At 43.1% G+C, this 72089-nt stretch overlaps 1 protein-coding gene across 2 annotated transcripts; it reads right to left on the reverse strand.

Annotated features, from left to right (window-relative positions):
- Positions 1 to 2430: 2430 nt before the first annotated feature.
- LOC148028012 (uncharacterized) lies at positions 2431 to 45646 on the reverse strand. 2 transcript variants are annotated; one of them, XM_087689697.1, is made up of 11 exons: positions 45108 to 45646; positions 44582 to 44995; positions 44016 to 44173; positions 43026 to 43833; positions 15766 to 16673; positions 15595 to 15672; positions 15286 to 15463; positions 15016 to 15111; positions 14869 to 14935; positions 14653 to 14794; positions 2431 to 3784 (listed from the first exon to the last, which is right to left on the reverse strand). In XM_087689697.1, the coding sequence occupies exons 2-11, from the start codon at positions 44627 to 44629 to the stop codon at positions 2959 to 2961; spliced, it is 3309 nt and encodes a 1102-aa protein (XP_087545823.1). In that variant the 5' UTR covers positions 44630 to 44995; positions 45108 to 45646; the 3' UTR covers positions 2431 to 2958. The 2 variants fall into 2 exon arrangements, with proteins under 2 accessions (XP_087545823.1, XP_087545824.1); XM_087689698.1 differs by lacking the exons at positions 44582 to 44995; positions 45108 to 45646 and adding an exon at positions 44256 to 44312.
- Between the last annotated feature and the right edge of the window lie 26443 nt (positions 45647 to 72089).

The following is a 72089-nucleotide window of genomic DNA, read 5'->3' on the forward strand; positions in this document are numbered from 1 at the left end:
TATAAAGGTCAGATAGACAAATTGTGCCTAGTCACATTACAAGAGGGTCAAGATGACCAAGATCATATATGCATTTGTAGCGGATGGCTTGATATATGCCATGATCGCCACTAGACATGAGGATCGAGATGGCCAAGATCCTATATGAATTCGTAGTGGGACACCTTGATATATGCCATGATAGCCACTAGACCTGACATAACATTTGCAATAGGAGTTGTGGATCGTTATATGGTAATATGTGGTCTACACCATTGGGATGAACATGAAGGGTATCATGAGATACAATAAGGACACTATAGATATGTACATTTGTTATGGTGGCCTGGATACTGGAGTCATGGGTTACACGAACTCTAATTATACAAGACATGTAGATAGTAGAAAATCCATTTCTAGCTCTGTCTTTACTTTTGTTAGAGGCATTGTTTCTAAGATATCCAGGGTGCAAAAATGCACGAACTTGTCTACTAGTAAGGCTCTATACATTGCAACCATTGAGGCTTGCAAGGAGGCCCTATGGTTAGGCCGTCTTATGGTAGAGCTTGATATGGCTACGAGTCCTACATTACATTCAAACTCTATAAGTACTATTTAGTAGACATGTAATCCAATCTTCCATACAGAGACCAAGCACATTGAGGTTAATTCTTACTTCATTAGAGAGGTGGTTGAGAACAAGCAGATAAAGTTTGTCAAGATCTCTCGACTAACGAAAATCCTATAGATCTACTTACAAAAAGTCTCCCGGTTGAATGTTATTCCTTCCTTAGAAAGATGATGGACATAGGATAAGATGGTACATATTCCTCGTTCTATTGTACTTACATGTACACATTGTACGTTGTCACCTTTTTCATGTTTTCTCCACACTCCAACACATTCACCTTTAAATAGGAGGTGGTTGACGTTAAAGGCCGCTTGTGCCTAGTCACCTACATTTACTTATCATTATTGCCTGCACACCTGCACACTACAAGTGGCGACCACCCATCACTATTACTTTGTTCTTTATTCTTTATATCAAAATAAGGAAAGGCATGTCACACATTGACTATTGTTCCCACTCACCATCTTACTCTTGCTTGCTTGAATCTCCATGGCTCTTACTTCTCCCTTGGCTCCACTTATGCTCCCACTCTTGCTCCCTTTCATTTTATCTAAAAGAGGAAAAGAAAAAAAAAAGTAGACCTAAAAAAGGAAAAAAAATAAATCTTAACCCAAACAAGCTTCAAAAGCATTACTTAACAATAATCCATGTGCCACATTAATAAACTTGTATCTTTCAAATATTTTGTTTTGCTTTTATATTATTTTGACATAGAAAGTCTCCCAAACTACTCAATGATAAGAGAACACACTTTCAAACTAGTTTTACTGCTTTCAAGTTTCATTTCCACCAACTTACCATTTACCTCACTTACCACTATACTATCTTCTCAGTTTCCCTTCTCTCTCAATTGCTTATCCTTTCCCTTGTATACAACCCACTCTCTTTCTTTTTCCCCTCACTTCTCATCCTCCATTCATCATGGTTAGGCTTTTCTCACAAATGGCAAGACTTTTCCAAAACTATTACTGTTTCAAGAGCTTTAGCCATGTTGGCTATGCTATATCTCACTTGACTACAAACACTCTTCCTCTATCCAACCAGTTCATAAAAAGAGCATGGTATAGATGTAACATTCTATAATGGTCACAAAATCAATCAATACGTGTTGAAGAAATCCCTCTTAATGCAAAGGGAGATATTACACCCAATTGGTGTCATGCTTCTCTTTTTAGATCTCTTTTATGTTGTCTATGTGTACGAACCGTAAAGCCTAGTTAGATCTTGTTATTCCAAATTAGGCAGGCCTTCGTGTGATTAAACAGGATTGAGCGCCTTCCAATAAACATCAACAACCTTTTCAGAGAGCACCGGAAGCAAAGCTAGATTCAGCCCAAGGAAAAGGCCCCTTAAGTGTTCTCTTTCCCAGACTCTTATGTCGCCTTAGGAAACGATCGACAATCATTACACAATGCCGCTGTGGCAAGCCAGTCCTTCGATTCGTACGTTGTTCTAGTAACCCTTCTAATTCTGATGCCCCCTGCAAAGAATCACGTAGCATATTTCCGCTTTTAAGGCTGCACCGTCCATGTAGCATATACCCACTCTTAAGGCTACACTGTTTACAGCAAGTACGCTTGGCTACTTGGACGTATGTATATTTGCAACGAAACTTAATGCCGGGTCTGAAATGAAGACAGTGAGGTGCCCACATTACAGGCGAGTTCATGCGTCCTGCTTGTAACAAAGTGAGGTTAAGGGAGGCTGATCAACCTCGGACACAATGAGACAAACCGTGCAGATAATACACATACGCCAACTATTGAACCAAGGAACGAACCACTTCACGCAGTCGGAGTCTTCACTTTCAAGCACCACAATCAGATTTGATGTTGCTTAAGCTCAGTTGCACAAACTTTCGAATGCCATTTATGGTATAATATAGCAGTATTTCCCACCTGGAAGTGGCCAATCATAAGATTGACTTATTACTACATGCTCAAAACATCAGACCTAGAGTAATATGAGTTGAGTAATGCTTATTATTTGAATAGTTCTTGTGAAGCATGATGGCAAATCATCAGTTTACTGTCTCTCAAGGGCATACATGCCATGGAGATGACAAGCTGAGTAAAAAATGGAATCCAGTCAACCTCAATCTTGTGAGGCCTTTAAGCATCCACTGCCCTTTTTCCCGTTGCAGCTGATGCTAGAAACCACACTACTAAGAACAAAAACAGCTGCCACGGTGAGCTGTTCAACTGCTCCACGTACCCAAACTGCCTTGCTTGCTGTGCAAACAAGTCTATGGAGCAATGAGTTTGCTAATGATGTTGCATGCCCATTCCTTGCAGTGTAAAACAATTCTTTTGTGGCTATTAATATGCTAATCAGACCTTGTATGTGCCTCATCTCCGAGTCATCTGCTCATGACAGGTTGAGAAAGGAGTGTGTGGTACCGAAGGAACTGCCTGTAAGATGATCTTTCGACCACTTCTTAATCCAGGAGATGGCAGGCCTCTACGTGAAGGTTCCCTTGCAATCTGGTGATGAGGGGGAGACACTCTCTTCCGCTTTGGTGAGCTTGTTTTCAAGAGACGTATTGGAGATGAGCCAGAGACTGGATCCTTCAAGAACTCAGGTGTAGAATCATCCTCTGCAGACCCCACAAACTCAGGTAAAATGTCCCCGGAATCTTCATTATGGGGGTTACTATCAGAAAATGAAGTGAAACCAGGAGTTGAGGGTGTGTTCTGCACATTGGCTGAAGTCTGAACCTGATGATTGTTCATCAAACGCACAGATGCCTGAAGTGATGGACATTGAGAGAGCTTAGAACTATGCCTTGCAGAACCAGTGCTAGATCTTGCTTGATCACCCTTTTGTTGACTGAAAGATGGTGGGGAACAATCTATTCCATCAAAAGCAGATACAGAGGCTGGTGTTGGCCTCAGAGGAGGTTGAGGAAGAGGAGTAAGTGTGCAGATGTTACCAAGTCCATCCCAACGAGGTGAAAACTCCCCAATCTTCAGCATTTTAGGCGTAGACACTGGGGAAGCTGCTGAGTTTGGTAATTGTGTCGGCATAGAAACAACAGGGTTGCTGCTTTGCATACCCTTTGATGATCTAAGAAGTCGGGAAGGTGACCCAGAAGGCTTCCCAGAAGAGGGCAGCACTTCAGATGAAAATCGCCTTCTAGTAGCAGTTCTAGACTTCAGAGTAGATCTGCTTGGTCTGCAAGTTATGATTACCAATCAAAGATTCAGTAAGAATTTATTTTAAACAACCCTTGTGTGAATTAGATCACATTTTGACTCAGAGTGCAGTATAGCAAAAGAAACAGTGTCATCCTGACGAAGAGGCAGTGTGATATAAACATTTAAGACACAGTTATAAACATTTGACTGTCAAATCACAAACTCAACTCAACCGAACCTTCTTAACAGCATATCTTTTTACACCTCCTATCCTCTAAAGATAACCCCTAATGACATAAACAATTCACTGTGAAGTGTTTACATGTTGGTTAAGACATAGAATAGTATGCCCAAAAAAATGCCAGTTCCAACCTGACCTGTATGCTTAAGAGTATGTTACAGCTTAGAAGAATGTAGCTGCACGTTTGGGACACTTTAAAGATGCTCCTCTGAAATGTCCTAATAGCAGGAAATGGAACTGTTTGCCTTCTCTAGAGCCATTTAAGTCTTTGAATGCTTAAGCCATAGCAACACTGAATGTTCTATATTATGCATAGTTTTTAGGTCTTTGAATGCTTAAGCCATAGCAACACTGAATGTTCTATATTTGTAGTACAACTTGCTACTCCAGCCTTTAGATACATAGATGCTTGAATTTCTAACCTAAAGTATTACACTTGCTATTTTGTAGCTAATAGCTGCCAGCAAGAGTCGAAATCTTACTGTCACCTCCATACACAATTCTGTGTAACTCCATGCATTCTCTCTCATTATGGCTGGTTGTAATAAATGAAACAGGCTGCAAAAATAGGCAATAAAACTACAAATTGAAGGCTAGAAGTGAAAGCTGACAAATTAAAGCACATAGCTGAGAGCCAGAAATGGAAATATAGTTGGATAAGATTTGGGGTCCATCCCATCTCCCCTCCCCCTAAACAAAAAGCTAGAAACTGAAAGCACAAAATTCACCCAAAAGCAAAGAGGCCACTACCAAAACACGTTTTCAAGTTTCTGTAACACTTCAGAAACTCTGTTTCCACTTTGGGATGCCCGAAACCAACTACAATATTATGTGAACGATGTGAGAGCTTACACTGTAGCATATTTGGTGCTACAATCTTCCAAAGAGAGCACCACATTTATTGAAGTAAAAGAAACATGTGAACTTTTAAAACAGATTGTATCTCAATGTTTTGTCGAAGTAGACTGCAACAACAAATTTTCAACCTGTAAGCTGACCCCATAATACCGGCAGAACTTCCTGAATATGTGCAAAGTTCCTAAAGGTCCCTTATTTCTCAAATACCATGTGCTATTCATGAAAATGGCTAAAGTCAATTGAAACTATACTTCAAAGTCATGAGAAATTACAAAACCAGTGTATATTCTAGGGTAAACCTGAATCTCGGCCACAATTATCAGAAAATACCCTAAATTCTAGATTTTATATGACTCCATTTGGATGGATTTTAAAGGCTCGGCCCACAATGAGATCAAATAATAAACCTAGCACAATATACAAAACAGAAACCATCTTCTGGGATAGAAAGGTACAACCACATTTAAGCATCCAATACCAACCTATGCAGATAGGAACATCACTTATGAGTGGAGAGTTTGCTATTAAATACAATGATTGGCTGTTAAAGCAGTAGGTATACACCCCCGTGATCTTGTGCTAATCAGCTAGGCCAACTATTTCATTGTGCTGTTAAGTAAACTAGCTTCTATCAAGCCCAGCCACTACATTCCCTCAATGGTTATTCCTGGTAAAATTCCATCCCTGGGCCCACTGTAAGAAACACACAAGCCTGCATAGAGACTTCACATATGGTGCACAAGATTAGCTAGACAGAGAGAAAGAGGAATTAGTGAGTACAAGAGTTCAATACTTCGTGTTAAGGAGGTCACTCTACTGAAGAATAATGTTTGGCTAAGTTTTTAAGATTTGTTACACGTGAGGGTCAATTAATTCGGGCCATAGAAAAACAAAAGGCTAACACTTTCAGCCTAGCCAACCTAATCAGCTACGCTGACAGACTAAGCGGACTAACATATTGATTGACAATCGGACTAGACAACTTGGGCTGTTGTTGGTATAAACATTTAATTTATAGCTTGCAATGGCTAGTTTAGTACGCTGCCTTGCAATTCCCCCATGGGCACTGCAGACACTTTTTATTGCACTCAAACTTTATGTTAGCAAACTTAGGAGTCAGAACCTTGCTCCACTAAGATCTCCCCTAAGCAATGCATTTGAAGATTTCATGGACCCCTGGCTTTGATAGACATGACAAGACATAGGAATTAGATAGAGTGAATGAAGACCTAGAATGATAGACAATAATGAATTGATCTTTCAAAAAGTGAATCTCACAAAGGAAGAAGACATACAAAATCACAAAAAAAAATTGCCTGTCTGATCTATGTAGCATATATCTGTGGTCCACGACCCACCTTTAACAAGAAGTGATCAAAACTCACACAGGAAAAAACCATGTTCAAACCATAAAGAATATTTGTCCACCATACACCTAGGCTCAGAATTGAATTATTGTCTACATACATCTCTATGAATCATCTCGTGAATCAATGTCTACTCAAGTCTAACTTGCCATAGAACAAGTGCATTTGCCTGGCTGGTGTGCTGTGCTGGACTGTGGTCTTTTTCTTTTTTCTGGGATATATATGGCTCAATATGCACTTGACTTAGCCAGCTGAAACAGCAGTCTTTGTGTTTAGTTGGCCTTTACGTCAGGTGAACCTAATCTACTGACATCTAAGAATCTGAAGGATTCCATTGTACAGTACGGGTCAGCCAATTAAAGCCTGAAATAAGAACCTCATTCACCAGTCTCCTTCCCTCTTCTATGCATTCGTGATTGAGTGTTTGTTAGAATGTCGGCAATCTCTTTCAAACTTTTCAATCTCAAGTGCTTTGACTTGGATGTCAACATCTGAAAGCCTGTGAGCCAATTAATTCATTATCTCTTAGCATGATAAGTTTTTGTCTGGTTAATCTTAGTGCTTGAATTGGTAAAATTTTTTACATCTAGTCAAATCCTCTTCGGCCAATTGTGAAAATGGATGCATGATAAAAGGCCAAGGTCCATTTCCACTCAAAGTTTCAAACCTCCTCTAGCAGGACTAAAGGGATATAGACGAAGCTCGCGAGTACTAGGCTCTTGAAAATCATTGTAAAGAAAAGGCATGTATAGACGAGGTCCCTTTGAAAACCTTGAAAGTTATTATGTAAAGTAGCAGGCTTTGACCTTCCTCTCCTAATTAAGCAAGATGTAAGAGCCTCATAATCTCTCTCCAACATAGCATCCAGAAAAACCAGTTGGATTGTAATAGGTTCCATATAGAGCAAACAAAGCTCATATTTTACCTTGATAGAAAAAGGTTGTAGCCATGAGTGACTAAGAAAGAAGAAAGACCTAACACGACAACGGAGCACCTGTGACAATGCACAACAAAAGAGACGCATGAACACCGAGAGGAAAGAGAAGACGAGACAGCAGGAAGAGAAGAGAATGAAGTGATAATCTGCACTGAATCTGAAATGAATGCTGAATACAATGGCAAACTGATCAGTCCCTGTACACAATCCAAACCGTTAGTGAGGACACGGATCAAGCTGATGACGATAGCAAGACCGGAGATGGAGAAGAAGGCTGAAATCGGAGTATGCAACCTACAAGATAGAAAGAGAATAATCTAACCTAACAGTGAGCTGGCTACACATAGCCAAATTGCACCAAAACTGGCCAAGCTGCAGAATGGACCAAAATAGTGAAGTCAACCAGTCAAAAACTAGCCGACCAGCTTGTTTCAAGAGGCGAAAATCCTGATGCAGGCATCATGAGAGAACAAACTGATCAGGATCGCAAATATGCAAACTGTCTAGCCACTAACAAAGCTGGATAACTGGCTGCATGCACAATGCGAACACACCCAACACTCATTGAAAAAGAAATGCACATGAACTGAATGGGCTAGAACAATTAGAGCTCCAATGTCTCCGTCACTCTCTGACCGAGCTCACAACCAAGAAATGATGCTAACAAAATGGCAGGTTAACTAGCTATAAATAGCCACACCCTACCAAAACTGGCCGATCTGCAAAAGTAGGCCAAAATAGTGCAGTTGGCCAATCAAAAACTGGCCAAACTGCTTGTCCTAGAGGCGAATATGCTGAGGCAAGTATCATGACAAGTTGACCTGCTCAGAACCACAAATATGCAGACTGTCTAGCCAATGTCCATGCTGGATAACTAGCAGCATGCACAGTGTGAACACACACGACACTCACTGAAAAAGAAATGCACACAAATCAAATGGGCTAGAATAGGCAAAGCTCAAATGTCTCCATCAGGCTCTAATGAAGCTCACAACCAAGAGAAGACAAACTAACAAAATGGCAGACTAACACGCCCTCTCAGGCCTGAACACCTAATGACCTCATGTGATGCAACACAGAAGCCTGTGGTAAAAACTTCGTGAAGAGGTCTACTACATTGTCCTCTATGGGACACTAGGCCATCGCTAACTCAGAATCCACAATCCGCTCTCAAACAAAGTGATACTAAACCTCTATGAGCTTCATGCGAGCATGAAACACAAGGCTCTTTGCCAAAGCTAAAGCACTCTAGTTATCCACACACAATTGTATGGGTCCTATCTATGGAAAGCCAATCTCCACCAACAATCGACAAAGCCAAAATGCCTCCTAAGCAGTAGAACAAAGTGCTCAGTTACTCAACCTCCATAGAAGATAAGGCCACAATAGGCTGCTTCTTACTACTCCATGAGATAGCTCCCAATCCAAGGGAGAAAGCAAAATCTGTAGTAGAGCATCCAAACTCCACATGACCTACCCAATCTGAGTCACTCCATTCAACAAGAGTGGCCCCCTCTCCATACATGATCCCGTAGAAATACTTCATACATGATCCCCTAGAAATAAGTCTCTTGTAAATTCAAGTATAAAGTATAAACAAGGGAAGAATCTAGAAGTCCCTCCACTAACTTCTTCGAAAAAATCCTGTTTGATGGAGTCACAATTAAAGTGACGATAACAAGCATGCCAAAGCACCCCAAGCTTGTGGAAAGTCAAGGCAGCAAGGGTCGTGAGCTTATAAAGTCTACCCTCCCAAGTGCCTATCCAAAGAATAGATAGAACCTATAGGAGAGTCCTCATCAATCACAATATTTTGGGTGAAGATGATGCATGTACCTAGTTGTGTCAAACCATAGATAGAAAGAAGGTTAAAACCTAAATCTAGTACATAAAGAACTTTAGCAGATAAAGCCTGTCTATCTAGCGAAAGGAGAATAATCCCCACTCCATGAGCAAGTATCAAAGAGTTGTCATCTAAGGATGCAAGCTCATCCAGTACATTCTCCATCTTTTTTATGTGACCCATCGTAAAAGGAGAGACATCAACACAAAGCACTCTGAGTCTCTTCTTAAGAGTAATACAATGGACAAAAGTCTTCTAATGATAGAGAGAAGAGAGCTTCATCCACACCTCCGCTATTGTCCACAACCTACATACATGAAAAAGGATAGCATTCTATACTCATAAAAAGAAAGGACCGAGCTCAAGATTTGAGCCAATCCCATAGAGCTTTGTTGTCCACAATAGAACCAATAGCACGATCCTCCACGTCAAGAGGAATAGGAGTACTCATGAGATCCCATAGATCAAAGGTGTCTAGAATACACTCCACTTTGCATGACCAAAGGGAGTAGTTTGATACATCAAGTCAATCTTCTTTGGGTAAGGCAAGGAAAAACCAACAGATGTACAAAAGTTGCCATCATGGCAATAGAAGGGCCAAAAGTACAAGCCCTTTGAGAGACACATAAAGAAGCAGGAGGAGAAGAAAGCTACTTCGATATTTGAGACCTGTCAAAATGATGTTTCTTTTTGGAACGAGGTTTTGATTTTTTCTCGTTGCATCACGAAGAGGAGCAATGAGAATGCCTATCTTCAAAAGAAAATATGGTTTCCTCATCGAAGTCATCAAATGCATTGAACCGGTGGTACTCTATGTTAAAGACTTGCAATCACACTAGAAAACTTGTGTTTAAGTATCAAGATACCATAACAAATGGAAAAACAGCTACACCCTAAGCAAGAAGATTGTAGATGTCACATATGCTTGGTAGAAGACCCGAAAACAGCAATAAGATCATGTTCTTCGTGATAAATTTGTTCCAAACAGATGTGGTTTTCTCTTATGGAAATCTCCATGTTCTCGCTTATGCAATAATACCATTTGAGAGTCCACACCAGAAGAGAAACATGAACATAGAGAGGAAAGAGAAGAGAGATAAAGGTGGATAACTGGCTGCATACACAATGTGAACACACCCAACACTCGTTGAAAAAGAAATGCACACAAACTAAATGGGTTAGAACAATTAGAGCTCCCATGTCTCCGTCAGACTCTGACCGAGCTCACAACCAAGAGGTGACAGATTGACAAAATACCAAACTAACAGCACTAGCTAGAAAGAAGATGGACATATACATCTTTGCTTTTGTTATTTTCGATCCAAGGACAAAAACCTTATGTGAAAGCAAGACTAAGAAACTTAGATATGTTTACATGGTGTATTGTGACTTCCCTCTTTATTATTTTGTAGGATTTACTATATGAAGAGCATGCCCCTTGTGTCAAAAGTGAAGTAGCAATGGAAGTGTAAACATATACTATAATAAACTACTAAAACACAAGACAAAAGAGAAAGGGAAAGAAAAAAATACAATACAAATGAGAACTCAGATGTATACTCGAGAAATGGAATCCATATATCCGATACGAGACAGTTGCATACAACAATGAGTCACCGGCTACGTGGGCACTCGCACTGGCTCCTCTCTCCACGGGGTCTTCATATGTGTGATGGCACATGAGTGACTGAGTGAGGAGGAGGAGCCTGAATATACAAAACAAAAATATGTCCTCAATATGATCAGGTCGGCCAACATTTAATGCTGGTCAACTAGCAATAAATGCTAAATATGACCAAAATGAAAACCATAAAAAATACCTAAAATATCCTAAATAATGTGCCCAACCTCTGCATGCACAGACTCACACATGAGCTGACATATCTCCTAACACCCTCTCTCAAATCATGGGTGATCTCCTACAATACAATGGTACAAGGAGAATGAATCATAAACCATACAACATAGAACCACCAAGTAGAACCATGGATACTCAAGCAGTGGGTGATCAAGCCACCACCAAGGCGCCTCGAAGAGAACTTGATGCTGAGGTCAATCATACTGGCTCCTAAAAATAGAGAAGATCATAGCATATCTCTATGTTTGTCCCAATGTCTCTCAGCAGCATACATGACCATCTTGTCAAAAAATGCCTCTGAAACATACGTGACCATGGATTCCTCAACTTTGACTAGATTGTCGAAATGTCCTCTCATGTGAGCTCAAGACTAGGAGCCAAGCCCCTGCTCTATCAAATAAACAACCCATCATGAACCTAAATGTTAATCCTAGCTCCAAGATTTGAACCTGCCAAACTTAAATCAATGCATTAAAAAAATCCCTCTCTAGATCATATGCATCTGTATAGATGCATAGATGAGGCGCCGCCTTCCCATCTCACCACCCTTTCACTCTCTCTCTGGCACTAGAGAGTCATGAGAAATATCGTCATAACCACCATCAGAAAGCAACTAAGGAAGAGGCCATCTATCCCTTCTCGCGATCCGAAGAAGTTGATCCTTTCCGCACCTTGGACTTCTCCTTGGCCGGAGAATCGAAATCGGAGTTGGAGGCAGATGATGACTCATTGAAGAAGTCCACATCTTGCTTCGTCTTCTTCCTAGAAGCCGCTAACTCTTTGCAGTCCTTTCGTAAATGACTTCAGTTCCCACAGTGGTAACACTGGGTCTTCGACTTCTTCTTCGAAACCTTCTCTGAAACTGCAAGAGCCTCACTAGAACCGAACGAAAGTCTCCCTTGTAACTGCAATTATACCTCATGCTCAAGTAGCATCGAGATCGTGTGTGTAAAACTGACAAGAGTTGATGATGTCTACACCCTCAAAACATTCGCCACTTCATCAAACATCGGAGGGAGTTTGGAGAGTATGAGTCTAATAAGATGAGCCTCTGGAAAGGCAAACTGCATTTGCCAAAGCTGGTCTTGGATTTGGGTCACATGAAGTAGAAAAGACTAGATAGTATCTTTGACCTCCAATGGAATTTGTTGGAGTTGTCCATAAAAAGTAACTGCCCTCATGGTGAAAGTTGCGGCGTACAACAGCTACAACTTCGTCCATACCTCAAAAGATGTCCTACAAGAGATAACCATTGGTAAAACTTCTTTGGAAATACACCGAAGTAAGACCGAGTAAGCACAGGCATCATCCAAATCTCATCTAAGCACTACTTTCTCATGGTTAACTTCATCAAAATCAGTTGGAACAAGAAACGCCCACTAAGCACATTCAATTGCTCTGTAAACCACATACCATAACTGCTTCTGTATAAACCAGCCTTCATCAAAGCACTCCATGTAAGATAATCGGATCCATGTAACTTACCATCAGTGGATGTGCACAGAGGAGCCATCTAGAGAGGATTTAGAAAAGAAGTAGAGAAAAGAAGGTATTTGGAGAGGCAACACGGCCAAACCTCAAGCACAGACTTCAAAAAATGAGAGTTCACATATAATATTCACTAAAATTTGACCAAAACAAGAAGAAATCTATTGCAAAAAGTCAAAAAATCAGTCAAAAACTACATGAGAATGCAGTCACCCAGCCAAGAGAAGATGCAGAGACACTAAAACGTAGGCTAGAACCGACATGCAAGCAGTAGAGGAGCTGATGCAAGCTGTACAGATGCTGACGTCAACAAAAATGCAAGAAAAGCATGGCGCCTCGTTGGAGGAACAGTCGTCTGATCAGCAATGGTTAAAACAGTCCTGAAATCAGCAAAGAAAGCATAGCAGGAGAACAGAACCTAAAATCTGATACCATGTCAGAAGTGGAGCAGCAATGGAAGCGTAAACATATGCTGTAATAAACTGCTGAAACACAAGACAATAGAGAAAGGGAAAGAAAGAACACTAAAGAACACAATACAAATGAGAACTCAGATGTATGCTCGGGAAATGGAATCCATATATCCAACACAAGACAGTCACATATAACAGCGACTGACTGGCTGCATGGGCACCAGCACTGGCTCCTCTCTCCATGGGAGATCCACACGTGTGATGGCAAATGAGTGACTGAGTGAGGAGGAGGAGCCTGATTATATAGGAGAAAAATATGTCCTCAATATGATCAGGTCGGCCAGCATTTAATGCTGGTCAGCCAACAATAAATGCTAAATATGACCAAAATGAAGACCATCAAAAATGCCTAAATATCCTAAATAATGTGCCCAACCTCTACATGCACAAACTCACACATAATCTGACATATCTGCTAACACCTTGCAGTATGGTCTAATTTTTTTTCAATCATTTGCACCCAATTTCAGGCATGAAATGTGCCATAAATTGCAACAGATTTCATATTTTCCATTCGTAGTGGTCCATAGGCCTTGAAATCAGCTAGCTACATTAATCATTCATTCATCTTTATTCTTTCATTCTCATGACAGGATTATTCATGACTTAAACATTTCATGGTTGTTTGTACCTTCTGTAAACTCAAGCAAAAGTTGAGATAGTATGGCTGCAAAACAAGAAAAGAAAGTTGGCCTGCACCATCTCATTAACAAACCGTGCCTGCTACATAGATAAGAAAGGCATTCGTTCAAAAGACTGGCAAGTCTCTACCTACAGCATTCCTTTTTAGTGAAGGAAAAAGATTTTCTTCACCTTGCACCAATTGAGTTTCAACAGGTTGGTGCATAACAAATCACAAGGAAAAAAAACCCTCAGCAGATCGGTGCAATAAACAGGAGATGACATATACAAGCAGAAAATATTAGATAGAGAAGCACCCAATGTATTAGAAAAAGTGAAGCCAGGTTAGCAGGGAACTTCTTTATGCAATTCAACTTTGCAATCAAGCAAACTTCTTGCAAATTTGAAGCCATTGGCCCTCAATAGAGTATAATGGTCAAGAAGCCATCAAGCAGAGCCCTGGCACACCAAAGAGTGCAGACAACTGTCTAACAGGCTTTCAGACAACCAGAATTATGTACCATCTGAGACACTAGCCAAGATGCTCTTAACACATGGTCAGCAATCCCAGACTTGTAAAGAATTGTGAGATGATGTGCATGATGTATTAGAAAGGGTGAAGCCAGCTTACCAGGGAACTTCTTTATGCAATTTGACTTTGCAATCAAGCAAAGTTCCTGCAAATTTGAAGCCGTAGAGTGTAATGGTCAAGAAGCCATCAAGCATGGCCCTGGCACACCAAAGAGTGCAGACAACTTTCTGACAGGCTTTCAGACAACCAGGGACATGTACCATCTCAAACACTAGCCAAGATGCTCTTAACACACAGTCCGCAATCCCAAGCTTGCACACCTCTTTTGAAAAAGAGGAACCCTTGTAAAAATGTCCTTGACCAACCACATAGACAGCTGATAGTAACATTTCACACTCCAGTCAATAGCACTTTTAAATCTGTGCAACCTACAACTCTAATGAGGGACACCACAGTCCACTTCACTGGGCAGAAAATGGTAAGCTTAGTCATCTTTAAGAATATTGCCGTAAAAGCATGAGTGGTCATTGTAGACAGCTTTTATCATCATTAGCATGTAGACCACACAAAAGCAGACAACACATGGCATGCATCATATGAAGATGGATGAAAATACATCCTACCATCAGTTTACTTAGCCTATGTGTGCAGAAATTAAATGTCACATGCAGACTCAAGAAAACTTACCCCGAGTTTTGGAAAGGAGTGATCGGAGTCAAATCATCTCGCTGCTCTTCAGTCCCAAAATCTCTCATGTCCATCTCATCCACTACTAACTGTTCATCTACTCTCTCAACTTGAGAATCTCTATCTTCAGATTCTTCCAAAGCTGCACAATAGAAATAAAGTCAATAAATTTTCCAGAAAAATAAAAGGAAGAGAGCTAAATCTTGTAGTAGATACCTTCTTTCCTTCCATACAAATTCTTGCACCCTTCACAGCGACAACCGTCTGAGCAGCCAACACCTGCCTGAAGAATAAGCAGGATAGTGGATTCTAGTTTGAATGTAGAGCATAACATTAAAAGAGCATGTTCACCGCAAATCTTACCTGATAGCATTCACAATACTTCTTCAGACACTGAGACCTCTTGCAGTTACAACCTCTCTTGTGCCTTGCAGAAGCAGGAGTCTCACCACAATCATCCTGTACACAAATGTCACAGGTCAAGCCTTTCGTACTCACTATGAAAACTGCCAGGAAACCAGAACTTGGGTCCATACTTTGCATAATCATAGACACAAGAAGATGGACTTGATTGCAATCTGTCCAAGAAATATGCGACCACATGCTAATGTGAGAAAGGCAAGCATCCATTACCCCATTTGTTGAAGGATCAGCTCCTCGTACAATCTTGGGGGCAAAGGCCAGTGGATTACGAGACTCAATTTGTTGTCTTGTCCCCAAGACCGTTTCTTCAAACTCTGGCTTGTTCAAGCAACCCTGACATGTACATGAATCTACACAGTAGACTCCAGCTGCAAAGCAGTCACAATATCTGAAAAAATCAAAATGCACAAAAGCAAAATCAAATGAGCATTCACCTAATAAACAAGAATGTCGCACAAGTTCACAGTTCTAGGTTAAACAAAAGCAGTTCTTAAAGGTCAATCAAGGGTTGGAATGTACAGCTTCAAGCATTTTGACTTCTTGCAATTACAACGCTTGCAGCCATCTTCACCTTTCTCAACAGTGGAGTTTGATTTCCTGCAAATTCATTCCACGTATGTGAGGTGTGATGTCATGGCATATCAGAATATGTTTTTTCAAGTATTAAGTGTACTACACATAGGCATGAACCTTCTCTTTTTTGGACTAGGAGGGCTCTGGCTGGAATCTTCAACCCCATCAGGATCAAGTTGATGGGGTAAATCTGGTAACAACACCCTCTTTCTGCCGAGAGGGCTCGGCTTCTTTTCAACTCTACAAGAGGGCAAAATGTTGTCCGCCTGTTTTATCCCTAGAGTGACTGTGCGAAAACAGGTCACTGATTTCGTAGCACTTACAAGCCTGTCAGGACCTTCCCAATGCACCTCACATTCACCCGTACTTGTTTTCTCGACAAGTGAAACCAGTAACTCCTTTCTGGATTTGGTCCCTGTTTGATATGGTGAGTTATTATCAGAACTGGCAACAGGCAAGTGATTTTTGCAATTCTCTTCCAAATCCTGTTGCAATGTTGATGTAACCGGCAATATAGATTTCGAAGATGCGCCCTCTGTTTCCCTAAGGCTTTGCAAAATTGGTGTGCCACCAGTAAGACTGTTAAGATGCAAACCAATACCAGATGGCCTTCCCACTGGAGATGTTCCTGACACCCTCCTAGCACACACAAGCTGGTTCTCACTTTTGGTTGCTTTGCACTGACTGTCCTTCAGGGAAAAACAGGATGAGAGTTTCAACATAGATGAACCAGTGAGAACCACCTTGGTAGTAGGCTTTCCATCTATACTTGTACATGGTTGTATGCAAATATCCATACCCAAATTAGGTTCACTATTAGTGGCACCAGAGGTTGCTGAGGCTCGTTCTCTTAATAATGACTCGGGAATCTTTTTAGAACAGAGAGGACTATTCTGAGACCTGATGTTTTCATTTGCATGATGGGACTTAAGTGACAACACACTGGTTTCGCTTCTCTCTGGTCCCTCTTGCAGTTCAAAATCCAAGCACCGCCTCCGAACACCACGCAAAGGTAGTGTATTAGCCTACACACACATGAAAGGCAACATGCTTCGTGAGGCCGCCTATTATACAAATAGCTGCTTGGCCAAAAGAACTCAAAAGTATAAAGGCATTTTCTGTAGCTGTTGGATGATCAATACAAAAAGCAATAGGGCCATCTGATAAACTGAAAAGAGGGAAATTTTGGTCTAATGCACGTGAATAGCAAAAATTGGAAGTGTGGAGCTGGTTTCCTATCATAGATATGTATGTCATTTTCAGCTATAATATCTCAATCTAAAGTGCTTGTAGTGGCCTTCACAGCACCTTAAAAAATCTCCTGGTTCAAAATGGAGAATCTGGAACGGAGACATGCTACGCTTCTCAAAATCATTATCTAGCTATTCAATAAAAAGATTTTAATAAGTATGCATGCGTCCGGGGTCAATAGTACTTTTGCTTTCAAGGTCTAGAGTCCAGAAACAAGCAAATCTAAGAAATTGCACCTGTAAAAGTTTTGGTGACCTTTTATTTGGTAGCTTGCTCTTCAGATGAATACTACGATGTAAAACTAAAGATGCTGTGATTGATGAATTGTTCAAAGGCACTTGAATGTCATTGTGTCAGATAGTCTATGCAGCCCACAAAAAGGGAAGCTAACCTGATGTAAACACTAAAGTCAACAAGCATGGAGAACACAACAGCAGAGGTAGAAAGGCAAGCAGGACAGGGCAAACTGAACTAACTGGAAGAAAAAACACTGAAATCAACAACCATGGAGAGCAAAAACAGCAGATCTTACTCAACCTAAAGCTTTTAGTTCTTCCGTACAAAAGATTGTTTGCACTTTTAAGTTAGCCCTCAGGATTCCAGAAGTTTGAGAGTACATTCTATTGTCTAAGCATCAGTTAAAGTCAGACTCCAAATTCATGGCATTTGAGTAAGGGCTTTCTTCATGTAAAAGGCGATTTGGTAAAGGCTTTCAAATGATTGAGATGCAAAGATACAATTTTTGGTGGAAAACTCCTGGAAGTTTGTCCAATGCAGCCAAAAAATCCACCCAATGTCCATTGTTCAACAAAACTGCATAGAGATTAGAAGTAGCTGAGATATCTCAATGCTTGTCATGAACCACCTCTGCACAAAGCTCACCGTGACTAGGGCCAAAGCTGTCAGAGTGCAGCGGTGCGGAAGCGTAGGACTGAGATACAGAGAACGCAGAGAGAGAAGAGAGAGAAAGAGACAGTGGAAGATGAAGATCTGCTGTATAAAGTGTGCTGAATACAAAGATATGCAGATATATACACGGGCGCAGTGCGCTGGACTGCGTGTCTCCACCTCGACGATGCAACCTGCTGTTCACCTCGAAGTCCGCTGCAGTCTAAACTGTCTCCTGTCTGAAATCTGCGAACAAAGACGAAATCTACGCGTGTCACCGGTCTGTAATCTGCGAGCAGAGAAGTGTAGGAGACTGCTGGAGATGTCGGCTATTTATAGCCAGAATCTGGACAAAACAGGGCGCAGAAAAATATCCTGTCGGCTGCATTAAATGCAGCCGACTGACTGCACGGGTCGGACTGCCACATGGCAGTCCGACTGTGCAGTCCAACTGCCTGTCCGACTGCACACCTGCCTCTGCCTGGCTGTGATCTCTAACACCCCCTCTCAGAGCCGGGGCAAGGTAGAAGCCTGAGGGATCTGGAATGTCTCCGAAGTAGAGCCTGGGGAAGTGCCTTCGTAAACAAATCCGCAGGATTGTCCTCCGTCTTGCAGTACTCCACAGTGATGGTCTCATCCAGAAGCTTCTCTCTGATGAAGTGGTACTGGATCTCTATGTGCTTCGTCCGGGCATGAAAAACAGGGTTCCGTGCCAAGGCAATGCAACTCTCATTGTCACATTGCAGCAAAGTAGGACGAGTCTGGGGGCACCCAAGCTCCGCCAATAATCTCCGAAGCCACACAGCCTCAAATGTGGTGGAAGACGCGGCCCGATACTCCGCCTCAGTAGACGAAAGGGCTACCGTGGGCTGCTTCTTGCTACTCCATGAGATAACACCTGCACCCAAGGTAAAACAGTAACCTGTAGTAGACCGCCTGTGGTCCACATCACCGGCCAATCCGAGTCGCTCCAACCTGCAAGGACAAGATCTGAACCATCTGTCCCTGCGGGGTAATGAATCCCTAAATCAGACGTCCCCCTTAAATACCGAAGTATCCTCTGAGCAGCCTGCCAATGCACCGTCTTAGGTTCACTCATGAACCCTACCAAGAGCCCAACAGCAAAACAAAGATCAACCCTAGTGTTGAGAAGCCAAATCAAAGACCCAATCAACTGACGATAGCGGGAAGCATCTGCCATAGGAGAAGCTAAATGGGAAGTGGCCTTCCAGTTCAAATCCATAGGAGTAGAAAGGGCCCGACAATCCTCCATCTCAAAAGACACCAAGAGCTCCTGTACATATCTCTGTTGAGAGATGAAGATCCCCCTCTGAGACTGATAAATCTCATGGCCCAAAAAGAAATGGGAGTAGACCCAAGTCCGTCATCTTGAACGTCCGATGTAAAGCTGACTTCGTCTCTTGGACCTGCTATGCATCATCACCTGTGACAATCAAATCATCAACATATAAGACAAAAAGCACACAACCATCCTCGGAAGTGTGAACATAAAGCTGCGGATCGGCCTTGGAACGCCGATATCCCAACTGAGACTGGAGGAACGAATCAATCTTCTCGTTCCATGCATGCGGAGCCTGCTTGAGGCCATACAAGGCCTTCTTCAACCTGTAGACTTTCCCATCTGAAGATCCAAAGCCAGGAGGCTGCTCAACATAGATCTCGCATCCCCTTGTGTGGGAACAACTGCGAGCCAAGTCTGTTCTTTGTTTCACCTCCAATCATAAACCTCAAAGGAAACCTACTCTAGGATTTCAACCTGTCAAACTTCATTGATGCATATTGAAAGCCATACTCAAGGTCCACTGCACTAGAATTTGGATGAGACCGAAATGCCCCACCTCCATCCACTCACACTCCCTCTCTAGCACTAGAGAGTCATGATGGATGGCAAGCACCACCAAAGCTAGAAGATCAATTCTATGATCATCATGACCTTGGCCCTATGACCAGAATCTATATCGAAATGATAAATCCAAGGATGATGAAGCGTCAAGGGTGTCCTTGGTTTCCCTCTCCTACCTCCACAACGCTGCTAGCTTCTTGCAGTTCTTGCCAAGGTACCCCTTCTTTGCCAAACAATAACATTATTCCTTCTTCTTATTATCATTCTACATGTCACCAACAAAGCTTAACTCATTATTCGTTCTTATTATTATTATTCTACGTGTCACCATCCTCTAAAGCAAACAAAGCTTGTTCATGGATGCACCTAGAATCAGATGGCCACTTGCCTTGTAACCTAAGGGCAAACTCATGCTCCCTAATAGCAATGAAGTCATGCATTGAGAACTCATGGGATTCATAGTTGTCTTAGCTTGTGAGGTATTTGCCACACCATCATACTCCGAAGACAATTTGTAGAGAATCACCCTTGTCAAGTGAGCTTTGGGACGAGATAATCGCATGTTGCAAAGCTGATTCTAGATCTATGCCACTCAAAGGATGAGTGACTAAATTGTATAAGTAGACTAAAACCAAAATCCAAATAGTCTACGACTTGTCATAGAGGAATTACAGCACGGAGAAGCCATTGATTGACGAAATCAAGAAAAGAAGATAGGTAGTTAGGGTTTTGAGAGAGTACCTGGGGCACTTATGGTTAATAAGCACACAATCACAAGTTCAACCGTTCAAGTAAGAATGACGGATCTAGATAAAGCAAGAGAGAGGAACACAAAGTGAGATGAGTGTAGTGACTTCATACGAGGGTCAAATCAAGTTGACAAATGTATGGAAGACTAAAACATTTGCAGTCAGTGTCAAAAGTGGTGCGGCAATGGAAGCATGGACAAGTGCTGAGATAAACTACTAAACACAAGAAAGAAGAGAGAGAAAACAGAATAACACTGTAAAGGAAGAGAACTCCGAGATGTGCTCGGGAAATGGAATCCATATACCAAACACAAAAATGACACGTATAATAGTGAGTTGTTGCATGTGTGGGGCAATTGCACCGGCTCCTCTCTCCAACAAGAAGACCACCTGAAGAATGATGATGATTAAATGAGGAGGAGCCCCTAAATAAATAGGCCCAAAATATGCCAAATATGGCAGCTGATCAATTAGCATTTAATGTTGTTCAACTGGCGTAAAATGCCACTAATGCCACACAAAAATCACTAAAATAATGCCTAAATAATGACTAGTGTACCCAGCCCAACAAGCATGCACAGACTCACATGAGCTAACAAATACTCTGCTAACACCCTCTCTCAAATCATGGGTGATCTAATACAATACAATAAGAAAGACTAGTCATAGTCCATATAACAAAGAACCACCAGAGTAGAACAATGGGTACCCAAGCAATGGGTGATCAAGCCACCACCAAGGTGCCTCGGAGAGAACCTGATGTCAATATCGATCATACTAGCTCTTGAAAATAGAGAAGAGTCATAACAAATCTTTGTGTTCGTCAACAATGTCTCGCAATAGCATACAAGACCATCCTGTCTAAAATGACTCTCACCATATGACCATGGATTCCCCGCCTTTGACCAAGACCGCCAAAGTGTCCCCTCATGTGAGCTTGGACAAGGAGCCAATCTTACTCTCTATCAAATAACAGCCCATTATGAACCTTGATGTCAATCCCAACTCCACAATTTGAACCTACTATCTTCACTCGATGTGTCAAGAACGTTTCTCTCTAGAACTTGTGCACCTGTAGATTGGTATAGATGAAGCTCGGCTACCCCATCTCACCACCCTTCACACTCCCTCTCTGGTACTAGAGAGTCATGAGAGAGAACCTCATCACCTAGACTAGAAAGCAGCAAAGAAAGGGACAATCAAGCCCTTCCCTTGGTTTGAAGAAGTGGATCCTCGCTGTGCCCTGGACTTCCCTTTGGCCAAAGAATCGAAGTCGCAATCGCAATTGGAGGAAAAGGATGATTCAACAAAGAAGTCCTCTTCTTCTTCTCCTTCTTCCGTGAGACTGCTAACTTCTTGCAGTCATTCCGCAAGTGTCTCTTTTTACCACAGTGGTAGCACTCAGCCTTCAACCTCTTCTTCTTGACATCCCTCTTTGAAAATGTAAAGGCCTCACTGGAACCTCCATAATGAGATGGAAGCATCCCATGTAAACACAAAGATGCCTTGTGCTCAAGCAGCATCAAGGACATATATACAAAAGTCACAAGTATAGAGGATGTCTGCGCCTACAAAGCATTGGCCACTCCATCAAACTCTGGGGGAGCTTGTAGAGTATATTTCCACTAGATATGTGTCATGAGAATACGTATTTTGAAACCTCACTTAACATGTGGATTAATTTTTAATCACAGGATTAAGTAAATGTTGCACATGTGAGGTGTAATTGGAGTTAAGAGTAAATTTACAAGCTCGAGACCAAAGAAAATCATGAGATGGCAAAGGCAAAAGTTGTTATAAATTATGCCGAATAGGTACTTGGTAATATCTAGTGTCAATTATTGGCCTAATCATTCATTTCACCATAAGTGTCAGTTGGTGACACTAGAGAAGTGGCATTTAATGGCACCTAATGTCAATCTGATAGTCAAAGATGACACAAAGACACTCCAAAATGAAAGTTGCCTAGCCAATTTAATTATTGGCCAATCAAATTATTTTTCAAGCCACCAAAATAGTTATTAGATTAATTTTCAGTATTTAAAGATTGAAAATTAATATTTAATTATGAATACTCCCGGAAAAACCATTTGGGAAGACTGCCACTAATCAAAAATACCCATGCAAGACTGAAAAACGTCTTTAGAAGCTGGAGAGAGGCATTTTAGCATATTCAGCCTGCAAAAGAGAGGGAGGAGATGTGCCAGTCTGATTTGCAGCAATTGGAAAATCTTCTAAGGCAGACAGGGGCAAGAAAAGACCAGTCAACAACAAGTGACAACATCTACAACCTGTTGAGACAAGGCAACAACAGTAAATGACTGATTTTCTTCAGTTCTTTGCATCAATAAGCTATTGAGACAAGGCAACGGCAATAAATAACAAATTTTCTTCAATTCTTCAGGAGGAAAGTCTGAATTTTCTCTCTCGGCTCTCTCTCATCTCCCAACCTTTCTATTGCCTTGCTCTGAAGATTACAGCATCAAGATCACCAAAGGCTGAGAAATTTCAGATTTCTCTACTGTAAATCCTAATCTGCAATAAAAATTAGGGTTTAGCAACAATATCAAGAAGCGTGCCAAAATTTGGAAGCTCCAAGACTTGGATTCAACAAGGTTGAAGCTATTTTTAGTCAAATTCAAGTGGAAAAACTAGCAAATCAATGAATTTGGGACATTTTCCATCTCCATCAAAGTGGGTGAAAGCCAATTGACTGCTCGAATCAAGGGCAAATCGGATTGAAAACTTGCTGGTCATTTTGTACAACAAGGGGAGTTGGAATACCAAAAGGGATTGGGAAAATCCCATTGGACATCAACTTCTTCTTCAATTAAGTTAAATAAATACCAAAAGGGATGCCAGTTTTGGGGCCAACAAGGTGTCCATTGTCCAAGATTATAAGTTAATTTGTATTTCTTAGTTTTGTAATAAATGTTACTGCTGTAACTAGGTTGTAATTAGGAGACTACCACCCATGCATGGAAGAAAGGCTCGTTTTATGTGTCTCAAGAAGGGTAGATTGCATGTGTCGAAGTTGGTTCTATACTTATGTAACACAAAGCAAAAATGATTAAATGGTGTCCTTCAGCTCAAACTTCATCTATTGAAGCTGTCCATAAAGGATCACAACATCCATGGGAAAGGTGCCTTGTACAACATATAAAGCTTCAACCATATTTCAAGTGATGTCCTGCTAAAGGTAACCACCAGTAGAACTTCTTAAGAAATACACCGAAGCAATGCAAAATACACACGTGCCTCGTTCGAATCCCATGGAAGCACAACTTCCTCATGATTGTCCTCATCAAAATCTTCGAGAAAAGAAAAAGGATATTGAGGCCAAAGAATAGCTCAACATATAATGTATCAAATCCACTTTTGCACAAACCAAGCTTTCATCACAGCACTCCACATAAGATAATCGGGTCCACATAACTTATCATCTATAGAAGTACCCGGAGGAGCCATTGGGAGAGCATAAGAGAATATAAGAGGGTATATGGAGAGGAGAGAGAATACAACCAAACCAGTAGCAAAGACTTCACAAAATGAGAGTTCACATGCAATATAACCAAAAATCTGATCAAAAACGAAGGCCAACTGCAACAAAATAAAAAAAAACCCGTCAAAATAGCAATAAGAACCTAGAACTTTCAATCCGATATAATATTAGAAGTGATCAGCAATGAAAGCATAGACAAGTGCTGAAATAAACTACTAAACACAAGACAGAAGAGAAAGAAAATAGATTAACACTGCAAAGGAAGTGAACTCTGAGGTGTGCTCGAGAAATGGAATCCATATACCAAACACGAGGACACGTACAACAGTGAATTACTGCCTGTGTGGGCAATGGAACCGTCTCCCCTCTCCAACAAGAAGACCACTTGAAGAATGATGATGATTGAATGAGGAGAAGCCCCTGAATAAATACGCCCAAGTTGTGTGTTTGGCTCAACATTTTGGTTCTTTTGCCAGTACCTAGGACGGTATAACCGCCAAGGTTCTCATACTTCTATCCTATGGTGGAATTGGAGGCTTGTGCATGGGTGTGGATGGAATCAATGGGGTACCAATCATCCACGTTTGTGGCTAGCATTTCGAAACCCATTTAGCTAGATTAGAAAGGCCAAATCAAAAGGAATCAATTCAATGGATTAAGATTGAAGTAATAGGAATTGTTAGGATAGAAAAAAAATACAAAAAAACTCAAGAACACAACAAAACTTTTAAAAAAACACAAAAATGCAAAACACAAAACGCCAAACTCAAAACTCTTCTTGCTTAAACAAACTATGTGACATTTTGTGGATTGAAAAAACATCTACTCGTTATGCTTGTTGGATTGTGTGTGTATTGAAACAGAAGCAATACAAAAACGCAAAACTCAAAACTCAAACTTTCCTTACTTCAACAAATCATGTGACATTTTTGTGAATTAAAGATATACCATGCTTGTCATGCTTGTTAGATTGTGTGTATTGAAGTGGAAACAACGTAAAACACAAAACGCAAAACTCAAAACTCAAAACTCAACAGTGCAAGTCGAATAGTTTCTGTCCAATCGGCTACATTTGATGCAACCGACCTGTATTATTTCTGTATTACTTGTGGCCTATTTATTGGCCCCAATCTCCACACTTTTTTCAATTGTATTTTCACGTTTCCAAGCAATTAATCGTGGAGACTACCCTCGAGGTTCATGGGATGTGAGATCTTCAAGGTGAAGACAGACGCAACCATACTCTCTCCACCCCTATACATATCTGCATCCTTGTACAGCATTCTTCGCTGCAGATTTTCTGCATTTCACTGTCTTTCTCTCTCTGTTTACTCTTTGTCTTGGTCATATGCTTCTGCACTGCTTCACTCTGACTAGGTATCAGAGCATTGAAGGATTGGACCTATCCAAAGAGGAGATTTCACTGTCTTTCTCTCTCTCTCTCTCTTCTCTCTCTGTTCACTCTTTGTCTTGGTAATATGCTTCTATACTGCTTCACTTTGACTAGATATCAGAGCATTGAAGGATTGGACCTATCTGAAGAGGAGATTTCAATGCGACACAAGGCTCTGTTTTTAGCGTTCAAGGGCGGGCGGGAGGGCTGCGCATCAAAACAAGGCTGAGGCAAGCGTGGGCGTGCGAAAAAGGAGCAAATTTGTTGGATTTGCTGCTATTTTTTATTTTGTTGTTAGAGAAGGAAAAAGGCTACGTTTGGGGCCTTCAAGTGTGGATTTTACCTTTTCATCACCTCCAACCGGTGAAGCGAGAGTGGGATGAGCAGTGAAGAGCCCTAGCATGCTACATTCACACAGTTAAAGGGAAATACTTTTTGTGTTTTGTGCAGGCATCGTAGGTGAAGGTGTCTTGTGAGGTCGAGACAACGTTTCAAGCAATCATGAACCCGTGTTACCGGTTCTTCCATTAGATCAAAACCTTGATGGCGAGAACTACCGTATTTGACAGGTTATGATGCTTGCCATTTTGGAGTCCTATGATTTGGCAAAGCTTGTTATGAAAGCTATTCATTGTCCTTCTTTGCGAGACCAGTCCAAACTCTCTTCCAATGATAAGTTGGAGTTGGCAAAGGCTCGGGCACATTAGGACAAACTCAATGCTCGCATTCGCTCATTTTTATTTCTCTCATGCACTACAGCTATTATCTCTCATATCGAGCATTTGACGATGGCCCAAGCGATATAGTTGGAGCTTGATCAAATATATAATCGTATGACCGTCAACAAGTCATCTTCTATGCAGAAGCATATTAACAAGCTGAGGCAATCACTTCCGAAGACATGGCGATAACTCTTCTTTCACAGTTACCGCCCCATTTTAGTGGCTTTTATTCCACCTTAATTGCTTAAGGGTGGTCTGAGACTCTTCGACGGAAGGAACATGGTGATAACTCTTCTTTCACAGTAACTGCCCCATTTCACTGGCTTTTATTCCGCCTTAATTGCTTCAGGGTGGTCTAAGACTTCTCGATGGAAGGAGTAGATTTCTATGGTCTTGGACCAAGAGCAGTAGTTGAAAGGGGCCAATGCTTATAAATCTAAGTCCTTGGTTGGTGAGTCCTCTCAGAAAAAGGGGAAGGACCAAAGGAAAAAGAAGGACAAATCAAAGAAGAACAAGAAAAAGAAGTCTACTTGTCACATCTATGGCAAGACATATCACTGGAAGAAGGATTGACTCCACCAAGAGAAGAAGGACAAAAAGAAGAATGAGAAATCTTCAAATGATTCTGGAGCAATGGCTACTCCCTCATCAGTTGCTTTCCTCCACTTGGAGATGGTTGAGCCATCGACCCTGAAGGCCTCTGATGCTGCATTGATGGCCCCATACACTCGAGAGTGGATTGTTGACAATGGTGCCTCACGGCACACGACTCCTTCAACAGATGTTGATCATTTGCGGCCTTCACAAGGCCAAATTCTCATTGTAGGTGCTTTATGTGCCAACCTTGGGACACCATCTACTTTTGATGCACCAGATTTATGCCCTCGGTCTCTTGGTCAAGTTTGATGTGGATTCTTTTTAGATTCTCGATCATGGATCGCAATAGGTCCTCACTTCACGTTATGAGGAGAATGGAGTCTATAAATTGCAGTCTTTTTCTACCTTGACCTCTCTCCTTCTTACCTCTCAAACTCAGTCTGAGCTTTGCCATGCTCAGTTTGGCCACAGGTGACCATACTAAGATGGTCAAGCAAACGAAGGCAACACTTTATGAGAAGTTTGAGACGACGAATATGGGGCTTCTTCATTTCTTTCTAGGTCATAAGATCTATCAAACTCTAAGGGAAATCTTTATTTCCCAACAGTGGTATATACAAGAGCTCTTGGCTACATGTGAGATGTGTTAAGAAGAGTACTAGGGTTTGCACTGAGAACACACAAAGTGTACGACCACGACAGAAACACAAAGACACAGACACATACACAGAGCGCAAAGCTCAAACCCTAAACGCAAAACTCAAAACTCAAACACAAAAACTCAAACACAAACAGAAGAAGGGAGAGAGAGAACACAACTCTGAAGTGAATGAATGCTGTAAATGAATGTACAGTGTGCTCAAGGGCAGAGCAATGTCGGAGTGTGACGTCCACCGAAGACGGATCCCAAGTCGGTGACCACCAGTCGGAGTGTAGGAGTGCTGAATAGTGAATGGCAGCAGGCTGGTCACCAAAACGCAGCAGTCTGGAGGCTGGAAACTGATAAACGCAACAATGTACCACCGATTGGGGGCTGGAAACTGTGCACAGTTTGCTGTAAACAGCAGGCTGAAACAATGTCTGAGAGTGTCAAGGCCTGCAATGCTGAAAACGCAAGCTGGCTGACCTTGGAGATGATGGACAGCAGGCTGAACAGCAGTCTGGGGGGGCAGTCTCGAGCAGTCGCCAACAGCTGAGAGCTGTCGCCTACAGCAATGGACAGGCTGAAGATGATGTGGCTGCAGTCAATGATGGCTGGACAGCAGATGGAGGCGGACTGCAGGCTGAAAATTGGGCGCCAACAGCAGCAGAGGGTGTGTGGACTGGTGTAACCTGCAAACAAGGATGATTGCTGAATGGGGACAGTCTATCTATTTATAGATGTGGAAGGGCGCCCCAAAAATTAGGGTTTCCACTAAACTTTCTCGAACTGCTCCCCATTTTAGGGTTTCCATTGAACTCTCTCATACCGCTCCTCGTTTTAGGGTTTTACTCTAAAAGAGCATATTTAGTGTGTTTTGGGGCTGTTTAAAAGGCTAATCAGCAAGTAATGCATATTTTAGCTCAACACCCCCTCTCAGGCCCAAAACTGAGCCGAAAGGTTAAGCCAGCCATTGTGATGTTGATGTACCCCAAGGCGTCCACTCCAAAGAAGCCAAGGCATCGGACAAAGAGTGCACGTCGGCTGCCCAGTGGCCTACCAAGACTATAGAGGCGATGGTTATCTTACCAAGGGAATCCAAGTAGTCACCCCAGAGAGGACAGGGCATCGGACAAAGGGTGCACGTCGATTGCCCAATGGCCTACCAAGACCTACAAAGGCGGATGGAACTACATGGAACTTTTGTGTGTTTTTTTTTTTAATTAAGTGTGGTAAATTTTATTGGATGCGGCCGATTGAGAAATAGTGACCCAAAAGACGAGAGTAGGGAGGGTACACCCAACACATCACAATACAATACAAGCTAACCCATCCACTCAGAGTGTCAATGACAAGGAAAAGTAGGTAATGAGGTATCCATGTGATGAAGAAGGATGGTGGTGTGGTAACAACGGCCGCCGGTGGAAACAGCTTAAGATCCGCTCAAGTGGTGCTCTGCACAATGAGATGCAAAGTATGCTACATGCTGAAGAATGCTCATGCAGCAGGTGCCACTTGGACAGTGTCCCTCATGGGAAAATTGTTCACTTGCCCAAACGCCCTAGTACAAAGATGATGAAATCATGCAATACAAAGGGTAAGGTACAACAGGGGAAAGAAGCCAATGTCGAAGACAAAGTGCTGAAGCCCATAGAATACCAAGAAGGGTAGGAACCCCCTCTCAACCTGGATGTAGATGCCGAAGAAGGAAAAGAAGCCTGATATCGACCTTCGTGTGGTGCCGAGAACCATAAGGAATGAAGAGAAGGAGGAAGCATCCCAACTGGAAGAGCTAGGTAGAAGTCACCGCCATGACAGCATCTCTCTCCAAGGATAATGAAACCATGAAGGAACGGCGCACATCCCAAGACTCCAGCCCATGTAGGACTAGGCAAACCTACATGTTAGCCCTACAATGAAAACAAAACTTGCAAAGGAGATCAAAGTCTGCAATCACAAAGGTCAGTAGTGAGATGCTCCAAAAACAAAACTAAACTAAAATGAAAAGCTAATTGAAGGAACAAGTACAAAGATGCAAATGTGTATGTATGTGTGAGTAAATGCAGCGGAAGACTTAAAATGTAAAGACAAAAATATGGGCCCGACTCTAAGAGTGCGAAAAATGAATGCTAGACTGACCTAGGGTATCCGAAAGGACCTAGAGACATACTAGTCTAAGAAGATGGTCACCATCGCGTACGTCCAGTAGCAGGGCTCTGCCAAGGGAACACCTAATGAGGTGGGGAGGAAGGTGAGATAGATGCATGAAGTGCAACGGGATCGGAACCTGCTGACCAATCAACCAATCCTTCAGGAGTAGAGAAGGATAGCCGATGAGACTGTGCGGGTGCCACATGTCCAATAGTCGCTGTGGGGGCTGGAGGAGCAGATGGGGCAACAGCGGAAGGCGTAGCCCCACTGGACTGTGAAGTCGCAGCGGTCTGCTGAGGCTTTTTAGGTGAAAGACCTTGGGCCTTGGAGCGACACTCCTCGTCCACATGGCCTGCTCTCTGGCAATGTGTGCAAAACTAGTTTTTCTTAGGAAGTTGCTGCAAGATAGGTCTTGATTTTTTGGTTCCATCAAAGGAAGAGGAGTCACCCTTTGATTGGCTTGCCTTCGCATCTAGCAAGTTCTTGCCACTAGTGGTTTTCCCTCCTGAAGAAGAGGCAACCAACCCCCTCTGCTCTGAATAAGGCTGTGATGAGAATTTCTTGTGGACTTAATCATACAGCCTTGCGTAACGCAAGAACTGGCACTCGAACTCGTAAAAGGTTAGCAATCGAGGTTGGGAGATGATGTGTTGAATGAAATCGAAGTATTTTGCGGGCAACTTATTCAAGAAGAATGTAACATGATCATCATCTGACTTTGAAGAGCCAGTAGTGGCGAACTCGACAAGTAACCGCCTATAGTCAGCTAGCTTGACTTTTAGATCATCCCCTTCCTTAAGAGAGAACTCTTGAAGCTCAAAGTCGAGATTGATGCACCGAGTACAATCATGAGCCGCACAGCAGTCGAGAAGATGGCTCCAACGCTCTGATACGAGCGGAAAGTGCTGCAACTGAGAGTGAAACTCAGAAAGCAATCCCTGCATCAGCTCAACATTGGTTGTAGCATTGCGGACTCTCCATTGACGGATGTAGTCAGGGTGAGCTAGTCGAGGGTCCGGCATAAACTCTAGACCAATGACGAGATCCCAAAGACCCTGAGACTCAAGCACTTGTTGCATGAAATTCGACCAAGTAATGAAATTTGACCCGTTAAAACATGTCTTATCCGTGAAGGCATTCTTGGCCGTTGCAACAAGAGTGGTAGTGCTCGGAGATGGATAGTGTGAAAAAGTGTAATGGGGGTAGGATGGGGGAGTGGAGTACACTTGGGAATGGGCCCCAGAGTGCCCACCAGGCATGCAGGTAGTGTGCAAGGTGGATCCATAGGTAGGGATGGGCTGAGTAGGCATAGGCATGGTAGCCACATGAGTAACCCAAGGAGATGGGATGGGAATACGGGGAGCAGAAGATGGAAATCCCTGCATAAGTATAACCCAAGGAGAGTGTGAAGACGCACCATAAGCTGAGGATGGAAACCCCTGCGTATGAGTGGTCATGGGAAATGTGAAGCTAGGGATAGTGAGAGGGATGCCCATCACAGTCGACCCAGGAGTTATGGGTGTGCTCATTTGCTGAAAGATGAGAGACATCGTGTTAAAGGATGGCATTTTCCCTAACGAAGTACCATGGTGCAAAGAGTCTACAAAGAATAGGGTGGAGAAGGAAAAGGTGCTAGGAGCGGAGATGGAAGATCCAACCCCTAGGGTGTGTAAAGCAGATATGAAGTGTAATCCAAGATTTTCGAAAGATGATGAGAGATGATCAAGGTGTGATATAGAAAAGGGTGGGATGGGAGGAAAGTGAGAAGTGTGTGTCATATGCTCAAATGAAACAGAAATTGTAGATGTACTTGAATTCCATCTGCTTTGTGAGCCCTCCCTATTAAAGTTCACATACACAAAGCCATCCAGATCCTAAGTGAATGAATGTTGTAAATGAATATAAGAGTGTACAGTGTGCTCAAGAGCAGAGCAATGTCAGAGTGTGACGTCCACCGAAGACGGATCCCAAGTCTGTGACCACCAGTCGGAGTGTAGGAGTGCTAAATAGTGAATGGCAACAAGCTGGTCACCAAAACGCAGCAATCTGGAGGATGGAAACTGTTAAACGCAACAGTGTACCACCGATCGGGGGCTGGAAACTATGCACAGTCTGCTGTAAACAGCAAGCTGAAACAGTGTCTGAGAGTGTCAGGGCTTGCAATGCTGAAAACGCAAGCTGACTGACCCTCGAGATGATGGACAACAGGCTAAACAGCAGTCTAGGATAGTCTGGAGCAGTCACCAGCAACTGAGAGCTGTTGCCTACAGCAATGGACAGACTGAAGATGATGTGGCTGCAGTCGGTGATGGCTGGACAGCAGATGGAGGCGGACTGCAAGCTGGAAACTGGGCACCAACAGCAGCAGAGGGTGTGTGGGCTGGTGTAACCTACAAACAAGGATGATTGCTGAATGGGGACAGCCTGTCTATTTATAGATGTGGAAAGGCGCCCCGAAAATTAGGGTTTCTATTAAACTTTCTCGAACCGCTCCCCGTTTTAGGGTTTCCACTGAACTCTCTCGAACCACTCCCCGTTTTAGGGTTTTACTCTAAAAGAGCATTTTTAGTGTGTTTTGGGGATGTTTAAGAGGCTAATCAGCAAGTAATGCATATTTTAGCTCAACAAGATGGAAGGATGCAAGTCTCTTACGACTCCTATGGACCCGAATTGGAAGGCTACAACTCAACCCGATTCTCCTTTGGCAGATGCTACCCAATATAGACAATTGGTTGACTCCTTGATCTAGCTTCTCTATTCTTGTATTGACTTATGTTATGCCGTAGGTGTGTTGCCCAGGTTCATGAGTGAACACAAGATGGTGCATTGGTAGGCTACTCAAAGCATTTTGCGATTTCTACATGGGACCCCTAATCTTGAGATCTATTATACAACAAGTATAAGTGCTATAGACTTGGTACTTATAGGATGGAGTGATTCAGATTGGGCCAGCAATGTGGATCATCGGAGGTCCACAACAAGTTATTGCTTTACCTTGAGTGTTGGTCTTGTTTCGTGGAGCAGCAAGAAGCAACCCACAGTTGCCCTATGGAGTATCAGGCAGCATCTTCTACTACATGTAAGACTATGGCTTAGCAAGCTCTTAGAGGAGCTTGGCTGCCTACAAAGAGATCCTATTGTTCTTCAATGCGACAATGAGAGTTGCATTGCCTTGGCCAAGAACCCTGTGTTTCATGCTTGAACAAAGCATATCGAGATCCAGTACCATTTCATTCGAGAGAAGATTTTGGATGAGACTATTGCTCTAGCCTACTGTAAGACAGAGGACAATCTTGCAAACTTGTTTACAAGGACGCTTCCTCGGGCTTTACTTCAACAACACTCCAAATCTCTTAGCCTTTTGTCGTGCCCACGATCTGAGAGGGGGTGTTACAGATTGGCATTCCCTAGACAAGTAGGTTCAATTCTAAGCAATTTTCAGCAAGTGTATCAAGCAGTCCACGTGGCAGGCAGCTGATGTCAACAGGCAGTGAGTAGGGCAAGTGGCACGTGTCATGTTGGACAGTCTGCAACAGGTTAGACTAAGTAAGTCGAACAATTTCTATCCAATCAACTACATTTAATGCAGTCAACCTGCATTATTTCATGTATTATTTATGGCCTATTTATTGGCCCTAGTCTCCACATCTTTTTTCACTTGTGTTCTCAAGTTTCTCGGCTACTGACCATGGAGACTACCCTCCAGGTTCACAAAGTGTGGGATCTTTGAGATGGAGACATACGCAAACATACTCTCTACACCCATGTACATATATGTATCCTTATACAACATTCTTCACTGCAAATTTCTTGCGTTTCGTTGTCTCTCTCTCTCTTCTATCTCTGTTCACACTTTGTCTTGGTCATACACTTCACTTCCACGTTGCTTCACTCTAACATATGCACCATGAAATTTTGGTGTACCACTTATACCTCACAAATCACAAGAATGAAACATACACAATTAATATCAAGGCATCATGAGGGCATAGGCATCATTATCATGAGTACATACATCAACTAGCAATCCCACATTTGTGTGTGGATAGAGCTTGCACCCACTTTCAACATACAAGGGAAAACAAAAGTATCCAGCACATAGCATCAATCATGATTACGGAAGGTTGTCCCAAGTAAGAATTGTTGAGCAAGCTTGTAATATCAAGACATCATGAGTATATAGGCATCATTATCATGAGTACATACATCAACTAACAATCCCACATTTGCACATGGATTGAGCTTGCACTCACTTTCAACATACAAGGGAAAACAAAAGTGTCTGCAACATAGCACCAATCATGATTACACAAGGTTGTCCCAAGTAAGAATTGTTGAGCAAGCTTGTTATTATAGCCAACAAATAATAATGGTTGCTCATAGGATGTTTGCTCACCAATAGATGCAAAAGATACTTAAGATTTGGCCTATTAGCCACATTTTTCCAAAGATGCCAATGGTCCAACAAAGCTCTTAGCATTTACTACAAAAACTCAAAGGTAGATACCAAGTTCTGCCATAGTCTTCGACCACCATGACTTCAGTTTCCAAAGTGGTATGCATAACTACAACTACAAAACTCTTACAAATCTCACTGGCACCCAAAAAGCTCCTAACATTGCGGGCTCATTGTCTCAAAACCAATATGCGTCTCAATGCCCTAAAGCTCCTATTATTGTGGGCTAATGGTCCCAAACCCTACAATTTGGCCCATGACTAGCTCAACAACAAGTGCAACTCTTAATGCTCATCACTAGCTTGTGCACCTAAACTCCCATCCAAATCAATATTCCTAAAGACAAGTACAAGTAACATAACATATGCAACATCTTAAAGAATATCTCAATAGCACAACATGATTCTATTATTTTAGGCTTAGCTTCAAATCCCAACAACGGTGCACGACTTTGGCCTAACTTATAAAACAAACTTAAACCATTATTGGTTGGTCATAATAGCACTAAAATCGCAATAAATACAAGTTCTAACCTAGAGGCCAAACATAATGAAAATGTTGATGGTTTAACAAAGCTTTGAGTGACTAAATTGTATGGGAAATCTCATACTCAACTAATCATCCCACCTTCAAACCACAACAAATGATAGCTTGAGTCTCCCTAAGGGAGGATGATTATTGATAATTCTTAAGCAATAGAGATCAATTGAAGGGGGGATATTTACAAAGGCTAGAAGCCAATAAGAGAGGAGAAATGGAGTTGATGACAACCATATCACAATATGACCCATAGGCCACATCAAGCCACCATCCAATTAACTTCTTTGATCTTGAAATTTCTAAACACTAATAATTTCAAGAAGCATCGAAAACCTCAAAGCTCTACTCAAAAAGCAAACCAACTTTAGATGAAAATATATCAGACAACAAAGTACACCACTTACAAGCCCGTATGTCAACTCACAACCCTTGCAAAGCTCACAGCCACACCATCACACACAAAAACACACACCATAGATACTCATCATGAGTAGAAGCATAGGTTTAGAAAAGCTTGTAATCCCCAATGCACAAGTCCAAAACAAGCTGATACCTGCAAAACTAACATTCATGAAATGAAAGCTTCATTTATTGTTTGCCTCTCACTAACATGTGCAAATTGAAGAGAGATTTCCAATATGAAAATTTGCACAAATGCACACCTTGCACCTCAAGTTTTTGTATTCAAAAACAACTTCAGCTACAAAACCTAGCCAAATCCAAAAGGGTAGGTATAATTAGGTCCAAAGCAAGCGGGCTACAAGCAATGCACAAACAAAACCTTGTATTTCCATATACATAAGGTAATGAGAGTTCAACAATGATGTCATATCGCTAAAAGATGCCCCTCACAAAACATTCCAAGACCTCTAGCTTTAACCTAAAGAAAGTCTTTGAGACAACTTGAAAACCTTGTAAATCCAAAGGCTACATATTCTCAAGTTTTCTAAGGCATGTGCAATTGCAAGCTTGAACAATTAGCAATATGTTAAGCACTGTTGGCATACTGGCCACTTCAGATGCAACTAAGGATGTGAAGGATAATCTTCGAATCAGTTTTTTCATCATGCTACTAAAGTACCGTTGTGCATACTAGCCACCTCAAATATAAGGGATCTAGCTTTAACCTGAAGAAAGTCTTTGAGATTGCTTGAAAACCTTGTAAATCCAAAGGCTACATATTCTCAAGTTTTCTAAGGCAAGTGCAATTGCAAGCTTGAACAATTAGCAATATGTTAAGCACTTTTGGCATACTAGCCACTTCAGATGCAACTAAGGATGTGAAGGATAATGTTCAAATCAGTTTTTTCATCATGCTACTAAAGTACCATTGTGCATACTAGCCACCTGAAATATAAGGGATCTAGCTTTAACCTAAAGAAAGTCTTTGAGACAACTTGAAAACCTTGTAAATCCAAAGGCTGCATATTCTCAAGTTTTCTAGGCAAGTGCAATTGCAAGCTTGAACAATTAGCAATATGTTAAGCACTGTTGGCATACTGGCCACTTCAGATGCAACTAAGGATGTGAAGGATAATCTTCGAATCAGTTTTTTCATCATGCTACTAAAGTACCGTTGTGCATACTAGCCACCTCAAATATAAGGGATCTAGCTTTAACCTAAAGAAAGTCTTTGAGACAACATGAAAACCTTGTAAATCCAAAGGCAAGTGCAATTGCAAGCTTGAACAATTAGCAATATGTTAAGCATTGTTGGCATACTAGCCACTTCCGATGCAACTTAGGATGTGAAGGATAATCTTCAAATCAATTTTTTCATCATGCTACTAAAGTACCGTTGTGCATACTAGCCACCTCAAATATGAGGGACACGCATCAAATCAACTTTTTCATAACTACATTAGCCTTCTACTTCTAATGACATTGTTTAGCATATCTCCGATCGCTCCATCCAACTTTCATCGCATGGGCTCATGGATTCCAACACATGAGAAAAGGTCCCTAGAGAGGAAGAGTAGGCAGTTCCATTCCCCCTTAAACAATTGTTTCAACACAAAGTACAATATATCATTTTCTCACTTTGATTTACCGATTACATGATGTCACCAGACTGTATCAAGGCTACAAATACCAAGCCAGATTACAGTCGACAAGCAATGACAGCAGAAGTAAACCTTCAAAACTTCACCATGAAACTACATAGCATCAAATTACTAATACTTCAGGCCTATAGGTGTGTGCAGAATTCAAACTTCAGTTTCATAGCCAATGAAATTTGCTGTGGCAAAATTTTGCCCCAATATGTTAGAGATCACAGCCAGCCAGCCAGGCAGTCGGCTGCACAGTCGGACTGCCTGCAGCCCAGTCAGCTGCATTTAATGCAGCCGACCTGTCCTGTTTGCGCCCTGTTTTTCTCGCTATAAATAGCCGAAGATTTCCAGAGTCTCCCACACTTCTCTGCTCGCAGATTACAGACCGGTGACACGCGCAGATTCAGTCTCTGTTCGCAGGTTTCAGACAGGAGACAGTGCAGACTGCAACGGACTTCGAGGTGAACAGCAGGTTGCATCGTCGAGGTGGAGACACGCAGTCCAGCGCACTGCGCCCGTGTATATATCTGCACATCTTTGTATTCAACACACTTTATACAGCAAATCTTCATCTTCCACTGTCTCTTTCTCTCTCTTCTCTCTCTGCGTTCTCTCTCTCTCTCAGTCCTACGCTTCCGCACTGCTGCACTCTGACATGGTATCAGAGCAGTGTTAGAGGGCTGACTGAGCGCAGAATCAACCTAAAGAGGAGTTTCCATCGCGACACAAATTTGCGTATTTTGCGTTTAAGGGCAGACAGGAGGGCTGCGCCTTGGAACAAGGCTGAAGCGAGTGTGGGCGCGCAGGAAAGGAGTCCAGGTGGTGGATTTGCTGCTGTTTACTGCTGTTTGACGCGGAGGAAGTTTGAGTTTTCAGCCTACAAGTGCAGGTTTTGCTTTTTCATCGCCTCCGACGGGTGAAGAAAGTTCAGGACGCGGAAGAGCCTTAGCAGGCTGAGTTTTCCCAGTCAGAGGGGGCTGCTTTTGCATTTGTGAAGGCATTACAGTTGAAGATGTCTACAGAAATTGACTTGGAGTTCCAGTCGATTATGGACCGGAAGGTGCCTGTCTTACCGGCTCTTCCTGCAGATCAGAAGCTCGACGGCGACAACTACCGCATTTGGCGCGTCATGATGTTGGCCATCCTTGAGTCCTATGATTTGGCGGAGCTGGTACAGGAGATCGACCGGCCCTCGGTAAGAGATGAGTCCAAACTCTCTTCCGATGCTCGTGCGGAGTTGGCCAAGGCTCAGTCTCATAGGGACAAACTGAATGCCAGGATTCGTTCCTTTCTCTTTCTATCATGTACTACAGCCGTGATCGCTCACATCGAGCACTTCACGGTGGCTCGAGAGATATGGCTGGAGCTTGATCAGATGTACAATCGGATGACCCTTATGAAGCGGGTTTCTTTGGAGGTACAGATGCGGACCTTGTCCGTAAACAAGTCTTCTTCGCTGCGGGAGCACATTAACAAGCTAAGGCAGCTTCAGATGCAGGGTTCAGAATGCGGGGAAGCCGATTTCCTCCGAAGACATGGCGATCACACTTTTGTCCCAGTTGCCGCCACGATTCGGTACATTTTAATCTGCCCTTATTGCTTCGGGGCGAGAGTCTACTCTTCGGTGGGAAGAGTTGGTTCCTATGGTCTTGGACCAAGAGGAACAGTTAAAGGGACAAAATGCTTCCAAGTCGAAGGCGCTGACAGGTCAAGCCTCTCAGAAGAAGGGGAAGGACCAAAAGAAGAAGGGGGATAACAAGTCCAAGAAGGACAAAGAGAAGGACAAGGACAAAGACTCCACATGCCATATTTGTGGAAAGACTGGCCATTGGAAGAAGGATTGCCCTAACAAAGACAAGAAGGACACCAAGAATTCCGGAGCGGTGGCTGCACCCTCATCAGCTGCATTTCTTCATCTAGCTGTCATTGAGGACGCTTCACCGAATGCTTCTGATGCTGCGATGACGGCTCCCCAGGCTCGAGAGTGGATCATTGATAGTGGTGCCTCACGGCACATGACTCCTTCATCAGATGGTGTTGCCCAATTGCGACCCTCGCGTGGGCAGATTCTCATTGGAGACAGCTCTTCACTATCTATTGCAGGTCGGGGTAAGATGCAGCTTATTCCCGATGGACGAGGTGGTACCCATACCTCAGAGGTTTTGCATGTACCAGGCTTAGGGTACCATCTCCTTTCAATTCATAAGATTTGCTCCCTTGGCCTTTTGGTGGAGTTTGACAGTACTACGGTGCGAGTCCTTGATCCACGATCAAGGAAGATTTTTTCATCCGGATATGAGGAGAACGGCATTTATAAACTGAAGTCTTCCATCGCCCTCTCTACTCTTCTTCTTACCTCTCAGTCACAGTCCGAGTTATGGCATGCTCGATTTGGTCACCTGAACTATGATTATCTTCGGAGGGCGTCACGTGGACAGCTTGTTCGAGGGTTGCCGGATATAGTGGTGAGCCAGCAGCCATGTGTCTCCTGCATTCGGGGGAAGCAGCATAGGGATGCCATTCCCCACACAGCTTCGCGGCGGTCTACTTCACCGATGGAGCTTGTATCTACAGATCTATGTGGCCCTATGAGGAATGAGTCCTTGTGTGGGAGCTCGTACTTCATGCTGATCATGGAGGACTACAGCAGGATGACATGGGCCTACTTTTTGGCATTAAAGTCAGAAGCTTTCTCACACTTCAAGGATTGGCTTCTCTTTGAGGAAAACCGATCGGGCCGGAAATTGAAGACCTTGCGATCCGACAAGGGCGGTGAATTTGTTTCTAATGAGTTTGCTCGATTTTGTGCAGATAAAGGAATTCACCAGGAGTTTGCCAATACCAACACTCCTCAAGAAAATGACATTCTTGAACGGAAGAACCGCAGTGTGATCGAGATGGCGCGCACCATGATGGAGCACCGACAGACCCCTCAGGTTCTGTGGGCCGAGGCTGTGGCTACTGCCGTCCACATCCTTAATCGATCCCCTACTTCGGCCGTGGAAGGGATGACCCCGTTTAAGGCTTATTTTGGGACGAAGCCAGATGTTTCTTACTTCCGGGTCTTTGGGTGTGATGCCTATGTTCACATTCCCAAGGCTCACCGTGATAAATTTGAAGCAGCTTCCCGAAGACATATTTGTTGGCTATAGCTCCCATTTCCAAGGCTATCGATTGTATGATCCTGTCAAGCGGGATGTGTACACTAGCCGCGATGTGCGATTTGTGGAGGTTCCGGCTATATCAACGGGTGAGGAGCATCCCGTTCTTGGAGATCCAGGGGAGAGTTGGGCTCCTTCTACAGTTCCACTAGAGCCCGTGCCTTTTGATTATGATTCTGTTTCTGACGCAGAGTCTACTGTTCCACCGGTCACCTCAGAGAAGTTACCACCAGTGGATATTCCAGAGTCCTCTGCTGATGGAGAGAGACGAGGGGAGGTTCGGCCTCCTCCTCGCTGGGCCCGTGACACACTCCGTGATTCAGGGATCGAGGGCGTTCCTGAGGAGTGGGGACCGCAGGATGGTCCGCGGCGGTCACGGCGGCACCAGGCACATTCTACAGAGCTTGTTTGCTCTAATTATTGTTTGATGACCCGTGTTATGCAGGATCGAGAGCCCACCTCCGTGAAGGAGGCTTTACAGTCCGCACCATGGAAGAAAGCTATGGAAGCCGAGTTGGAGGCTATTGAGAGGAATGGCACTTGGTCACTCGTGCCCCGCCCCCCGAATAAGAAGATGATTGGCGTCAAGTGGGTCTTCAAGACCAAATACCTTAGCGACGGTTCTTTGGATAAGCACAAGGCTCGCCTTGTTACTAAAGGTTTTGCACAGCGCCCAGGGATTGATTGTCATGATACTTTTGCCCCCACAGCTCGTATGGCGACCATTAGAGCTGTTCTTGCCTTGGCTGGCCATAGGAGATTGCATGTTTACCAATTGAACGTGAAGTCGGCCTTCCTCAATGGTGATTTGAAGGAGATCTATGTTGAGCAGCCTCCTGGCTTTGGATCTTCAGATGGGAAAGTCTACAGGTTGAAGAAGGCCTTGTATGGCCTCAAGAAGCCTCCGCGTGCATGGAACGAGAAGATTGATTCGTTCCTCCAGTCTCAGTTGGGATATCGGCGTTCCAAGGCCGATCCGCAGCTTTATGTTCACACTTTCGAGGATAGTTGTGTGCTTTTTGTCTTATATGTTGATGATTTGATTGTCGCAGGTGATGATGCACAGCAGGTCCAAGAGACGAAGTCAGTTTTACATCGAATGTTCGAGATGACGGACTTGGGTCTACTCCATTTCTTTTTGGGCCATGAGATTTATCAGTCTCAGAGGGGGATCTTCATCTCTCAACAGAGATAGGTACAGGAGCTCTTGGTGTCTTTTGAGATGGAGGATTGTCAGGCCCTTTCTACTCCTATGGATCCGAACTGGAAGGCCACTTCCCATTCAGCTTCTCCTTTGGCGGATGCTTCCCGCTATCGTCAGTTGATTGGGTCCTTGATTTGGCTTCTCAACACTAGGGTTGATCTATGTTTTGCTATTGGGCTCTTGGCAGGGTTCATGAGTGAACCTAAGACGGTGCATTGGCAGGCTGCTCAGAGGATACTTCGGTATTTGAGAGGGATGTCTGATTTAGGGATTCATTATCCCACAGGGACAGATGGTTCAGATCTTGTACTTGCAGGTTGGAGCGACTCGGATTAGGCCGGTGATGTGGACCACAGGCGGTCTACTACAGGTTACTGTTTTACCTTGCGTGCAGGTGTTATTTCATGGAGTAGTAAGAAGCAGCCCACGGTAGCCCTTTCGTCTACTGAGGCGGAGTCTCGGGCCGCGTCTTCCACCACATGTGAGGCTGTGTGGCTTCGGAGATTATTGGAGAAGCTTGGGTGCTCCCAAACTCGTCCTACTTTGATGCAATGTGACAATGAGAGTTGCATTGCCTTGGCAAGGAACCTTGTTTTTCATGCCCGGACGAAGCACATAGAGATCCAGTACCACTTCATTAGAGAGAAGCTTCTGGATGAGACCATCACTGTGGAGTACTGCAAGACGGAGAACAATCTTGCAGATTTGTTTACGAAGGCACTTCCCCAGGCTCTACTTCAGAGACATTCCAGATCCCTCAGGCTTCTGCCCTGCCCCGGCTCTGAGAGGGGGTGTTAGAGATCACAGCCAGGTAGGCAGGCAGGCGGCTGCACAGTCGGACTGTGCAGTCGGACTGCCATGTGGCAGTCCGACTGCCTGCAACCCAGTCGGCTGCATTTAATGCAGCCGACCTGCAGCCGACCTGTCCTGTTTGCGCCCTGTTTTTCTGGCTATAAATAGCCGAAGATTTCCACAGTCTCCCACGCTTCTCTGCTCGCAGATTACAGACCGGTGACACGCGCAGATTCCGTCTCTGTTCACAGATTTCAGACAGGAGACAGTGCAGACTGCAGCGGACTTCGAGGTGAACAGCAGGTTGCATCGTCGAGGTGGAGATACGCAGTCCAGCGCACTGCGCCCGTGTATATATCTGCATATCTTTGTATTCAGCACACTTTATACAGCAGATCTTCATCTTCCACTGTCTCTTTCTCTCTTCTCTCTCTGCGTTCTCTCTCTCTCAGTCCTACGCTTCCGCACCGCTGCACTCTGACACAATATATGCACATTGGTTAAGCCTTCAGGATACAAGTCATACTCATGCACTGCAATGAATGCTGCAAGACTGCAGGTCAGCACATGATATATATTGTGCACAGAAACCCCTATTTCTCCTAGATGATATCTACAAGGCCATCCTTGTGAAATGGCTTCTGAGAAAAGAGTACAGATTCTGGAAAATTTTGATTCTGTGAATTCCCTTCACATGCACCAGTGGCAGCGCCCAACATTTAGCTTCAACTGAAAGTATTTTTTACACCAACATCAATTTGCTGTCATGATCTCGCATTCTAGAGCAAATATCTTGACCATGAAACCACAACAGAAAAGGTGTTTCACTCTGGAAATTCAGATCCACCTGTTCATCAAGCCCTTTGGATTCTATTGGATGCTAAAACAATCCAACAAAAGTTCCATGACAAAACATACCCTTGAAAAGTCATACCATCCAAAAACAGAACAGAGCTCAAAGAAAACGAGAGACCCATCATGTGTGATTGTCCTTCAACCAGCAAATCACTGCATCCCAAATGTCTTCCCATCTGAGTATGATCATCTTTTATGCAACATCACATCAAGAAAGAAAAATGAAATTGGGTCTCTTGATACAGGCCAAAGATACTATTGGATCTTAAAGGAGAGTGCTGGGGAAAAGGCATTGTGTATGTGAACGTCGCCTGCCATGATAAATGTTGTAAACACAAAGAGACAAAGCACCTTACATTGCTGTGGCTGCATGCACCTAGCAAAACCTACAGGTGCCTGAGAGGATGGGAAAGGAAAACCACTGGACAACCCTTGCACTAAATATGCATTATGTAGTCTTCCTTGAACTAAGAAGGCTATTTAAACATGCATTATATAGTCTTCCTTGAATTAAGAAGGCTATTTACACAAACTCTTAGTCACACGTCAAAGAAAACTTACCTTGAAGCCAGTTCCTTCTTGTTTGTCATTCTTGACTGCATTATCAATCTCCTGGTCTATCATTCCATGGACATCTGCTTTATATTCAGCAGTACAGACATTTGACACCTGAGAGCACAAAGCATCCGTTCCTGCATCAGGTGCCCCTTCACTGATGATTTCTTTTAAGGTAGCCAGATATTTAGCCATTCCAGGAACAGACAAATCAGATAAACTAGATAGCTGACTCTGCCAATCGTCGGCACAACCATGTGCAGGAAGTTCATCTACACCTGATGGTAGCAGGAAAGAATAATCCGAACCCTCGTGACAGCCAGCACTGGAGGCATCTGGTTCCAATGTGCTCTGCAAGACATTCACTTCAACGATTTTTGGTTCTTCTGCCACATCTGAACCATGGCTTTCAAGCACATCTGATGACACATTAGATGATGAAGCCTTCTCACACTTATTTAGCTTGCGAGCACCTGCCCCAGCAATACTAACTCTATTTTCAGAGTCTGAATCAAGTATGGGAGGTTTTGATCTGCAAGTAATTAAAGCTAAGGACTCGCTGGAAGAGCCTGCTACATCTACTTCACGTTCCCCAGGCTCATGAAGATATTCCTCCACATAATCAGCAAGATTACTGCTGGAGGAAGTAGTTGGCTGATCCTTTTCTTGCACATTTTTGTGTTTTACTGCCCCTTCCAAGTTATGCAGCCTTTCAGTGATGCTTGGCAGTAACTTCTTCCTTTCTGAATGTCCAATAACTTGAGAGCTCCCTGCTCTAGTCTGTTCAAGCTCAGCTTTGCTTGTGTACTGATTCCTGCAGATACTAAGGTGATCAAATACTGCCAACAAAAAATTCTTCGTATGACAAGCAGTGCTACAATACTATTATGATCCAGACGAAGTCATAAATGTGCGTCCCATTCACCATCCATGCATTATGGCCACATCAAACTTACGCATACTGCGAAATGCAACATTTCAAGGACAAGCATTCACCTCTGGCTTGAACTGGAGTCCTGTGGGTCAGATTTGGGAGAGACAAACACAGCAGGTGGAGGGGGGAAAGTGAGATCAGAAAATCCCTGAACCACGTGCACGGATTTCAATGGCTTGATCGGTGAAAGACTGCAAAGGAAGTTGAAAAGAGGAGATCCCTGCAAAACATAGATAAATCGTCAAAATTGAAATGTCGACCGAGTCTGAAACCTGGCACTCAGCTTTCAAATCCAAACCCACCGATCTCATAAAGAATATGCCATTTGTAGTGCCAGAAACTTGAAGTTAGCGTTTGAGTTTAACTGGCCCAGAACAAACATGCATATTGTTACAATGAAGCAATTATGCAAGTTCATTCGTATGATAAGGGATACAAAATGGTGGCGACGACAAGAAAATGACCAGAATCATATTGGATATTATCCACTCACATGGTTCCTCTGTAGAAATGACGTCGCCTATGAAAAAACTTGATTCTTTACTGGTGAAAGCAAGTTTTTATTACTTGGATAAGAGAGTTCTCGTCCGAAAACACTAGTAGAACCCGAGAGCATCAGAAAGAGCACCTGAACCTCCGCTGCACTGATTGTTAAGTCTCTGTCGGGAGAATCCATGGCCCGCGGCTAAAAGCAAAATCGCTGATCAAAGTGGCAAGCCGAATTGATGTTACTCAGCTGATTCAGTCTTGATTCCACGGGCGCGATCTTTGAAGCCACGACTAATTGTCTTCCCCTTCACGGCAATTACACACGACGAATTGTGAATGATGTCATGTAAATGCAGAAAGGTAGCCGCCAGGACCACGACACTGTTTCTCGCCAAGTAATTGGCGAGGCTGCGACTCGTTTGTCGGCGACGAATGCAGGAAATGGACAGACCGCACAGCCATAGCTTGACAGCAGGAGAAGGGAGCTTATTACAGCGGAGTGAGATCTCTCTGAATGTCCGGAATGAGAACTTGTCATTCACGGCCTTCTGGCCTGCGTACTCGACAGGGCAAGAGGATTAAGAAATGCCGAGAGTTTTACGGTGGTCTTAAGTGAGGTTAAGGCAAGAAAATGCAACGATCAAGAATGAAAGTTTGCAACTAACCTATGATGGTCGCAACAACGAGCAGACGGCACAGGAGGAGTCCCGTCTATATCAGCGTCCGAGAACGGGGAGAGATATGAGCATGCAGCGAAGGAGGAGGTCGAGTTTCCGCCTTTGCACGAATGAGGCAGGAGAGAAGGCGACAGATGTAGCGAGGGAAATGCTGCCTGAAGGCGCAAAAGCTTCAGGCCGGTGAGGAGGAGGAGAAATGCAGTAGAGAATAATGGCAGAACGGAGGTGAAGAATGGTGAAAGTGTCAATGCAGAAGAAGAAGAAGAAGAAGAAAAGAAACAGAAGGAAGGCGGAGAACAAGAAGCAGGAGGAGGAGGACGGAGGAAAGGGCGAAAGAGAAGGCTGATAGACTCTGTGTGGCTCTCCTGCTTGTAGGTGAGGATCACAGGGAGAAGCAGCTGTCACTGTACAGAGTCCTGCGTGACACAGAGAGAGAGAGAGAGAGAGAGAGGAAGAAGCGCGGGAACGAGAAGATGATGACAGCGGGGAGAGAGAGGCCACTGGTGACTGGAAGTGGGAACGGCTCTATCTCATCCGTCACCGATATATCAATTCTGTATAGGCCCCCGTCTCTCTCTCTCTCTCTTTATCGCAGAGATGATGTAAATGCGCTTTAACGAACATTTATTTCTACAAACCGAGAACGGAAAACAAATGTCGAGGTTTTAGGACAAATCCGCTTCCCTTATTAACTTTTTCAACCCTTTTGGTCCTCCTTTGAGGAACCGTGCACACTTGTTTTGACTCCAGCGGCCAGCGGGGGGGGGGGGGGGCGGGGGGTGTAGTGTGCCATGTGGAACTTTCTGGCACATGACTGATAGCCTCCAGAGTCCAAAGTCCACACATATGGAACTTTGGGGTTACTCTCATCCTGGAGTTGCGTGGACCAATCTTTTTTTTTTAATGCATGGAGAAATTTCCATTGATAATAAGTAATTACAGCATATAAAGGATATGCATCATGGCATTAGGCCAATACTAGTAGCTTTTTACAAAAGAGTCAGAAAACCCAATGGGTGTTCTTAATACGCTTCAGATATACTATGATCCAATCTTTCAAGGTAGGTATGTCTTCAAGCAGGGGTAGTCCTCTTTCCTAATCCGAAGATGGCGCTAAAGGAGGGTGTTTAGTCAATTGGATTTGGTGGCTTTCCAAGTCCTTCTCAGGCATATCCTCCAAGTGGATATTCGAGAGTGAGGAAACTACTTCTTCCAAGCAACCTAGGTTTGCATGATTACCTGAGGAGATGAGCCATGAATCTATTTAGACTTCTTGGCAAACCAAGCTCTTATGCCTGCGTTAGTGACTAGTGATTTGACGAGATGGGTACATTGTGGATTGCTCAGCGGCCGGATAGGCGGGCTTCAGGGGTGACTTCAATCTCATTAGCCACTTGAGTTCTATCTCACTAAGACTAAATTGGTGCCTAATTGTAGGCAAATCCTTCCAAGTGGTGGAGGGTGGGTCCCATACATCTGCCCATTAACTTCAATCCTTTAAGGGCCATCTTCCTTGCAAGTTTGGGCTGCTCATGATAGGGTGTGAAGGGAGGATCATAGGGGAAGGGGGAGAGCCATATGCTAAGCAACAACGAACCATCCTCCTTCATTTGGGAATCAGGAAGAAGCTTCATTTCACCTAGGAGAGAGTCCCATAATTGTAGCAAGTCCTGTGCCATTCTGGACTGGGGGGATTTTAATCTTCAGATTCCCACCTAGCATATCTTGCTAGGATACTTTAGGCCATTCTTTGCCATCAATTTTAGCTATTCTAATCCATTCTTTGAGAAGACCTACCCAAGGTTGATAAGTATCAATTCTTCTGAGTGTCGAGAGTGCCAAATGTTGGGCCTTAGGATAAAAGGAGTCCAGTCCATATCCCCCCTCTGACCTATCTGTACCAAGAATGGACCATGGTATTTGCACATAGCCTTTAGCTACATCTTTCTTCCATAAGAAATCTCTCACTCACCATCCGGTCTAGCTAACCATCCAATCTAGCTACTCCCAGGACGTCCAATGGAATGGGATCATGGAGGCCATAAAACCATAAGTGAGGACAAGATCACCTTGGCTACCACTAGCTTTCTAGTTAATGAAAGCTGAAAATTTTGCCATTTCTCAATCTTGTTCTAAAATTTCCCCCTAAACCATTGAAAGTGTTGTTTTGAAGAAATACCTACACCTATAGGACACCCAATATATATTATGATTTCCCCACATTTGATTAACCTAAAACCATATTGCAGTAGCCATGGATGGGCCTCATTGTAGGTTAAGGGAAGAAGCTCCGTCTTGACAATGTTAATTCTGGAAGCTGATAGACTTGCAAGTCCCATCAAATTATCTAATGAAGTTTTTTCTGTCTGGACTATGTTGGCATTATCATCAACAAAAAATTGAGCTGCCATGTAGAATCAAGCACATTGACAACTGGTCCATTTTGCAAATATTCAAAGAGCATCTCTCTAACATCGTAGATAATGAGCCTAATGAGCTGGAGAACTACCAAACGAGGATGCACAACTTCCTCAGGACTGTGGTGGACCTATCCGACCTGAAGATGCCCTCCACCTTGAAAGACCATTTACTAAGGAGGAGATTAAATTTACACTTGATCTGATGAAGCAAGGGAAGACTTTAGGGCTTGATGGACTCTCACCCCTGAGTTCTTCCAAGCTCTTTGGGATTCTTGCTCTAAACAATTAGTCTGTCTCCTCAAGTGGATTAGGAAAACAGGCACGATGTCAATAGGATGCAATGTTGGACTCATAAAGCTAGTGCCTAAAGCCTTGGATAATCCAAATCGTCCAACTGGAGGCCTCTGACCATGCTTGCTCCCTTTCACCTATAAAATTTTAGCTAAGTTGCTCTCGGGCAGAATTAAGTTCTTGCTAGGGAAAGCCATACATCCTAGGCAATATGACTTTGTTTATGGGAGGAAAATTCAGGATGCGGTTCTCAACCTTATATTCTCCATTGACCATGCTTTGAGGTTGGACATTGACTTTGTATTGGTCAACATGGACTTCGACAAAGCATATGATAGAAGCAATTGGAAGTTCATTATGTCTACAATGCAAGCATTTGGGTTTGGCCCTATTTACCTGGGCATGGTGGGTGCACTATTCAACAATGCCACGGCATGTGTAATGGTTAACGAAAAGCTTTCCTAGCCATTTCCTCTACACAAATCGATTAGGCAGGGTTGTCCACTGGCACCCCTCCTTTTTGCACTTATTATTGACCCCCTCTTGAGGCATGTTGACAAACAAGTGGCAGCAGAGTTAAACCAATCTTCACGAAACTTCAAGGTTTTCGACTTCTATAACACTAACACTCTTAGTCTCTATTTGCATTTAAAAGTAACAATCACTATAAATTTTGTAAGTACGAAAGAAAAAAATGCATGTCACATTCAGTAAACTTTATTTATTTGACATGTAAAAGGCTTGGCAAAATGCAAGTCGCTTGGCAAACTTTACTTATTTGACATGAAAAAGTTTGGCGAGTTTACGTGTGACCTCACTCTTAGGTGAATTGTTGAATTGGAAAATTGAACTTTGAATACTTTGGAGAGAGTTGTTTTTAATTTTAAAATCTAGGGTCATTCATTCTTTATGTTTATGTTGTTATGATCATGACATCCTAATGTTCACAAAAAATCGAGGTTTAGTGTCAAGTTAGTTCTTCAATTGAAAAGCTAAACTTTGAACATTTTTGGAGAGATTAATTTTTTAATTTTAAAATCTATGATCCTTTTAGTCATTATCTAACAAAAAAACTTGCAAAAATGGAAAAACATGCACATTGTTAAAATTGAAGGTTTTCATATTGGCTTTGAAAAATATTTCACGATCATTGATAGTGAAAAATCCAACATGGTAGAAGAACGTTTTGAACAATTGGTTGACTAGAATCCTTATTGTTAACTCTAGGATTTTTTATTGTTTTACAACTACACCATAGTTCCACCAGAGTTGAGGACACTTATCATCACCTTACTCGATATTTGGATCTGTGGGGACAAAGAGGAAAGTGTTGTGTTAGCATCTAAATGTTCCAATATTACAATGAAACTACACTAACATGTGCCCTAAAAAGGGTTGGCAATTCACTTTAGTTTGACTTTTCCCATCCAAACAAAATACAACTCACAAACACCATATGTGTGGAATTGGGGATTTGTCACAATTTGCATGTTGAGAGGGGGGGGGGGGGGGGGGGGGGGGTTTGGGGGGGCGGGAGGGGAAGAGACTTACTCAAACTATTATGTCGGACCATGCAATACATGTAAGAAACTCAAGAACATGAAAAAAGAGATGGAGGCCAAAATGTTTTCTTTCTTGTCTTTTGTCATTCTTCCATATGCCATATAATTTACATTAAGTCTAGATAATATACAACATAAAGGAAAGTGGCATACTAAGTCGAATAATGCATAACTAACTATACTAATTGATTGATGTTATAACTATGTTGGTTATAGGTAGACATAAGTAACCAAATATCATAAGTGATGAGTTAATGGCCATGTGAGAATCATGATGACCACTAGCGTACTAAGTGTAGATTGTCAAGACAAGGGTCCTAAGTGGACATGATTTGTAGGATAGTTTAACCGTAGTGCTAATAGTAGGTAATGGACCATTATGCTAAGGTATTGATGGGGTTAAGGGGTCAAGAGATAGTCTATATTAGGGAACATGGATATATGCACCAAAGGGTCAAAAGATAGGCAATCAATGTGAATGGACTCACTAAAAGTTGGGGTCCAAAAATAGTCCATAGATCTACCTAATGATACCAATGCAGTGCTAAAAGAGGCTATTGTCTTAAGTGGTCGGGAGACTTGCTTGAACCATTGTGCTAAACACATACAATACATGCAAGAAAAAGCTTATTCGAGAATAGAAGAAGAGAAATGGAGACGATAATGTTTTCTTTCTTCTTCTTTTTCTTCCATATAGTATATAACTAGTGTTTCGTGCGCGCTAGGCCGCTTTGTTGCCGTGAAGAGGCAAGCAAAGTTGCTAATCCATTTTTCCTCTTTCTCCCTTCTATTTGAAAGGTAAGAAGGATCGAAGCTTGCACGCGAGCTATGGCGGGAGAGCAAGAGCAAGAAAGAGAGAGATAAGAAATGGGAACTCCAACAGTCACAATGTGTGACTGGGCCTTCCTTTATTCAAACTGTCACTAAAAGAATAAAGAATAAAGTGATGTGACGGGCGCCCGCCACCTGCAGTGTGCAGTGGCGGGTATTGTTAGTGTAGTAATACACGGGGCGGCACGGCGGAGGCGCCTTTACCCCCAACAACCTCCCACTTAAAGGCGAATTTGCCCTAGTGAGAGAGAAAAGAAAAAGAAAAGACAGTACAAATGTACATAGGTACAAGGGATGAGGAAATGTGACATCTCATCCAACGCCCATCAACCTCCTAAGGAAGGCAAAGCGCTCAGTAGTGAGGCTCTTCGTGAGTAGATCTGCAGGATTCTCGTCAGTGGAGATCTTGACAAGGTCAACAGACTTGTCCTCCATGACACCACGTATGAAGTGATACCTCACCTCAATGTGTTTCGTCTTCGCATGAAAGACCGGATTCTTAGCCAACTGAATGGCACTCATAGAATCCGAATGCAGTGTAGGTGTAGCATCAATCCCAAGGTCAGCAACTAGACGGCCTAACCATATGGCCTCCTTGCAAGCCTCAGTGGCTGCAACATACTCGGCCTCAGTGGTAGACAAAGCCGTACACTTCTGAACCCTGGACATCCAAGAGACAGCCCCTCCAGCATAGGTGAATACATAGCCAGAAATGGACTTCCTACTATCTGCATGTCCTGCATAATCGGAGTCAGTGTACCCCACAACCCCTGTATCCTAGCTGCCATAGCAAATACACATATCTGCTGTGCCCTTCAGGTACCTCATGATACCCTTCACAGCATCCCAATGTCTGCTGCCAGGTGTAGCCATTTAGCGTGCCACAACACCAACTGCATGCGCAATATCTGGACGAGTGGCTATCATGGCATACATCAAACTGCCCACGGCTGAAGCATAAGGGATCTTGGCCATCTCGGCCCTCTCCTCATCTGTCTGCGGACAATCGGCCTGTGATACCTTCACATAAGAAGGTAATGGACACCCAATAGGCTTTACGTCCTGCATGCGGAAGCGCTCAAGGACTTTATGAATGTACTCCCGCTGTGAGAGATACAAAAGCCCCTGATGCCTATCGCGCTTAATGCGCATCCCAAGTATATGTGAGGCCTGTCCCAAATCCTTCATCTCAAAGCTCTTCTTCAGCTGAGATTTAAGAGCATCTAGCTCATCATGAGCTTTCCCTGCTATCAGCATATCATCAACATAGAGTACCAAGATAAGCAAACTGCCATCACGGGCTTTCTTCGTGTAAAGACACGGATCCATAGCACTCCTGCTGTAGCCCTGTGACTGCATAAAGGCATCAAACTTATGATACCATTCCCTAGGTGCCTGCTTCAAGCCATACAAGCTCTTCTTCAACTTGCACACTAGGTGCTCCCTGCCAGGTTCTGCAAAGCCCTTAGGCTGATCCATATAGATCTCATCATGCAAGTCCCCATGTAGAAAAGCCGTCTTGACATCCATCTGATATAGATCTAAGTCAAGCTATGCAACCAAAGCCAAGACTAAGCGCAAGGTGGTCATCTTAACCACAGGAGAGAAGACCTCATCAAAGTCCACACCATGTTCCTGCTTAAAACCCTTTGCTACCAATCTAGCCTTGTATGCCGGCTTGGGGTGTCCAGGGTTACTTTTCAGCTTGTACACCCACTTGTATGGCAAAGCCTTCTTGCCCTTAGGCAAGGCAACCAAATCCCAAGTCTCATTCTTATACAGGGAGTCTATCTCAGACTGCATAGCCCTCTCCCAGGAGTGACTGTCACCCCTGCGCATAGCCTCATCATAAGTGAAAGGCTCTCCTGCATCTGTAACCAAAACATAATGCATAGAGGGTTGAAATCTGTCAGGTGGACGTCTGTCTCTAGCAGACCGTCTCACCGCATGCTCTGCTGCATGTCTAACTGCCTGTCCAACACCCTGGCCCTGTGGAGGAACTGCTGCAGGCTGTACTACTGGCTGTGCTGGAGCTCTAGGCTCCTCCTGAAAGATCACTCTGCGGATCTCAACCACCTTCTCAGGCTGCCTGTGCATCTTGTCTTCATGGAAGACGACATCATGGCTGCGTACTATTTTCCGCGCCTGCAGATCCCATAGGCGATAGCCCATCTCTCCTGACTCACCATAGCCAAGGAATGTGCATTTAATGCTCTTTGGATCCAATTTACTCCTCTTGTCCTTGGGCACATGGCAGAATGTCTCACATCCAAAGACACGGAGATGTGCATAAGAGGGTGGCTTACCGGCCCAAACTTCCTCTGCAACTTGGAAATCCAATCCACTGGAAGGCGATCGGTTTATGACATGCACTGCCGTACTAACTGCCTCAACCCAAAAACTCTGGGGTAGGCCTGCATGGCTAAGCATAGAGCGCACACGCTCCTGAATAGTCCTGTTCATGCGCTCAGCCAAACCATTCTGGGGTGGGGTGTAAGGGGCGGTCAACTGACGCTTAATACCCCTGTCATCACAAAACTGCTCAAAAGCATGCGAGACATATTCTCCCCCATTATCTGTCCTAAGGCATTTCAGCCTATACCCAGTCTGGTTCTCAACAAGAGCAAGCCATCTCTGAAAAACTGCCAAGACATCGGACTTCTGGTTTATGGGATAAGCCCACACTTTCCTAGAAAAATCATCAATGAAGGTAACGAAGTACTTCGCGCCACCCATAGACATGCAAGGCATAGGCCCACAAACATCGGAATGCACCAATGCCAAGGGCTCACTCATGCGTGGCCTACCTGATTTCTTATGCGTAGACCTATTCTGCTTACCATAAAGACAATGATCACACGAGTCAAAACATGCATAATCCAAAGGCGGAAGATATTGCAAACCAGATAACATTTTCATTCCCTTCAAAGACATATGCCCCAAACGGGCATGCCAAAGTGATACATGTGGGATAGAGCCCACTGCCAAAACATGGTCTACAGAAGACCCAGATACAACAAGAGGATAGAGGCTGCCAGCCTTGGCGCCTCTAGCAAGCACAAGTCTGCCTTTGGTAATCTTCCAGGCAGAATCCCCAAAACAGACATGAAACCCTGCATCATCCAACTGTCCTACAGACATAAGACTGCGTGTAAGCGCAGGTACATGACGTACATCCCTTAGCAAAAAGGAACTGCCAATAGAAAACTGCAACTGAATATCTCCACAGCCCACAATATCAAGAGACCTGTCATCTCCAAGTCTGACTGATCCAAATACAGTACGTTAAGAGTGAAACCACTCACGGTAAGGCGTCACATGGAAGGACGCACATGAATCCAATAACCAGCACTGTGCATACATACTAGGTGTCTCAGTCAAGTGTGAAGCATCAGAAGAACTAGCTGCAAGTATAAACTCATCACCACCATCGGACTCCTCAGTCTGCGTGACATTAATTTCCTCAATCTTGACGCTGGACTTCGTAGGTACTATGCTGCGATCAGAGGACTTCTCCTGCACTTTATCTTTCCCCTTATCCTTGCGCTTCTCATTGCGCAACTCATGGCACTGTGGTCTAATATGGCCCTTTTTCCCACAATGATGACAAGTGACATTTGCATTGCGCCCACGCGACTTACTATGCGACTTGCCACCACGAGATTTAGAGACCCTTCTGCGAGTCACGGCCTCAGCCATTACCACGGTCATACCTGTCATTCCTGCCTCTAACTGTCAAAGCATGACTACCACGAGAGGCATCCAAGTTTTTGCGATTCACCTCTTCCTGAAGAAGAGCACTCTCAACATCTGCCAATTTTAGAGTAGCACTAGAGGCACATAGGGCAGTGCGGAATACATCCCATGACTCATTCAGAGTCCCAAGCAAGAAAAGAGGAGTTACTTCCTCTCCAAAGGTGATATCCTGCGAAGTCAGGTTCTTCAGTATAGCATGGAACTGGCTCAAGTGAGTAGACATAATCGCATTATCCTTCATGCGCAGATCCATATGCTGCTTCAACCAGTACATCTGAGTTGCCGGACTTTTCTTGTCATAAAGATTTTTTATCTTATTTCATAGATCCCATGCACTCTGTGCTTCCTCAAATACATTATAATGTACCTGTTCAGTGAGCGACAATACAATCGTGGACTTGCATAGCTCATCAAGTTCAAGCCAGTCGTCATTGTCCATAGTTTCAGGCTGCTCCCCACTCAATCGAAGTGGCTTAATCTGAGATTTCTGCACCAAGACCTGTCAAATTTGACTCTTCCAATAAGAGTAGTTGGTACCATCCAACTTTGTAATGTTAAAGATGGCACTATCATGCGAAGATGACGCCATTATGCAGGCTGGAAATGCCCAAACAGTCCAAAACTGCTTGATGTTTTACTGCAGAAACTGCCCAAAAATGACCAAAACGGGGTCCAAAGGGCGAGCAAAGTGTGCCAAAAGTTGCTGCCCACTTAGTACTAGGTGCGGTACACCAAATCAGGATATTTCAGCATGAAAAGTATACCTCAGTCCACCAATAACTGCTTGCTGTAATAAATTGCAGATATGCAATCTAGAGAGCAAACTGTCCCAAAATAGGATCCAATGTCAAGCAAACAATGCTAGGTCCAAAGCCGGCATGAAACGGACATAAGCAAGGCCAATGATAGTGAAAAGAACATGAGCTCAACACCGAAGCATGTCAAAATAACATCTGCCAGTGAAAGGCACACCCCCAGACACTCTAGGCAAAGTGTTCATGTAACTGCCAAAACCTGACATAAATAGGTGTTTGCTCAAAGAGAAAGATCCAAATATGAGACTCAGCTCATAAGCATCCTGTGAACCAAGAGTACATCAATGCATATCCATAAAGATCGGAGTATGATCCCAAAGTCTTAATGCGTATGTAGCTGCTCAAGACATAAACTGCTCCAAATACATGTAAGTGCTCCAATAGCATGCAACTGTCAAAGGTCAAGCAAGCATGTAAAATGCTCCCACTGGCACAAAAGGCGTACAAAGCGAGCTCAGAAGCTCAAATAACCCAAGAGAAAGCACCAGTGATAAGTGACCCTGTCAATGCATCAAGCGCATCCAAGAGAGCATGACATACATGAAGCACCGGTCGTATTAACCATGAAGCAATACATAAGCCCAAATAAGCTCTCGGTCAACTCAATGACATCCAAATAGCAACCAAGATCAGTGATCAAGTAAGCTGGGAATGCTCAAATACATCCAAATCCAAGCTCCAAATGTCGGTATGGCATACACGAACCAAATAGCATATGTCACGAACCAAAGCATGTAATGCAAAAGCCTAACTGTCAAGCAGAGACATGAGGCATAGGCTGTCCACGAGCATGCCAAGTCGGTCCAAATGCCAGTGAAGATGGAGCTAATGCGAAGCTCAAAAGCATCCCATAATCTCATACATATGCTCCAAGCCGTCCCCAAATGTCAGAGACATCATGCCAAAGCTCAAAGCATACATCTGGTATCGGTAGGTAAGTGCCAAAGCCTGTAAAGTACCTTCAGCCCACTGTTATTCCAGCATGTATTTACTGTTCTAAACAGTAGATTTCAGCCCCGAATTCAAGCCAAAATCATAGTCAAACCAAATGCATACACCCCCAATACATCCGGGTAGGAAGTAGACAGCATACAGGCATCAAATAAGGTAACCGGAGTAGAGTATAAGCATCAAATGCCAATGCCAAGTGTGGCTGCCCTGTTTCCAGCACTGTATAACAGTAAATAACAGTCCCAAATCAGCCAATATTTCAGGCCAAAATCATGGCATAATCATGTGCATACATTCCCAAGGCACTAGGCATCATGTAGACCGCATACGGGCATCAAATAGCACAACCGGAATGGAGTATAAGCAACAAATGCTAATGCCAATGGTGCTGCCCTATTTTCAGCCTGTTATGATAGTTTATGACAGTCCCAAATCTGAAGAGATCAGCCCCGAATGATCAAGACCAATGCCCAAAGCTTGAATGACATCAAACATGAAGTCTATAGCCTTCTTGATCAAGGTAGAGAGCAAGAAGCAATGGCCAAGTGTGGAACTGAAGTAGATGAGTGCTCACAGCCTAGAAAAAAATAATGCAATCTACCCTGTTGGTACTGAACTTGCTGCTGCTCCACATGGGCTGAAAAGGGGGTAATGGGGGGCTCAAGAAGGGCCTATCAAAGGCCTATGACAAGCCTCTTTGAGCCTTGATAGGTGTAAGGCACAATATGAGGGGAATAAGCTTCAAGGGTTTGAAGCCATGGTTGCCCTTGCTGTTTGCAACCTGTAGACTAAAATAAAACCCTGAAAGAATGATCAAATACCTCAGGATCAATGCCTTGAAGGTGCCTCAATAGGCTGGGAAGGTGCTCGGGAAGCCAGGGAGTGACGGGAGCTCGGGGAGATCGGATATGGCTGCCGGGATGGAGATCCAATGCGTGAAGCGAGTCGATGCGAAGGTCGGGAAGCACCGAGTCGAGCTCGAGCAAGAGAATGCCAAGCTCTGATACCAGTTGAAAGGTAAGAAGGATCGAAGCTTGCACGCGAGCTATGGCGGGAGAGCAAGAGCAAGAAAGAGAGAGACAAGAAATGGGAACTCCAACAGTCACAATGTGTGACCGGGCCTTCCTTTATTCAAACTGTCACTAAAAGAATAAAGAATAAAGTGACGTGACGGGCGCCCGCCACCTGCAGTGTGCAGTGGCGAGTACTGTTAGTGTAGTAATACACGGGGCGGCACGGCGGAGGCGCCTTTACCCCCAACACTATTTCCCCCCTCCATCTCCAAGATGTTTTATTTCTCTCGCTCTTGTTGAGAAATGTGCAATCACATCCACCAATGCCTCTTTGTTTGGAACAAACAAGGCAAAGAAACAGACTACAAATAAAGCCTTAAACTAGGTCATGTATGCATGGTTTATTAAAACCATAGTTGGTGACTACCATGGTCACTTTCCACCTACCAATACCACCTACTATAAGCCTGTAAAAGGCACTCATCCCCACACTCATTCCATCGGTCATTATCAATTAGTTGTACTTGCATTATGCTTATTAGTTGTTCTTCTTTGTCAATGCTTCTGCCTCATTATGATTGTTTATTTGTTCATAAGTGATCCTCCATAACATGCATTCTCAATATTTTAACATGGTATCAGAGCGGATTTTAAGTTAGTGAGTCATCAGGCCACTAATTGAGTCATTCCTGTTTGAATTTCTGGCTCCCTCCACTTTTCCATGAATCTCTCACCTACCTCCATAGCTACCCACCTGTAATATTCCCGCATATGAATCTCCTCTTAAGATTAGATATTAGCAAATTTTTTTAAATTATCACCTCCCTTCCCCAGCCGACGGTCGTGCTGGAGGAGAGGGAAGGGAGGCACGATGACTGTGCACCGAGCTGGAGCCATGGGGGGGCTACTGCCCATGCACTCAGGCACATGGAGGGAGGTAGGTACCCCTCCCTCTGGCTATAAAAGCCAGGGCTATGGTAAGCACAAAGGGGGGGGGGGGGACAGAGCGTAACGCTGCCCACACCAAGGAAGGAAGAGATTGAGAGGGATCACGCTGCAGTGAGGACTGCGAGGGAGGGCGTAAGGCTGGCCGTGTGGGAGAAGGAAGAGCTTCTGCTTCAGCCCACGGTCACTACCATGGAGGAAGGGAGCTCGCGAGGCTGCCGTAGGACGCCACCAACTTGCCGCCATCAGGCGGTCATCATGCCGACGGGGGGAGAAGGCTTGAAGGTAAGGAAGGAAGGGAGCTAAGAGCGTGACGTCGCCAGTCCGAGGGGAGTCGAGGAGGAGCCATAACGCCGCCAGGCCACGAGAGAGCGAGGGACTGGGTCGTGAAGCCGCTAGCAGACGGAAGAAGACATCACCACTACCAAATCAGTCACCTCCTCTCATCCACGTGGTTCCACCACGTTTCTCAGAAGCTTCAAGAAGCTTCTTGAAGCTTCTAAGGGCCTCCTCCATAGCCCCCCTTCCCGTGGGGTCCCATCCAAGCCCTTTACAAGCTCATTAAGGCCCTTTTCCCCCCCCTTGGGTTCCCCACAAGCTCCCATTAGCCTAGTTTCTAAAACTCCCTTCCCATGGATTCCCCATAAAGCCCATTTTACCCCCACGGATTCCTTTTAAACCCCTTTTTCATTGTAACACCCACAAGCCCCCTAGCCCGGGCTTTGAAGAGAAGAAGGGGAAGTCTATAAGCCCCTTCCCACCGATCACCCACAAGCCCATTCCTAGCCTCGGAATTTTGAAGAAAAGAAGAAGAAGCTTATAAAGCTCCCTTCCCACAAGACCCATCGTAAGAGCCTTTCTGCAAATAGGCTTCAAAGCCCACAAGCCATCCGTAAACCCATTCCTAGCCACCACCCCGGTTTCTTCCTAAGAAGCTCATAAAGGCCCTTTTCCGCAAGCACCGTTCATCTGAAGTCCCATGAAGGAATCTCCTATGTACAATGGAGAAAGGCAAAGATCATAAGGCTGCATACCAAGATGAGTAACATTGGTAGACCGCGAAGGCAAACCACAAGCCGAAATCACGCCTACGATGGCCCTATAAAGTCACAAGGCGCGCCTGCGGGAGGATCTTCTCCTAGTATATACGTGGATATTTCCCGGAGTCCACATATCCAGGTTTTATCTATTTGGATTCCACACAAAAGTATTGAATTAGTCACGATAACTTCATGGATTAGGAAGCACTCATGCATGTTCAAATTCACCTAGTCAAGTTAACTACAATTGGAAAATGAATTGGCTATTTGAACAATTTACTAGGATTAGCTCAAAATATGAAAATTGGACATTGGTACGTTCAATGGAATGAATGAAAAGAACATAAGGTGTCTATGCATTTTAGGACCTTACCAATAAGTTTCCTTTTGTGTATTCAAAAGTGACGAGCCTAGGTCAACTGTTGCCTCATTACAAGGTTGAAATTATTGAGGTACACTTTTTTTTTGTTGGAAAGATTAATGGCATGTCACATTTTTAGATAAATCTTCTTGGTAATGATTCATTAAGGAAATCGTTATCACTCGTAGGAAATAGTAAAGCACGGGAATAATTCTAAGGGCTGCATTAAATAGGTTAACTCTAGCTTCAATTGGCATAAATCTCATTTAACTACGTGTAGTTAGGAAAAGATTACATGTTGCACACTCATCGCACGTAAGAATTTCATTCATTCAGTGTACGAATATTTCTTTCAGAAATGTAGTTAGGGAAAGGCTGCACGGTTCATTTTAACATAAAACCCTAAAAGCTTAGTAGCGTGAATCATGAATCTAGGTCCTAGTAGGATCAATGGAAGTTATGCGAATTTTAGCAGGTGCTTGGTCTTAACAAGAGTAGTTAGGGATTGCGAATCTAGAGGAAATGAATCACGTGCTTACGTGAGTTATGACGTAATGCAATTAGTTTTTCCCCTCTTAGATCAAGACAATATCTTTAGGAATGGTTCGTCCTTGTCGTAAGACAAGTAAATGGGTTTACCTAAAACACCTAAACCGCAAAGGACTCATTTAGGATGGCTAAATCGATACAATATACTCCAAGTGCTAGCTAGGGTTTAGCACATTAAGGATTTGACCTAGTTTCACGCATCCGTTACCAAGACGAACCCTTAAACCAAAGGTCCTACCCACATTCACGGAATGTAGGGCACAATTGGACGCTCATGCATAAAACAATCTAAGGTTTCTACCCTAAGGATCACTCGTTCAAATGATGAAACTCGAATTGAGTTGGAATTCCTAGGACCGAACGTTGTTGGCCTAGTGTAATTAGAAATGGATTGGGTAAGAAGACACCCTAAACCCTGCTTCTCGGCTGGAGATAATTCCGTGACCAGAAAACGCTATTCAATGGGTGAAATGATCCCATGGAATAGATGCGACACTTGTGCAAAAAGTTGCAACGTCGCATAGACTTGTGATTTGTTCACAAGAGAGTTTTGCCATTTCTTGAAATGAGGTTGGCAAGTTCTTGCACAAATTTAACTTGCAAGAGGATGAGTAATCATCCTGTTACATCACCTTTCTTGGGGAATAATTGCCAAGAAAAGAGGGAAGTTAGGGATTTGCTTGGAAGCAAATGATCAATCAATAAATTGGAGCGACATGGTCGCCAGGATTTACTGTTAATAAAACCTAAAGTATTGGTTAAGTTGGGTTAACAGGGTATAGCCCTAACCCAAGGACAATAGGGTGAAGAAACAAACCACTTGGGGATCTTGCCAAGTCACAATTGATCCCGGATCGAATGCTGGATGCATTCGGAGAGAAGGATTCACTCCTTAGAAATTGCCCAAATAAACGACCACTGGAATTGATTGTGCTTGTAATAGTTTAGAAAGCACTGTTTGCATTGTTTGCTCAAGGAACTAAAGGATGAAAAGATATCTAAAGCTTCAGGTTGAAGGCCTGAAGGGAGAGGCAGCTTCAGTTACCCCCGACTGCCTGCCTGACCCTAACCAAGGGGGTTGTTGACCGCGCCGGGGATGTGGACCGAACCCGCCGCGAGAGGTCTCTCCGTTGAGCTCTACTTGGAGCAGGAGGACGCTTGGGTGCCAGGGGGGGCTCTGGCCATAAATCCCTCGCCTTCCAGGTCCTGCACAAGAGGCTAACGTGACTCGGGATTGGATCTCGAGGCCCGCATACTAGTCTACAAGCGGAAGCTTGGAATAGTGATCCCTGGCGGATTACTGGATAGCCTTCGGGTAGATTATGGACAAGCCTACGGGCGGAACTCCTTGTATTTCAAAGATAAAATGATGAAATGATAATAAAAAATTTGTCTGATATTGTTTTCTATGTCACGTGATAAGATTACGTAAAGGAACCTGTGCTTAACAGGATTAATTAAAGAAGCTGATTGTTATATGTCAAATTAATGTGTTAGATAATTACATAACTAAAACAAACCGAGGAAAGTGCGGAGGATGAACCATGGGTCCGTCCTACGGTTGGGTGGTCCCGGTTAGCCGGGAACTTTTCTCAAAAATCTCAAAGAACAGCGGGAGGATCATCGAAAGCAATGACCTAGAGTTATGTTTTACCCGATTTACGCTGTTTTAGGGGAACGGAATGGGACTATGCCTTATGGCAGAGAGGTTGAGTTTTGCATCCCTCTCGTTTCCCATTCTCCTTGAACCAAGTGCAGCGTGAATCCGCTTCGGACCTGGCGTTTTTGCGTAAAGTAGTTCGCTCCGGTCTGACGCTAGTTGCTGTTAGCTAATGACCAAACAGGAAAACCCAAATTCAGGTCGATCCTAAGTGGGAACGGCCAGGATACTTCCGCTACGTGGCAGACGCGGGAAGACCTAGATCGCAAGTCCCGTAACATTCCATGGGAATGCCGGGCGGAACTTTCTAGACATCCTTTCCGATGGACTGCTAAGACGTGTCCTGGATGATTCTAGTGGACACGTTACAGTTGGTATCAGAGCGAACCAACAAAGGACTTAAGAAAATTTTAATAAAAAGAAGTAAAGAAAATGTTGTGTCCCAAACATTTCCTTACTTTCAAGGCTGTCTTGCAGAATTATGAAGCATGGAAAATGTTCTTAGTATTCCGAGTCATGTTTATGACCGCGATGCATTCCACGGATTATCGACAAAGGGTCGGGATGATGAACATCCTAGACCGCATTTACAATCCATCGCCTGTGTACGTGGAACGAAGATGGATGGGTGTTTCAGGGATCTATTACATAAATGCCTATCGACCTGCGTACCTTCAAATTAACTTGAAGAGAATCAAGTGGATGGAGGATTTAAAGATCGTGAAGCTGTTCGTCTTTGTTGAGGCTCACGTAAACGCGACCCTACAGGTCGGGGGTCGAAGGGTTAACCAGAATAAGTATGTGTACGGAGAAGTGATTCAAAGAATCCCTGCCGACCAAATCAAGGTTTTGGGACGTCATGAGAAGAATGGATATCAAAGGAAAAGATACCCTAATCTTCCAATGAACTATCGATTCCTGAAAATCGATGACCCCAATCCGTACTACTACTCAGTTCCTGTAAAACTGAATGCAACAACATCTTATTCTCCTCAAATTAATGTATCAACTTGTTCTATCACCCCAAGAAATAATTGTACCTCGAAAGGGCTATGCTAATATGAATGGAATTCCTACTAGAGAAAAAGTCGACTTCAATCAAATTATGGATCATGAACCTAGGTATCCATGAGTGTCTACTCGGAATGGATTGGTTTAAATATAAGGATACCCACGTTCATTGTGAAAAGGGCCAAGTCCTTTTCCAAACTCTGAAGGGAAATTGGTTACAAACTCCAGGAGAGGCTGGAAAGCCAAGAATTCAATTCGCTAAAAGCATCTCGGATTAAAAAGGGAGTTAGAAAGGGACTACCTGTCTACTTAATTAAGCTCAATAAGTTAAGTTAGAAGTAGGAGTCTAGTAAAGAACCTTCATGGCTAAAGGTATACACGGATGTAATTCCTAAAGAGTTAACAAAACTCCCGCTTCAAAGAGAAGTAGATCATGAGATCAAGCTAGTAATAGGAGCTTCACTAATGCAATATGCTTATGTGCTTCAATAAGAGAAACTATAAATTATGCACAAATTCTCACTTATGACATGTTCAATCATGGAACTTCAAACCCTCTCATCTACACTCCCAATTTATTTTGGAAAACTACCATCAAAAGAGTCCCTCGCTTTTGATGGACCTAAAAAAGTTCGTAGTTAGAGCCCTCTCTTTATACATATTCGACTAAGGAGAACTAGGCCTTTTACAATTAGCTAAAAGAGACTTTTCAAAGCTTGTCTAACTACTCCACAAATTATCACAATGAAAAACGCAAGACTACATACAATCTCATCTATACACAACCGTAAGAAGACCTATGCTCTCTCTCTCTCTCTCTCTCTCTCTCTCTCTCTCTCTCTCTCTCTCTCTCTCTCTCTCTCTCTCTCTCTCTCTCTCTCTCTCTCTCCAAACTTAAAACTAAAAGTAGTTTATAAAATTTGTAACACTGAATGCGAGACATAGAAACAATCTCTTTTATGCACCATATTTACAAACTTTCCTCTTGGCATTAATATAAGGAATCACATGTTTGCTTTGCACGATAGTTAGAAACAACAATGTTGTACTAAAATGGGTCATAATTGAGACAAAGACCAAGAACCACAAAAAGAATTTATATAAGAGACCTAGTCAAAATGAAGCTTTCTCCTTTTTTGATGAATCATTCTTATCTCCAAGCAAGACACTCACTGGTAAAGTAGATCCAGGCTCCAATATATTTGGCCTCTTTCCGTGGATCATGATATGATGGCAAGGTATAAGACATCCTACCTTCAATTAGCAAGCCATGAAGGCCAAGTATAAGGCACCTCACTGTTTCCAAGCACCACATGCAAATGGTTGATGCCAACCAAAAAAAGACAATGTCTCCAAGATGCCTAATAGAAAGAAAGCTTCCTCTTCTTTAAGGAATCATTAGCAAAATCTTCCTCCTTGAGCAAAACATGTGAAGGCGAAGCAGGGAATGATCCCAGAGTTTCTTTACCACATGCATTGGAACGAATAGCACAATATAAGTACGTGGAACAACTAACAAAGACCATTTCATTCCAACAATAATAATGCATGGACAAACATTTTTGAACCATTCAGTAGGTATTGATAAACGTTGATGCAACATCACAAAACAACCCAAATCCTTGAACTTGCACTTAAACCAATGCCTTGGTATCTTATTAGTATGAGAGCGTTGAAATCTCTTTTTATGGTCAACCTTGTACATATGCACTCAAAAACGTTGTGTGTATCCATAATGTACAACTTCAATAAAAATTGGGAGCTTGATGTCAAGATTGACATCATCATATAAATGCTCGATGACCCTTGCAAGTGTTCTTCTTATGATATCATCACTCATTACTGTGTGCAATGTACGATGTAGCTCCTTTTGATAGTTAGAAGTTGGATAATAGTGCCATTCCAGGGTAGGCATCTACAAAAGTTAAATAAATAGCAAAATTTGAAAAATAATTTACTTTCAAGAAAGTATATGCCAATTAAATATGCCACGAAGAGCAATTCACATATATGCAAAACCAGTGTCCCTACATGGTCATCAATAACTACATCTCCGCAAAGAAAGCAATGCACATTACTATACCTTTCAAAGTACACCCTTGTATACAATGTTTGTGGTCATATCCCCATCCTTTTCACCCAATAGGAGTTTCACACCATGTGAAGAATTTACCCTTGAAAATGTAACATACAGCTGACCATATGTAAATACTGGTGCCTTTAGATAAAGCCCAACAATAGATAGAGTTTGTCCTTGTGACTTGTTGATTGTCATAACGAATGGCAACTGGATAGGAAATTGCCTCCGTTTTATAGTCAATGGCAATTATATAGCATTGGAAATAAAAGTAATCCAAGGAATAAAAACTCGTTCGCCCATATTTACCCATGTTATTATCTTAGCATCTATCACTTTCCTATTGAAAGCCCTACATATCAACTGCGTACCATTACATATACCCCTCCCTGGGTTTAGGTTTCTAAGAAGAATAATAGGTGCATTTATCTTCAGCAACAATAAATGAGAAAGAAATCCACCTCCAAGGTCCAATGTATTTAAATACTCAACAAAGTAAAAAAAAGAGTCAATTGTCTCTGTAATCAAATAAGCACTATAATACTGTCTAACCTCCCCTGGCATCAATTGCAATGCATGATCATTCAAAGTAGCCACCTCTATATTCCACGAGGTAAGTATAGCCTGCTCACTAAAATACGTTGTGTAGCCACCCACATTGGACATGTCACTGTAGACACTACCAATCAAGGTTTCGATAGACTGTCATTTCAACACCATGCTAGGTGGAGCACACAACTTATCACAGTTTTCACTAATACACACTCCATCTCCTATTCCTTGAATCCAGCAGGTGAACCCATTGTCCACTACACTATTAGTTGTTGACACTCGCATATTCCCAGATAGCCTTAGCACCCTTATATAATGCCACAAATCAAAGTAACACAACATTAACAATATCCTCATGTGTTTCCTTTACCACAACCGGTAAGACCTGCCTAAAATCCCCTCCAAATAAAACAACATTTCCACTAAATGGCTTATCACAACTTATAACATCTCTTAGAGTTCTATCAACTGCTTCAAAGGCATATTGATGGGTCATAGAAGCCTCATCCCACAAAATAAGGCTCGATTGTCTCAATAACTAAGCAAGGTCACCTTGAACAAGAATGTTACAAGTGGAACAATTATTTAATTCTACTAGGATTTTAAACCGTAAGTGAGATATATGACCACCTAGTAAAAAGCAAGGCAGTAATGCCACATGACGTTGTTGCCAGTGCTGTATGGCCACCACTGCATACCTTCGCAAGTAAATATTTATACAAGAAAGTCTTCCCAGACCCACTAGGACCATCCAAAAAGAATATATCCCTAGTATTTGCATCAACATCATCCATAATTGCACTAAAGGCAATTCTTTTCCCCTCATTCAACATTCCCTTCATGGATTCAGAAACCCTACATTGTTCTGATGTGTTGTATGCATATTCACCCTACTAAAGGGGGTTAGCATGCAGTTGTGAGTTTGGTTGATTAGGTTCAAGCAACCCATCAAAATAAGAGAGTCTTTGCTCTACATGGTGCAAAAGGTCTTGTTGATGTAATAAAGCCATGTTAGATGCCTCATGCACTGTAGAATACTAAGAGAGATATGCATGTGTTGCAGTTGTAATCTATACATAATATCCTCTACCATTGGTACCAAAAATCTTTCCCATAGATGGCCTTCACAAAATACCAAAATTGCAACAAACAAAGTACGAAGTTTAGCACCGGTTTGCATAGAGGCAGCTTCTTCCAAGCACACTACTCATAATCACTCTCCAACATGCCCCTTACAATGCAAACATCCCTAAAAGTATCATAGATCACATTATCAATAGTACGTAGATCTTCAAAAGAAGTACATCTCTGACACTCTATTAAAAGCATCCACAAATAGTAGAGCTCACCACAAGTAGGTGCCACAAAATACATCCGACCACATGTATTCCCATGCTTTCTCCTAGTCCACATCTTACATCGTGCATTCCACACCCACTACACTGGAAAGGTCATGATAGCAAATAGTCCTAGCCTTTGGATGAATGCGATTACACACAAACCATTCAGTAAGAGTAGTTTTTCAAATGTCTTCATTCTGCACAACATCTGGTATACTATCTGTATCTTGGAACACCACATAATTCTCACCAAGTAAGTGCACTTGCAAATGATGTATATCAGGCTTTTCATCATGCAACGTGTAATCATAGATCCCAACATGTCCCAGAGGCAGAAACATATCCTATATCCAAATAACTTTGAATCTCATCCACCTCGTGAACATTGCCACAATTTTGTGCTGAATCAACCCCAATAGAAAATTTCATGGTTGCACAGCCATGCCCCTTGTACATATACTTAACAACCACCACTATTGTCAATCACACCTCCACATTTATTATGCCTTGTATTTCTTACTCAAGAAAGGAATATATGGAATAATCTTGTTAACCGTCAAATGAACAAGGTGGTGAAAAATCCGGAAAATCTAAAGAAGAAGACAAGGCTAAGGCAAAAGTGAAATGGAAGACGAAGGCGCGCTAAGAAGAATACGAAAGCACAAGAAGTGCAAAATAGTCCCACATTAAGGAGAAAGACGCACAATAAAAAACACAAGTCAATACCTTTGTAAAAGAGCACAAGGCGCACCATTATTTATTTTAAGAGCACCGGGCTCTCACTTGTGCAAATTGTAAAGGTAGATGGGCAGTGGAAAGGAAGCTAGGAAGATAGGAGGACAATGAGAAAAAGGGCCTAGGCCACATCCGACCTTGTAAAAAAAGGGGATAAGGGGATGACCGCCCAAAAAGGATTTAGGGTTTTATATACAAAGTTGAAAAGTGAATGAGAAGCTCATTCTTGTGTGTGGCCAAAAGTAGCTCTCTTCTTCTTCTTCTTACTTGCTTGAGCTTGTGCTTGAGAGAGGGAGTGTGAGAGTATGAGGGAGTGAGCATGTGAGGGTGAGGGACCGTGGTGGAGAAGCTCTCCATCTTCTCCTCTCTTATTCTCTTCTCTTGCTCGCGGCAATGGAGCTTAGAGCGTGGAGCTTGAGGATGCTTGCTTGAAGCTTGCACTTAGATCGTGGAGCTATCAGAGTGCTCGGGAGAGGAGGCAACTCAATCGCGAATGGAGGTAAGCTCAATACACTCGTAGAGATTGATAGTGTGTTGGGTATGTGAGAGGTAGCCATTAGTGCTCAGCTTGAAATGCTTGAACAATAAGCGGTCCGTGGGTCTTGGTGGTTGAGCTTGTGTACGCCTCTACATTTTGGTTCCATTTGCCAGGACAAACAGATTCAAGCCTTGAGTGCTTGCATGCTCCGAATCAAGCATTGAAATAGGGTTTTCTCCAAACCAGTGCTTGAGCTAGATAGGTAGGAAGTGAGGGAGTTTGAAGAGGTATTTGATCTCCTTAGTAAGTAAGTTTTTAGTTTTTTGGATTTGGAAAAGTAGGTTGGAGTAGTGTAGGTGTTTGCCTTATGATTTGGATGCACTAGGGTAGAAAAATAAAAAAGAAAAGAAAGAAAAACAAGCATTGGGGTTTCTGTTGTCATAACAACACAAGAGGGTTTAATTTGTTTGTCGATTTACATTTTGGAGTATATTTGCTATTACAGGTATACAACTCTTTCCCTCCACCCGTAGCTTTGAACTGGAGGTACGTGCAACAAGCCATGACCTAAATCATGTGATTCAAGTGATTTATTATTGTGTCGACCAAAATCGCATCGTGTTCAGTCTGTTTGAGTGATGGTGATTCTGGGCCTGAAGCATGGACCCTACTAGGCCAACCAGAGCTCACACCAACTGATGCAACTCTTAATCCTTATGGGGGACACCCATAAGCACTTATAGGGAAGTGCAAAATCCTTGTAACTATTGAAATTGAAAGCTTGCCTATCCTATTCCATGTTCGTCCAAATAGTACTAATTGTGGAAAGGAAACCCTTCTAGGACGACCCTTCAAAAGAGTAATAAAGCGTGAGGTCGATTACGTAGCACAGAGGATACACTTGACACTACCGGGTGTGAGGATAATCATAATCTTTAGTAAGGGCAACCTTACTAAACCTCGAGGGAAGGGCAAGGAACATTCTGACATACCAGATGAGTCTAGTGATGAGAGCAAGGACTTGTTGAAAGAGTTGATACAAGTGTATATTGAATAGAGAGAATCAGTGAGTGAGGCCATGCTTGAAACAAGAAGGTCATGAGACAATGCCAAGGATAGGCTTTGGACTTACAAATATCGTAGAAGACCACAAAAGAAGCCCAAGCCTTATAGAAAAAGGTATCGATGGAGAGCCAGCACCATGCCGCGATGGATATCCAAAGTGTTGCTACATGCACAAGGGTATTACATAGGTAACCGATGGATTTGGGTACCAAAACCCCCTGCTAAACCTCCTCTATCAGCTGAAGGCCAAATCATATCAAAAGTAAAGAAGTGCAATAGGAAATCTAAACTAAAATCCAAGTCTCGAGGCAAGAAACCAAACATGACTATTCGAAAGGTAGATCCTCAGCTTAGCGTGCTTCACAAGCAGACACATAAGATATAACTATTGAGTGTGCACAAAGACCATTAGTGCCCAAGGAGCCTTTAACTTTCCAAGAGGATAATGAGCATCACATGCACAATGCTACTCGTGATAAGGCTGATTGCTCAACAAAGCAAATGGCAGAATCACCTAATAGCCACAAACAAATCTTCAAACCAATGCCAAGTCCACCTATGAGTTCCAAATCTCCTACACCTTCTTTCCCTAAACGGACACAGGAAGCATAACATCAGTTGTCAATTACAACTATTCAATCCCAATCTCTATCTCCATTTGAGCTTCCAAATGTCCAAGATATGGGATATGATACCACCCTTAGCTCTCAGCCTAAGGATATGCCTATGCAATCCACTGTGACTTGCTCAACTGATGCTCGATTTGCACAAGTGAATGCTCAGAGGGAAACAAAAGACATGACCACTTTTGATTTGCCTACTAAGGATTCGACACCGCGGTTTACCAATACTATCCAATCCACAGAATTAGCAACTACTACTTCTAATCAGGAATCACAACAGTCATAACCTTTGGCCTTGATGATCCCCCTTGCGAAATGTATCCTTAGCAATTCACATGTGGAAGAGGTACTGCAACCAACATCCTTGACACCTCCAGCACTACCGCAACACCTAAAGTCTAGGCTTGAGGAGAAATCTCTCAAAGATTTGGCCAAGGAGATAGCGCATCTAACCAATGAACCAGAGATGAAGTGCTTGATGAAGCTTGATCACAAGCTGATGGCCATCACACGTGTATACGTCCATGTGGACATGGGAAGGCCAACACTAGAGCACATAAAGCTCATAGCCAAACCCCTGACTTGGGATGAGCAACAACATGTTTTCTCCCGCTATGAAGCTATTGTTGAGGAAGTCATGAAGGAGATCCCAAAGGCCAAAGCTAGAGAATTGCACTTGATATACTCACTCTATACTGCCCAATGTGAGACAAACAAGGAAAAGCTCGAAGCAATCAAGTGAAAAGGGAAAGGAAAAGGCAATTTTGTGCAGAAATGGTACTCCAATCAAAGTTTGATAGCCAAAATTGACCACCGATTAAAGACACTCGTTGAGAAAAGGAAAGCCCTTTGGACATCAATACATGATCCCACGTACATTGCCCCAATCTCATTACAAGTGTTGGCAACGGTCCATGAGGTCCAACTTTCTGCCACTGTCCAAAAATATCCCTTGTACGATAAACTGCTTCTAGAAGAATATCTACACATGGCTAGCATGCTAGGGGTAGGGAGCATGGTACTTGATATTAGCGCATATGTCTTTTGCCTCACTCAAGATCCTACAATCCTAGATCTCTATGCTTCCCATCAATACAACCCTGACTTCTTCAGTTGGTTTTGTCGAAGCTTACATGACAGGAAACCTAAATTGTCTCTTGGTTCTACACACCCAAACCTCTTGAGCAAGAGAAAAATAGCTCTAAGCACAACACCAGCACTAATAAGAAGCAATAGAGGCATGTTCCAATGGGTAAGGACAAGAGTCTAGAGCAAATACGTGACTAGGACCAACTGCTAGTGTAAACGGATGAGGGGCTAAATAAAAGAGAATTAGCTGAAGAACTAGACTCTCCAAGAAGAGAGGCAGTTGTATCCTCACAATCTAGCGAGACTATTCCGTAGGCTGCGGCTATGTCCCATGAGGACACACCCCAAACAGAGAATGTTGAGGCCCGACCAAGCACATCAACAGCTAATGTAGTTCAGGGTCTTAAGTCTTCAAGGGATACACCTCAATTGCCCAAGAAAAAGAGGAGGAAACAATGAAAACAACGGCAATTGCAAGTGGTTGTAGACGCCAAGAAGATTGAGACCAAGAGTGCTGAAGAGCTGAGGAATAAAGCATTGAGTCCACTAGCGAATGAATCACCATCTCTCTCCTAATAGTGGTAAAACCTCGGACACATCCATGTGTTCTAATAAGTCAAATCAACAATTACCATCAACGATTGCTTGCAACACTCAATCCACTGACAACAACAAACTTGCATTGACCAATCAAGAGTGGATTCAACGTTATCACAATAGATTGACAAAAGTATACTAGTCATATCCAAGAAGAACCATGATACAATGGCAGCAAAGCCTCATGAGAAATATGAAAAGCCCGAGGACATAAGCAATCCTAGCGTTGACCAATCTTGCTCATCTAGGCGTGAGCCCCCCAGCTATGCTAAAGCCTAGGGAAACTCCTAGAACCTTGCATGAGATGGCAACCGAGCAAGCCCTCATTGAACATAGAAGTGTCATAGAATGCTTAACTGAGTTGGATGCTAAACTCAAATTTTTCGTATGTGTCTACATCCTTGCAGACATGGGTACATTCCCTAAGGAGCATCTTGAGGAATACTTGCAATATCCTCTATCCTGGGAAGACCAGGAATATCTTAATGACCACTATGACAAGCTCCTATATGAATGTATGCAACTCATCTCTAACGAGGAGGCCGACAAACTATGCCTGATTGTGACATTCAACGCGGCGCTTTACCAACCAAATTAGAGATAGAGCAACTAAAGCGATAAATCAAAGGGTCCAAGTCAAATTGAAAAATGTTGGTTTGAAAAGTGCACTACAATAGCCAAACTTGGAGCCTAGATTATGATAGTCTCAGAGGAGCGATTGGCCAATTGGCGGTCTCAAAGAGACCTAACCTATGTGCCCCAAATTTCTTTCGAATACTGACTACCATTCGGGGTATGGACTTAACTGGAACTAGCCAAGAGAACTCTTTGGTTGATAAGATTCTCACTGAGGAGGAGCTACATGTTGCGAGTAGACTTGGACAATGTACCATGCTACTCGATGTTGCAAAATATATGTTGTTATTGAGTAGGCTGCCACGAGTACTGGATGCGTGTGCCACACTCTAGTACAATCTTGAGTTCTACAATTGGTTTTTATCCTCATAAAGTGACATGGATTTATAAATATTTATATAAATAAATAAACAATGTGTTTGTGGCTGTATATAGATAATACAAAAAAAGGAGTAAAGCCAACACACACAAAATTAATGATAATCAAGCACAAGTGATATGCATCGAAGTCAACACTATGGGAATCAAATAAGTGATGCCTCTTTGAGCTACACCTATTCATTATGGTTGAAG

The sequence above is a fragment of the Lygodium microphyllum genome, chromosome 12 (assembly GCF_053477565.2).
Source record: "Lygodium microphyllum isolate KBCC chromosome 12, Lygodium_microphyllum_v1.1.10, whole genome shotgun sequence".
NCBI lineage: Eukaryota > Viridiplantae > Streptophyta > Polypodiopsida > Schizaeales > Lygodiaceae > Lygodium > Lygodium microphyllum.

Coding starts and splice junctions, on each gene's coding strand:
- LOC148028012 (XM_087689697.1), bottom strand. CDS start 44,629: ATGGATTCTCCCGACAGAGACTTAACAATCAGTGCAGCGGAGGTTCAG. Junction 16,674..43,025: donor AAGAAGGAACTGGCTTCAAG/GTAAGTTTTCTT, acceptor ATGTGTGTGTAG/GCTAATACACTACCTTTGCG. Junction 3,785..14,652: donor ACTCCTTTCCAAAACTCGGG/GTAAGTTTTCTT, acceptor CATAACTTGCAG/ACCAAGCAGATCTACTCTGA.